The following is a 71,372-nucleotide window of genomic DNA, read 5'->3' as shown; positions in this document are numbered from 1 at the left end:
ATTGCCAGACCTAATATGTCATACAGGTATGGGATCCGTTATCTGAAAACCCATTATCCAGAAAGCTCCATATTATGGAAAGGCCCCCTCCTATAGACTCCTGAAACACTCACCCTGGTGGTCTAGTGGGCTGGCCGGGACGCCCGCCATGTTGGTCCTCTGGCTTTGCTGCCGAATTTCCTATGGCGCGCGGGCACGCATCTCCTATGTGTTACGTCGACGGCGTGACGCGAAATTTAAACTATTTAAAGGGGCCTCCCATTGGAACTCATTGCCCCTTGTTAGGTTCATCTTGTGAGAGTTCCTGGGTTATAATGATTACAGAAGTTATGAAAATGCCATGTTTATGGAAACTGCCTCCATTTTTATTGATTTATTGATTGATTGATGATTGATTACAGGTAGGCAGGTTTGTATATACAGGTATGATTCAGATTGGTGCTGCTAGGGTATGCACAAATTCTCCAGCAAGGACTTGGTGTCAGCTGCATCCCAAGCTAAATCCTGGATTCACTACATCCTTATTGAAAGGAGAACTAAACCCTAAAAATGAATACAGCTAGAATTATATACTGAACTTAATGCACCAGCCTAAAGACTCAGCATCTCTATAGTAGTAATGATCCATGTCTTCAAGGGGGTCACCACCTTGGATTTGTTAGGAGTGTCAGTGACACTCAGTGGGCTCTGAGCAGCTGTTGAGAAGCTAAGCTTAGGGGACGTAAATCATCAAGCAGAAAATGAGGTTGGCCTGGCATATAAACTGATGTTACAAGTATGATTATTAAATTCTGATTAAATTCTGGTCAATTGTGCAGGTTTCTAAGACTCCAATACCAATAATCTGAATTATTTACTAATCAACCTTGTATTGTAATTTTTCTATTCTATATTTTCAGTATATTGTGTGTTGATCCCTAAGCTCAGATAACTTTCAGCAACACAAATGATGCTCTGGGAATCAGCACAAAAGAAGATGGGAAGGTACAGGGTCATGTTTGGAGACACAGATCTTTACTGCTAAAGGACTGTGGTTGCCTTGGGCTGGTAAAACATAATGTACAACATTTCTGCCCTTCAACATGAAGCTGTTTAAGTGTACAGAGAAAAAAATCAGTCAAAGAAACAATATATTTAAATATGACACCATGGGACACAGCATAGCAGCATTTTGTTAGTCTCAGTATTGGTTTAAAAATAATAGATCTGCTGCCCATAGTTCAATATCTATTGGAGCGGGGAAATGCTGTTTTACATTCATTACTAATGCTTTATTAATGAGTGCAATGCAACATTTGTTTAACCAAACCTCCACATATATATCTATATATTACTAATAAGCATTTTCAGTATATGTTTATGTTTTATTAAAATTATTTTGCTGCAGAGCCCAGGAACTGGTTGTGGTTTAATGTGTTTCAAACCTCACAACCCTCTCTCAAAGGGCAAAGGTTCAATCCACTAAGATGCCTAACCAATATCAATCAGAAACCATTTCACACTATTTCTAGCCTAATCATTTCCAGTTACAGTTATGCTTTAATATTATTTATCCAGATGTTTCATGTAAAGCTAGAATTGCATATGGTTCCATTTTTGAAAAAGATTGTTTGACCTCAAATGACTACAAAAGAGACTTTGCTCCTGTGGCTGAGATTGATAGAGTTAAGTATGACTTTGCATAGATGTGACTTCAAAAAGTCTCTTTTTGTGCTTGAATAGTAGAGTGCATATACCGTTAAGCTGGCGGCAACAGTTTGAACGTACGAATCTCCGTTTCGTACGATTTTCGGGCTGTGTGTGGAGTGCCATGGCGTTCAGACGATCCGACAGGTAAGAAAATGTCAATCAGCCACCAATATCTCTACATGTAATGCTGATCTGATCAGTCACCAGCTTTTGTCGGACATAACTTTCGTACGATTGCTGTCAGGGCAGAACATTGTCTTTTACTACTTTATTTCATCTGAATGGTAAGTGGCAGGTCGGTAGATGGCACAATATGATATGAAGGTAAATTTGTACGTCTATGGCCACCTTTACTCATACCTCTGTCTCCTACAGCAGAAACATATTTCCTGTTAGGAACTGGACAGTGTTATAAGTCTATGGAGAAGGACAGCTAATAAAAGCTCAAATGTAACCTGTAACAGCTTGTTAGGCCATGTTATTGGGTTCTACTGCATCATTAAAGGGGCTGATCACCTTTGCATAAACTTTTAGTATGATGTAGAGAGTGATATTCTTAGACAATTTGCAATTAGTTTTTATTTTTGAGTTATTTAGCTTTTTATCCAGCAGCTCGCCCTTTAAAGTGGTTGTTCACCTTTGAATTAACATTTAGTATGACGAAGATAGTGATATTCTGAGACAATTTGTTTTTCATTTTTTATTATTTGCAGTTTTTGAATTAATTTACGTTTTTTTTATTCAGCAGCTCTCCAAGTTTGCAGTTTCAGCAATCTTGTTGCTAGGGTCCATATTACCCTAGCAACCATACATTGATTTGAATGAGATACTGGAATACCTCCCCCCACCCTGCAATACAAGCCGACCACAGCAACTATAGTTATATCTTAATTCTATGCTGGGTCGGTGTCACCATGATACAGCAACACAGTTCCAAGCAACCATGTCATAGTGCTACAGCGCCATTTAGTGCCTAGAAGGTTGTGTGGATGAAGATTCAAATTAGGCCCTGGCATATCAAGTACAGAGGAGCCCAAATGGCCCGAATAAATTTAGGTGATAGAAATCTACCAACATGTAAGCATCCTTTAAATGGGATGTAATGGCAAAACAAATATTTAATCCGCTGCTTCTTCACCTAAAAAGAAGCATATTTTCAAATCTGTCCAGTTAGCAAATCAGTACCTTTTCTGTAAAATAATCAATCTTCCACAGCTCATTCAACTTTCCTCTCTGCTCCTTCTGGAAGCTACAGGCAGAGAACCTTTGACAGTCGTAAGACGGCTGGCCAGAGTTGCTCTGCATTCAGAAGTACAGGGGCTGTTATTTATGTGCTTATTTATGACTGAGGCTAATCTTGATGAGAAACAGTCCTCATGCTGCTTCTTGCCCTTCAGAATGCAGAGTATTGATAGTTTCTCACGACTCTGGCCAGTCAGCTGTGAAAGAATCTCAGAGCTTATATCCCCTTTAATATCCAGTGCCTGATAGAATAAGTGTTGGTTTTTGTGCATGCTCGCTTCTGGATTTACTATTATCCAGAATGCTCATGGGGTTTTCCAGATGAGAGATCTTTTCATAATTTGGGTCACCATACCTTAAGTATGCTAAAAATCATTGAAACATTAAATAAACCCAATAGGTTTGTTTTGTCTTCAATAAGGCTATAACTTAGTTGGGATCAAGTTCAAGGTACTGGTAAATTATTACAGAGAAAAAGAAAATAGAACTGGAATTATTTCCTTAAAATGGATGACCTTCCTGTAATTTGGAGCTTTCTAGACATCATGTTTCTGGATAACAGAAAGTTGGATGCTTAAATAAAATGAACATAATATAGTGTATAAAATACCCTCTACTGTAAAAAATAAGGATATTATAAGTCACAGAGGAGTTCCATGACCATATAAAAGCAAGAGGCCGAAGGCCGAGTGCTTTTATACAGGTCATGGAACTCCGAGGTTGCTTCTAATATCCTCATATTTTCCAACAAGGGGTACTTGATTTATTATAATATACAAGTTTTAGGAGTCATGTGACAAAAATTACATCACTACTCACCGTTTAAAAGGATATATTTGACAGGATTTTCATGGCTCTTGTGTATTATATAGTTATACTAATGTTGGGGAAAAATCCAAACACCAGCGATGACTTGAGGTGAAAGGGTTAACCAAGTTTATTATTTGTATAATAAACATACACAAGCTATGTGGATCCTGTACTCAAGAGAGACAGAAGACAGAACAAAGGATTGACCAGACATTATATACCCTCTGGTATGAAACTTCATGAGAAAAGTATTGGAAGGGAGGTAAAAGGGAGTAGAAGGGAGTGAGAAGGAGACCATTTCAGTGTGCAAGTAACTGGTATGGGAAAAAGAAAGGAGTAGCTCAAGGACAATTCTCCTAGGCACAAGAATAAAAAAAACAATACTGATAAGAACCAACTCGGCAGATGTTACACATAACCTTCAAACAGTTTCTAGAAGGGCCTCATGGGCACTTAGAAACTGTACACTCCACTAAGGGGGACAGGAATCTGTGAGGGCCAAGCATGGCCTGCAAAACTTTTTCTCCACACTATATAAGAGCCATGAGTATCCTGTAAATGATATCCTTGTAAATGGTGGCCTTTGGTGGTGACATATATTTACAATAAGGGGTCCATTATTCACTATATAGAAATGTATAGATAGGTTGGGGGTGCACGCACTGGGGTTCATTTGGTTGAACTTGATGGACTTTGGGCTTTTTCAACCCAATTTAACTATGTAACTATGAACATTCCCAGCATACTGTGATATTCAAAATACACTCCGTTACACTAGGAATTAAAATCCTCTCAGAAATAAATGGATTACATAGCAAAATGCAAATATTACTGTAAATAAAGGGCACATTATTAGTCACCTCGTTTTTCCATGGTGCGTATGAAAGCACTTGGCGTGTAGCCTTGCACTCTTCTCTATGTCCAGTTACAATAGTGGGAAATGATCCTTTAGATAAGCTACATTGCCAGTTTGGATTTATTGTCTTCACTCATACCTGCAGAGCATGACATACAGTCAGGCCCAAATGAAATAAAGTTATTGTGTAAAAAAAGGCTTTAGTTCCTCACATTTTTATGCATTTTTTTTGTTCAACCCACTGAATTAAAGCTGAAAGTCTGCAGTTCAACTGCATCTGAGTTGTTTCATTTAAAGTTCATTGTGGTAATGTAGAGAACCAAAATTTTAAAAAAAAAAGTTGTCTCTGTCCAGATATTTATGGACCTAAATGTATATTTCTATAAAATGAAAAATGCATCACCTCTAACCTTTACATATTAGAAAAACTGCAAAATAAATATATTCCTTGATAAAAAGAACTTAACATTTCCTGTTTTAATCATGTTTTGTGTCTGTTGTATCTGTGAGAAAGGAAAGAATATGTGGTATTACTTGAAGCTATAATCCTAAAATCAGATCACCTGTATCCACATGGTGAATGCTGGCTTAAATTCGCCAGCGTTAAGTGAGTTAAATACTTCGCCTATTTACTAATGGGTGCTGGCGAAAATACGCTAGCGAAGGAGATAGACTCTAGCGCAACTTCACACTCTAACGCCATCACATTTTTTCCAGGGCTAAAGATCGTTACTAAGCAAACTCACTAAGAAGTTGATTTTACTGAACGTTACCTCTTACGCCAGACTTGCCTTCGCCAGCTTAGACCTGGAAAAGTGCAATAGAGTAGATAGGACATAAAAAAAAAATGTCAAATTTTTTCTAAGTCCCAAAAAAAAATTATTTTGGGTACCCGGCTTCCCCCCTACTTTTCATGACATATGGCACATAAACTATACTCTGGGCACATGTGTAGGGCAATAAAACATCTCTATTTGCATTTAGTAAGGTTCCCTGGGGCTTGTGTAGTTTTATGTATTTGCTGTAACATATACGTCCATTCAAACTTTAAGTTCCCGCCGTATGCAAATTTCCCTTCGATAGTGCAACTTCGCTTTGCCTGGCGAATTTTCACTAGCGCAACTTCGCTACCTTTCGATTCACTGAGCGCAACTTTGCCAGGCGAAGTGCGGCGAAGCCGTCGCTGGCGCAACTCCGCAGGTTAGTGAATTTGCCCCTTGGTGTGGTCAAAAATAAATATATAATGTGAAATATATCAGATTACTTTCCGTGTAAAATGTACCAAAGCTATTTCCGCTCTGTCTGTCAAAATATTTTATGTGGAAATTACATTTTTGTTGATCCAATTATAAGATAGCCATGAATATCCTGGAAACAGTATCTTTATGAACAGTGCATAGTGATGTCATTAGTTATAACTGCTGCTCTGTGGTGTGGTTTGTGTCATATGAAAAAATGCTGCTATAAAATATGAGGATATTAGAATTCACCTCAGATTTCCATGACCTGTATAAAAGAACTCTGCCTTTAGCCTTTATATGGTCATGGAGCTCCTTAGTGACTTACAATGTTTCATGTATCAACTGTAGGCAAAGAAAGGAGTACGGTTCTCTGTAAAATGGCTATATAAATATGTCATTCTACAACACATTTATTGGGGCAGTCTCTTCACATTCTTTGATCCCTGATGGCCTACTATTTGCTAAAGGTCTGGTAGCTCTAGCTCAGTATTATACATTATTACTTAATGAAATACTTAATCCTTGTGGGCTACTTATATACATTTAATCAACTTATCGATTAATTATCTATTTATTTATCTACTGATTCTCAATTAGTTATTAATTAAGTACATCTTTTCATTTTTCCAATATGTCTACATTTCAAGTATCGATTGATGTGATTCTGACTGTAATTCTTTTAGCTAATTGATATCACCTGTTGCTTTTAATGTTTATATAAGTATGTTGCCAGCAGGGGGCGAGCTGGCTTCTGATGAAATGACTAGCACGGGCACAAAACGCGTTGAGCCTTGCACTGCACCACCCTGCCCTACTTTCTACCTTTGGAATGATATATGCTTTTAATCATATTTAATAAAAGTGGATTTTAACCTAAACATCCTTGTGAAATTCAACTTCGGTGATCCTTCCAGTGCGCTTCCTCCTGCTTCCTATACAGCTATCCACATGACCAGTGTGGTATGTTTCACCGGACCGCAGGTTATGATCTTCACTTTCTCCTGAGTCTGGCGTCCTGATCCGTGTTCCCTTTTTTAGCTCTAGCTCAGTCCCGCTCTTGAATCTGGACAAGTATGGCAACATTATCATAAGTAACATTCTCTGGTAAATGATTGCTTTAGGAACATTAGCCACTCTTGCCTATGAAGTCATAATATAGTGAATAAAGTACCCCCTCTTGTAAAATATAAGGATATTATAAGTTAGAGGAGTTTCATGACCATATAAAAACACGAGGCCGAAGGCCGAGTTTTTTTATACAGGTCATGGAACTCCGAGGTAACTTCTAATATCCTCATATTTTACAACTGGGGGTACTTTATTTATTATAATACACAAATTTTAGTGAGTCATGTGACAGAAATTACATCACTACTCACCGTTTATAACTGATGACATCACTACTCACCGTTTATAAGGATATAATTTACAGGATATTCATGGCTTTTGTGTATTATATTAGGTTATATCTATGTATCCACCTGCATAAAAATACATTTCTGGGCTACAACAGTCCTGTTTTATATGGCAGCCCTGTAGCAACAAACTCTTTTATATAGAAGATATTAGAGCTACAGAAACACAAAATTGTTTACCATCTACAGCAATTGTAGTAGTTAAAGTGCATTTAAATACAAACAGTACAAATCCCTTTCACTTTTGGTCTTAATAGTCCTTTAAAATCATAACTAGAGTATTAGAAATAAAATATTTTGAATAGGGACTGAAAAACTATTTTATAGATTGGTTCTCACATAACCTCAATACATTATACAAAAGATGAAAACAGAGGAAGGGATTTTTAAGTGTCATGGGAAATTCCAGCAGAACAATACTGATACCACGTTGTATTGTGTTTAGATGAAGACTCTATGAAACTGCAGCTGAAGGTGTCAGAACTCTAATATCACATCTTATATAAGAAAGTACAGTAAGTTCAACAGACTAAGTCAAATATGGGGCCATATTCAGTTCAGTGAGAAAAAGTTATCTCATGGTTTATCATGTGAAAAGTCATCGGCGAGATTCAATTCAAGTTGAAAAAACCTTTCTCCAAATTCAGTTACAGTTTTTTCACCATAGACTTCAATAGAGTTTTCAAATGATAGACTGCGAGATACGTTTTTCTGAATTGAATTGCATCTCAAATTGAATCTCGTCCATGACTTTTCATGTGATAAACTTTTTTCTCAATGAATTGAATCTGGCCCAGTGAGTGTAAACTCCACACATGGCTGAATTTGTAACGTTTAATAGCTGTAACATTGGTGAAGAGGTTATGGAATGGAAAACACCATACAAACTCTACAACATTCTTTTTAGAATATGGCTTTCCCAACAGTCACAGAAGTGGCATAAAGTGATATTGACACAAAAAAAAAAATATTTTCAAAATATGAATGTACATTAAAAGCTACCTATAGGTCATGTTGATAATTTTTTGTTGAGAGGTTTGTTTATCTAAGTTATTCCTAAACCTGACTGTTTTGCCAACCTGACTGTCCCATCTCAGCCTGTCAGTTAAAGTTTCTAATGCTAACGGACTCCTGCTGCACAAATATGGCAGCCCCCTCAGGAACATTGAGGTAATAAAGATAATGTAAAAGCATCAGGCAAATATCTTTATGGCAAAATTATAAATAGCATTCAAAGACAATGTTATGATAGATATAAAAAAATGTTATTTTCTGGTATCAGTAACTCTTTAAGCAAATAAAGGACTTGGTGTCTCATGAGTACTGACAATTGCTTCATAATAAAGAGAGGTCTATTTCTGTGTGGAGCACATGTGCACCACTTCATTCTAAGCTTGTGTCTGCGTCTATGTACCGATATAAGTCAACCACCATCTGCACCAGAATGTGCCATATGTTGTGCTGTTTGGAAAGCAACCTACAAAGTACCTGACAGAAGGATATACAGACTACACATTCAATAACCATTGCCTTCACAGTAAATAATTAGCCTCCATACTTGATAAGCTCTCTTTTTCTACAAAAAAAGACCCACAAATCTGATTCAATTCAGTGAGAAAAAAGGTTTATCATGTGAAAACTATGGATGAGATTCTATTTGAGATGCAATTCAATTCAGAAAAATGCATCCCACTGTTTATCACATGAAAACTCTATTGAAGTCTATGGGGAAAAACGGGAACTGAATTTTGAGAAAAGTTTTCTTCTCCTGAAATTGAATCGTGTCTATAAGTATTCACGTGATAAACCATGAGATAACTTTTTCTCACTGAATTGAATCTGGCCCAAAGTATTTAATAAATCTAAAGTAACTGGACTTTCTGAGTAATCTTTAAAACATTTCACCACTCAACTGTGCTCCTTTTTCAGTTCAACTGGGTATTAGGTGGTACTCCAGGTTTTGATTATTGTATTACCCCCTAGGGGTTTAACATGTAGGGAAATTCCCTACCACTCAGATCAAATCAAGAAGCGGCTTGGATGAGTGGTGAAATATTTCAAGATTACTCAGCAAGTCCACTTGCTTTAGACTTATCACAACTGTAACATTGTATTTTCATGATGTGTTAATCATGACGTTTTTCTTCTTATAGTAGGCACTCCTGTATATGTAGCTGTAGGATCTACCTAAGACAGAGGCACTATGCCCAAATATCAGATTCAAATGTCTCCCAGCTACACTATAGAGGTTCAAGGTCTGTAGCTACTATTTCCATCACCGTTGTACTATATGCTTGGTTTGTAAACCACTGAAGTAGCACTGAACTCTTTTTCGACACAACATTAGAAGTTGAACTGTCCTCTGCAGAAAGTAGAAAATGTATCCATATTAGAGTAAAAACTATAGTGTATCAGAAAACAATACAAAGTTGGTATAATGTGACATCTTATTTGGTTGCATTTTTTACTTTACATTTTGTGTCACAATGTAACGGGCCAGGGGCTGAATTAACGTGGATATATAGGTTGTGAAGATATTGATTACTTCATAGTTACATAGTTACATAGTTAAATTGGGTTGAAAAAAGACAAAGTCCATCAAGTTCAACCCCTCCAAATGAAAACCCAGCATCCATACACACACCCCTCCCTACTTTTAATTAAAATTCTATATACCCATACCTATACTAACTATAGAGTTTAGTATCACAATAGCCTTTGATATTATGTCTGTCCAAGAAATCATCCAAGCCATTCTTAAAGGCATTAACTGAATCAGCCATCACAACATCACCAGGCAGTGCATTCCACAACCTCACTGTCCTGACTGTGAAGAACCCCCTACGTTGCTTCAAATGAAAGTTCTTTTCTTCTAGTCTAAAGGGGTGGCCTCTGGTATGGTGATCCACTTTATGGGTAAAATGGTTCCCTGCTATTTGTCTATAATGTCCTCTAATGTACTTGTAAAGTGTAATCATGTCCCCTCGCAAGCGCCTTTTTTCCAGAGAAAACAACCCCAACCTTGACAGTCTACCCTCATAATTTAAGTCTTCCGTCCCTCTAACCAATTTAGTTGCACGTCTCTGCACTCTCTCCAGCTCATTTATATCCCTCTTAAGGACTGGAGTCCAAAACTGCACTGCATACTCCAGATGAGGCCTTACCAGGGACCTATAAAGAGGCATAATTATGTTTTCATCCCTTGAGTTAATGCCCTTTTTTATGCAAGACAGAACTTTATTTGCTTTAGTAGCCACAGAATGACACTGCCCAGAATTAGACAACGTGTTATCTACAAAGACCCCTAGATCCTTTTCATTTAAGGAAACTCCCAACACACTGCCATTTAGTGTATAACTTGCATTTATATTATTTTTGCCAAAGTGCATAACCTTGCATTTATCAACATTGAACCTCATTTTCCAGTTTGCTGCCCAGTTTTCCAGTTTAGACAAATCCCTCTGCAAAGTGGCTGCATCCTGCATGGAACCTATAGTTCTGCACAATTTAGTATCATCTACAAAAATAGGAACAGTACTTTCAATGCCCACCTCCAGGTCATTAATAAACAAGTTGAAAAGCAAGGGACCTAGTACAGAGCCCTGCGGTACTCCACTAACAACACTGGTCCAATTAGAAAATGTTCCATTTACCACCACTCTTTGTAGTCTATCTTTTAGCCAGTTCTCTATCCAGGTACAAATACTATGTTCCAGGCCAACATTCCTTAATTTAACCAGTAACCTTTTGTGTGGCACTGTATCAAATGCTTTAGCAAAGTCTAAGTAAATCACATCCACTGCCATCCCCGATATCTGATTCCCAAACATACGTACATTATATCAAGTGTTCATAAAGCCCAAATATATTGAGCATCACTCTGCTGGGCACAAAAACAATACACGAAAAAGCTACTGTAAGAATTAACTGCTGGAGCCCAATGATAAAAAGTGGCATCCCATGTGCCTCACAACAGATACAACTGAACCCAGAGATCAAACAAAGAAAATTAGTATAAAAGTGTATCGGCAGACAGCAGTCCTGTCACAATAAGGAACAAAATTACCCAACTAAAAAGAGTCATTTATGATGGCAAGGGCAAGTGCTAAAATAAATACAAAATTAAATGTACATTGATGCCATTCACAATGATACATACTCCTGAAAACAGGTGGCAGCGAACATGCACCCATCCAGTCCCAATGAATTACTTGCAAGTTGCAAGAACCCTGGAATAATCACCATCTTGGATATGGTGGTATATTTGGTGGCTTCACTAGAGAGTTGCATCAAAAGGTGCAACTAAGTTGTGTCAAGCAAATTTATACTATTGCTGTGATTAAACACCATGGCAGTGATGTCATTCAATCAGTACAGAGGGTGTTCTGTCTCCCCCCATACAAAAGAAGCTGGTGAAGAAAAATGTATACACCCAAAACTATGGCCAATGCTTTATTGAGCCATAGCAATTGTTACTGCTCATAAAAATGATTGTGCTTTGCCAAGAATAAAACATTAATGTTTACTAAATATTTAGGTAACATATATAGGGTGTATATCATCTTTCAATGTTTTTTTTTTCTATAATAATTTTTTTTTATTTCTGTTAGGTATAGAACAGGGGTACAGAAAAAAACAAAGGGAAGGGAAGGGGGAAATAGTAGTAATTTGGCAAATACATATTTTAACCTTGACAATGTAGCGAATTCTAGTGAGACATTAGTATATAGTGACATAAATAAAATAATTGCCCTGGTTAAGTAGGGGACATATAGTATAGGGGAGCTTGCTATGTTGAGTGAAATTCTAATTACCAAAGGACATTTCCATGCATACTTAGGAGCTCAGAAACTGCTTGTACTCGGTTAAGTCCCTATAAATAAACCACCTATCCAGATAGCCCTAAAACTGGAATGCTGCTTCTCTGTAAATGTGGATAGTTCCTCTAATTTAGCTATTTCATTAACTTCCTCTATCCAATTCTTAGGGGTCGGGGGGGTAGAGGATTTCCAGAGCCTATCTTAGCTAAGTAAGTGTCTTTCCAGTGTGGATTCAGAAACGCCCTATGTGTTTTCCGTGTCCCAAAACAATAGGGTTCGAGCAGGTGATATTGGTACATCCCTAACTAGGATCTGGAAGCAAGCTTGTATAATTACAAGATTGGGGCATTCCCAGAATATGTGGAGCAGTGTTCCAACACCTGCTTTGCACCTCCAGCATGTATTGATTGTAGCTGTGTATATCCTGCTTAGCCTTTATGGAGTGTAATACCATCTACCTAAAATTTTATAGTTAAGCTCTTGGATCTTGCAGCATTTTGAGCTAAACATTAGATTAGCAGTTTTCTGGGATTTCTAGACCTAGATCTCGTTCCCAGGCCCTTATGAAAGATAATTGTTCACTCTTACTGTCGAGCATGTCATATATAAGAGATAGTTCGTGTTTCAGAGGGGTAGTGCTGCTACACGGTTTCTCAAAGAGGGTAAAGCTGGCCATAGACGCAACAATCCGATCGTACGAATTGTGGATTCGTACGATTTTCGGACCTTGTGTGGAGAGTCCCGACATTTTTCGTCCGGCGGAGATCAGTCGTTTGGTCGATCAGACAGGTTAGAAAATTTCTGTAGGCTGCTGATTATATCTCTGAGTTTATTGCCGATTGTACGATTTTCAGTGGGAGAATGTCACTAGCTTTGTCAGACATAACTATAATACGATTGCTGTCAGGGGCAGAACATTGGCTGATCTGTTCTTTTACTACTTTATTTGATCAGAATGGTTAGACTTTGATCTGAATGGTTAGTGGAGGGTCGGGAGATGGGAAAGTCCGATCGTACGTTGATTCGTACGATCGGATCTTTGCATCTATGGCCAGCTCAAGGGGTCATCCTAGTTTGCTGGATCCTCCCAAGTACCCATAAAAATGTTTGAGCTGACAGTGTTGGTAGTCTTGTAAGTCCGCCGTTGGTCTGGCCTGTCTGAGAAGTTGTACGTTTTTCCATTAAGTGAATAAATGTCCATCGACCAGCCAATCTTTGAAAGCATGAGGTCTAAGTGCAGAGGGAAGCGCTGGATTGTTTGTAATAGGTACTAGCGGTGAGGGAAAGGCACGAAATTTGAGGGTTTCTGCTCACCATGTCCAAAGTTGCCATGGTGCTTTTTAGTAATGGGTGGGAATTATGTATTATCCATCGGTGCATCTTGTCTATCCACAGCAAGTGGATCAAATGTGTAGCTGTAGATTGTTGCTCAATCTCTACCCACGCTTTACTATCTAAGTTATGGGACCAATCTATTATCCTAGAAAGTACCATTGCTCTTAAATATCTGACACAGTCTAGGGGAGCCTCCCTCTGCCCTTCTCCTAGATAGAATGGCATTTTTAATTCACAATGGGCGATCAATACAGATAAATTTAATTAAGGTGGATTGGAAAGATATTAGCCAAGTATTGGGGTACTGTAAGGGTACACTGAAACAAGTAAAGAAGACAAGGCATAATGTTCATCTTATTTATGTTAATTCTTCCTATCCAGGATAGTGGTTGTTTGGTCCAGCTTCGCAAATCTTTGCTTATTTTGGCATGTAATATTTTACAGTTGCAGTGTCGGACTGGGCCGGCTGGAAACTGGGAAAAAACCCGCTGGGCCCGGCCCTCTTGGCCAGATCCGGTCCTAGATTGGCCCCCCAAACAGAAAAAAAAATTTGTGATGTGCAGTACGGTCCCAGTTAGTGCAATTAGCGCATGCGCGCAGTGGGACTGACGTAGGTAACTTGGCTACGAGCACTTCTACAAAAGGAGTGTGTTTATGGGTGGTTTCGAGGTTTCAGATTTGGGTTAGAAGGGACTCCCTTTTAGCTCTATGAGCTTGTTTTCTCCTGGAGCATAGTTAGATTATTGCTACACTTATGAGCTTCCCATACTGTCACTGGTTTGACATCCTCATGCTTTCAATGTTTTTAATTAAATTGTCATTGTTTTTCTGAAAATTAAAGGCTTATATTTACTGGCCCAGCAAACACCTTTTTACAATTTCTTTGCTATTGGGATGACTGATAGATACCTTACTAAGCAAAGAGTATATGACGTAAAATTAAGATTAACGTGGTTATTACAACAATTGTATTTATGGAGTTACTAATAATAAACCCATTTAATGTCAAATGATGTCATCCAATTAAATCAATTTCTTATTCCAAATACCACTATTTCATAACAACAAAGTATTTGTTGCAATCATCACCTACTGTAACCAGATAAGGAGGAAACACTCATTTGTGGACTTTTCCCTAGTTTGATATTTCAGGGATTTACTGGTCAGGCCTGTTTATTTTATATCTCTACTTAAACCTGCACGCTTCATCTATTGCTTTCTTTTAACAGTGTTTAATTACAAGTGAATAAGCGTTATAAGTCAGAAACCCAAAGCCAACAGAAAAATTCAAAAACATCAGACTATTCATTCCAGAATAACAGAATAAACAGAATAACTCTCTCTCCTCTAATTAATCAAAAAACCAACCAAACTCATGGGCAGATTTACTAAAGGGCAAGTGTAATAATAAAACAGTACCTTGTACTTGATCCCAACTAAGATATGATTAATCCATATTGGAAGCAAAACCATCTTTTTTTATTTAATTAATGATTAAATGATTGTTTAGTAGACTTAAGGTATGAAGATCTAAATTGCGGAAAGATCCATTATCCGGAAAACCCCAGGTCCTGAGCATTCTGGATAACAGGTCCCATTTCTGTACTATGCTGTCTCCACATAAGAATTATGTAAACTGTAAAGTTTTTTACACATTTACATACGGAAGCTAGGAATTGATTTCTAAAACCATCCTTTAAAAATTGGGTCATCATTATATAAGGGCCATGAATCAGTGAGATAAATGATTATCATCTTTGTGTGACACAAAACGCATATGAGCCTGGGCATTGTACAGAAACAGTCAGTGCAGAATATCAGAACTTCTATTACAAATTAACAATTATCTTTAGGGCTATGATGTTTCCCATTCAGACAAGGCTAGCAATTGACACAGGAGAATGTGCCAGCACTGCAGGAGTTAACAAGTAGTACTAGAGAGTCTCTGGCAGAGCTCCCACAACTCACACAACAGGAATGTTACCGGGAAAGCCTCACAACAACTGCACAAACAAGACTTGTTGTGTCGAAATCACTAGCACCCCCTCCCACTCAGGAAATGGAAGCGCTCATAGTCGAGTTACCTGCTGAGGAGACTGTTACTCTTTCCATGTGACGGCTGCCCAATACCGGCCCCTGCAGCTGTACTAGGTAAGTGCCTCAGCTTTGTACCTAGTGCTGAGAAGCAGCCTCTGATTATCATTTCAGTTGTTTCTTATTCTCTCCGGATGTTTCTGGTAACTTTATACAAGTTATGGTTTAGAAGGGGTTAAAGCTTCTAGGACTGGACCATTATGATTTTAATGGTGGTTGTTAGTTGATATCTCTGTGCCTGGTCTTTCTGCTGTGTCGTGCTAATTGGTATGGCCCTCCTTACTTTTGGCAAAGAGTCCCTGACTCAGTCTCTTATTCAAAGCAATGCATGGTTGCTGGGTAATTTGTAACCAGATTGCTGAATTTGTAACCGGGAGAGTTGCTGAATAAAAAAGTTAAATAACTACAAAACTACAAATAAAAAATGAAAATGAATTGCAAATTGTCTCACAATATCACACTCTACATCACTGTTGAAGTTAACTCAAAGGTGAGCAACCCCTTTAAGGACTTGGATTATGTAATGTCAATTTAAATACTTGTTTCTAGCTGGTACTTTTAGAAACCAGTGATGTTTCCTAGGACTTAGGGGCATATTTATTATGCTGTGTAAAATGAAATTCACCAGAAAAACGGTGTAAAAAGCTGTGTAAAAGTATATGTAATTTTGTGAATGCCAGATTTGCCACCCTTATCTTACATTGCTTCAGACAGAAGTCACTTAAAATTTTACAACAGTTTTTTACATGGCGGAGCCTGGCCATGTGTGGTGTATTATCTTACGTTTTTTTTTTTTTTTTTAAAGATAAAACTTTTATTGTTTTTCACAACATAAAACAAACATAAACAGAGCATGCCATATCAATACAATGGTATTTAGATATCATTTCCATGACAGATATTTAAGTATTTAACATAGTATTGATGTTATATTTCAGTACTTTGGCTGAATACTTTAAAGGAAAACTATACCCCCCAAACAATGTAGGTCTCTATTAAAAGATACTGAGTAAAACAGCTCATGTGTAAAACCCTGCTTCATGTAAATGAACCATTATCATAATAATATACTTTTTTAGTAGTATGTGCCATTGGGTAATCATAAATAGAAAATTGCCATTTTAAAAAATAAGGGCCGCCCCCTGAGATTGTACGATTCAGTGTGTACACATACAAACCACATGTTAGGTCACATGAGCCAATTAACAGACAGAGTTCTGCCTTTTGCTTCCTCACTTCTTCATGTTACAGTTGGTGTTGTAGTATTTCTGGTCAGGTGATCTCTGAGGCAGCACAGATAGAGTCACGAAATGGTGGTTCAAGGCAAGAGATGTAAAAGGGCAATATTTATGTAAATATATATTCCAGTTTGGTAAGAGTCTTTAATATGTCATTCCATTTGATATAAACTATCTGTTGCTTAAGTATTCATTTTGGGGGTATAGTTTTCCTTTAATGTCTCTAAATCAGAAGCAATTACTCAATGAGCCGCTCATAATTAGGGTTAAATTGTTATAGACATCGGTTTTCTTGAGTACGTATGTTATATTTCCCACAAATCGTAAGTTATGTAAGAGAACCACAACCTCCCAGCCCCGCCTCCCACCACGGACTCCATATTTTATCAAACTTCTTTTGTGAGCCTCTAGATAGCAAGGTAAGCTTAATGAGTGGCAGATTTTGATTTATCAGTGTGATCCAGGTTTGCACTGTAGGGGGATTAGGGCCCATCCACGTCATAGAAATTATTTTCCTGGCATAATATAAAAGGGTTCTATATCTAGTTCTGGCATGAGTGGTAGTTATGATGTCATCTATAATTCCCAATATACACACCTGTGGTGTAAGTATCCTTGGGAAATCGAGCTTGTCATCTAGGAGTTTGAGAACCTCAGTCCAGAATTTGGCTACTGGGGGACCGCTCCAGGCCATATGCAGGAAGTCTGCACCCTCTGTCCCGCATCTATGACATTTTGCCTCTGGATTACCCCCATGGATCTGAGTCTTGTGGGGGTGAGGTAGACCTGTTGTAACCATTTAAATTGAATTAACCTGTCTCTTACAGAGTATAAGTAATAGTAGCTGTTGTCTGTTGCCTCATCCCATTCCTCCTCAGTGATGTTCGGGATGCAAGCTTGCCATTTACAGTATGTTTTTTTGAAAGGTGAGGGGATTGTTTGTATCAGGGTTTTATACAATGTGGACGTTGGTTTATTTAGTGTTGTAGACCATAGTAGTGTTTCAAATTGGGCTTGGGAAATTTGTATATCGAGACTACCAAATTGTGCCTGGAATACATGCCTAAGTTGGAAATATCGAAACTGAGATAAATTGGGTTCAGCTAGTTTCTCTTTGAAAAATTCATATGATCCAAATGTAGTTCCATCTAGCACATCTTGCAATCGTCTAATTCTTTTTTTAGGCCAGTATAGAAAATCAGGGAACTTCTGGACGTGGGTAAGGCGGGAATTCGCCCATAGGGGTGTGTTTGGGGTTAGAACGGGAGAGTGTTGGGGATAAAGCTTGAGTGCCAGATTCCAAGCCTTTCTTAGAGTAGCCATAACCGCTGGTAGGTTCTCATAATCTGCTGGTGCTCTATACGGAAGATGCCTGAGGCCTTCTAGTGATCCCACAGCCAGCGCTAGGAGATTCGTGTTTGGGTTGTACGGGTCCACTGATAGCACTGGATCAAGGTTAGGTGATATAAAGGTATGTAGGTTAGGGTGGATGTTAAACCCTAGGTACTTAAAGCTTTCAACTGACACTAGGGGGATGTTCTGTGGTAGCTCAGGAAGGGGTGTAGAGTCTATTCGCAATAGCGCAAATTTATCCCAATTAGGAAAGTTTTACAAAGTGTGTTATAATTGTGGCTAATGTGTTAAGTGACGGGCCCGCATCCGCTAAGTATACTAACAGGTCATCTGCATATAAAGAGATTCTCTCCTCTACTGGTCCCAGGCGCCAACCCTCAAGTGAGGGAGTGTGTCGTATCATGATTGCAAGGGGCTCAATGGCTAATGCGAACAGCAGAGGTGAGAGGGGGCATCCCTGCCTCGTGCCCCTTGCCAATGAGAAGGGTTTAGATATAGTGCCGTTTGCTTTGACTCGTGCTGTGGGGGCCGAGTATAGCATTTGAATCCAGTGTACAAAATTGGGTCTAAAGCCAAATTTAGAGAGTACTGCCCATAGATACTTCCACTCCACGGAGTCAAAGGCTTTGGCTGAATCGAGTGATAGCACTACCCTGGCGCCTGCATTGTCATGTAACTTCTGCAGATTGAAAAATAGTCTCCTTAGGTTAATATTTGTGTTCTGGCCAGCCATAAAACCAGTTTGGTCTGGGTGGATTAGGTCAGGCATGACCTGAGCCAACCTGTTGGCTAGAATCTTGGCCAATATTTTGGCATTAGTGTTGAGCAAAGATATTGGCCTGTAGGAGATACAAGCTTGTGGGTTTTTGTGAGGTTTTAATATTAGGACAATAATGGCTTCTAGAACCGAGGGTGGTAATGTAAGATTTTGAGTACCCATTGAGAGGGTATATAGCAAGTGAGGTGCTAGGTGCTCAGATAAATTGTTATGGAGATCTGCCGGTATCCCATCAGGGCCGGGGGTTTTACCAGGAGCCAGGGCATTGATGATCCTACTGTTTTTTACACAGCATAATAAATATGCCCCATAGAGTTTAAACCAGAGACTATCCTAGGAAGTTCATTTATGCAACTATGTACAGTGTTATAAAGGCCACGAGTGCCTCTGCTCTAAAGTGGGAGCATCTTGAGCAGTTTTGGACAGCCATGTATATTATGTTACTATCCTAGAATTGGTCAGCCTGGTGTGAACATGTTGTTGTCCCTTAAGCTAATGTCACACGCAATGTTCTCTGTGCCACAAGTATAACTACAATCCATTTATGGACCAAAATTTGTGCTGGCATGGTCTCCTTTGAGATTATGTTACAGAGACAACTCTATATAAATGAGTGACCAACACTAAAGTTTAGAAATGAAAACTTTAACAGGATAAGGGCATCTCTACAACATATTAACTGGCAAAGGTTTTTCACTGGGTTAGGAAAATGGAATATCTTTAAAATGAAGAAAAATCTATAAGTAGAATATAAGTAAGCTGTAAGCAAGGAACATTGTCACAAAGCAAAACCTTTATGGTTTGATAGTGTTGGTGTTGATTTTGGTAAGAAAAAACTTTTTCTAAGCATTCAAATTTGCTGGGACAGCTGTAATTTTTTTATATCAAGTATTAGGAGGCCAATAAAGCAGGCAAAATTTTTATCAGACAAGTTTAAATAGAGATGGAAAATGGAATTGCACCAAGGAGTACAATTAATACAAAATATTAGATTTTTTAATATATAAATAGTAAAACAATTAAACAGGAAGGAGTGGGAATCTAATTTGCAGAGGGGGTCAGTTGATGGATGAGAGCAGGGATAAAGCAGAGATATTGAACTGTTATTTTTCATCTGTCTACACAATTGAGGAACTACCTAATGAAGGTCTCCTTTATAATAGACCCAATTCTAACAACAGTTGCCTACTATCTTCATTGGTAGCTTCCCCTTCTACACTAGCAATGTCCCCCTGGTGTGCCAGCCAGCCCCTCCATGAAGATACTTGTGCCCTGTCCCAGCCCCTCTGGTTAAACAGGTGCAATACCCCACCCATTCTTGACATCTCTGGAGGAGGCAGGTTTAATAACTGTGTTTGTTTGTGGAATTGCCTAATGCATTTGTGCAGATGAGGCCATTTTCAAAATAGGAGATATAGAGTATATGTGGCACCTTGCTTATATACAGCAAATATGGGAAGATATGTATATAGTTGGTTATATAGAGTAGATATAGACAGGATGTAGGATTAATAGCGTATATACGGTATATATAAGAGGATGTAGGCTTAGTTACTTATATAAAATAGATATAGAAAGGATGTAGGGTTAGTTGCTTATATACAGTAGATACAGAGAGGATGTAGACTTAGTTGCTTATGTGGGTATCAGATCAATTATCTGAAAAGCAATTATCCAGAAAGTTATAAATTACGGGAAGGCCATCTCCCATAGACTGCATTTTAAGCAGACCTTTTTCTTTGTAATAATAAAACAGTTTGAATATCAAGGTATAATAGAAAAATTCTTGGTTCGTGGCAATGCAAGTAGAGAACCTCACCAGTTTACCAGTGGCTTCTGGGTACATAAGCCCCAGACCTACAGCTCAAGGTGGAAGTATCTGACACAGGAAAAAAACAGCAGGTACTCACTAATCCCACGAACAGAAAAAGTAAAGGAATTGCAGACTTTATCTTAGGCAAATGGTGGATGTACACTTGTACACCTAATCATAGACTAAACAGGTATGGTTTGGTATACCACATATACAGTCACGTGTGAAAGTTTGTAAATTTAGCAATTTTTTTTCCAATTAATACGTGGCCAAATATAATAGTTTTTGTTGCATTTGTTTAACAAGGTTTTCTTCATCTACTTTTAGGACTTGTTTGAAAATCAGATGATGTTTTAGGTCACATTAATGTAAAAATATAGAACATATTTTCAAGGGTTCACCAACTTTCAAGCAGGACGATATACCCTGCATCTACCAATCAGTAAACTACATCATTTAATAAAAGGCAACACCCACTAACATGTGTGACATATGTACTAAGCTCTTGACTGTTAACATTGTCTTATATCTGGTGGTTTATTGCTATAAATACCTATAAAAACTGTTTAAAAAGAAAGAATAAAAGACAACAACGGGAGAGACGTTTAAACCAACTGCTCTGAAGGAAATACAAGCTTTTATCAGTAATGTGTATTTGAAGTGTCAGTCTGGGTTTCAGAGGAGGAAGCTTGTCCACATTGCTTAACAAAAGAGAAGTAAAATAGATTTTTTCCTGAGGACAAGACAACTCCAGGCTTTGAATTATGGCATTACCATATCTTGTTATTATGAATAACTTTCTATCCATATGTTTTGATATGTATGCACATATATATTTTTTTATTTTAATGTCCCTTCCCTTGTTGTCTTTTATTGGTTAATTGATGTACTTTACCAATTGGTGGATCATGGGGTATATATGTGGTATACCAAACCACGCCTGTTTAACCTATGATTAAGTGCCTAAGTGCATGAATGCACAATGCTTTCCGTATATCTAATTTGCCTAAAATAAAGTCTGCAGTTCCTTTACTTTGCCTGTCTATGGGATCTGTGAGTGCCTGCTGTTTTTCCCCTTCTTCTAATAATAAAACAGTACCTTGTACTTGTTTCAAGCTAAGTTATTGTTAATCCTTATTGGAATCAAAACAATCATATTGGGTTATTCACCTTCCAAACACTTTTTCAGTTGTTTTGAGATTGTTTCCCATAAATGTTTTTCCAAAATCTAAGTTTAAAGTTTCTGGTGTTTGAGTCTGGCAGCTCAGTAATTCAGGTGCAGATTCTGCGCTGTTACAATTTTGCAGCATTTAGTTGATACATTTCTCAGCAGCATCTCTGGAGTATTAATATCAATTGTAACATCTGCTTTTAATGAAACTCAGGAATTCTGCTCAGCAGGAACAAAGATACAAAATGTATCCACTAAATGTATCAATTTAGAACTTTTTAGAGAGCCGGCGACCCCCACCCCCAAATGCTACTTTAGAAAATTGAAAAATTAGACTTACACTTCAATATTAGAAAAATGGTCTCATAGAAAATGATTTGTGGTGAACTATCTGAAACCAGCTGAACTGAAAAAAAAGTGTTGGTAGGTGAACAACCACTTTAATGTTTAAATTATATTTTAGTAGACTTAAGGTATGAAGATTCAAATTAAGAAAAGCTCCCTTATCCAGAAAACCCCAGGTCCTGAGCATTCTGGATCACAGATCTTGTCCCTGTATAGAGCAGAAATATTAGAGGGTGTAGGCTTAGCTGCTTGTATTCAGTAGATATGACAAGAATTTAGACTTAGTTGCTTATATAGAGAAGATGTGAACTTAGTTTAGCTAACCTGTCATTCAGCCCTCATTCTCGTGCATGAGAATATAGTTTTTACTTAACGAAAAAAAAACCAGCAAGGCAGTTTTAACTTTAAACGCACAAAGTCTTTATTAAGAAATTACTTACTGATTCTCCGCTTCCGCTCCTCTTCAGAAACAGCGACAGGGCGATGATCCATCGTGCGGTGCTCGATTTCTCCTCCCTGGCTATCTCCTATAGAAGACTGGGAGGAGAAATCGAGTGCCGCACAATGGATCATAGACCTGTTGCCGTTTCTGAAGAGGAGCGCAAGCAGAGAATCACTAAGTAATTTCTTAATAAAGACTGTAAGCATTTAAAGTTAAAACTGCCTTGGTGTTTTTTTTTCGTTAAATAAAAACACATTTTTTAGTGATCTTTTAAGTAAATGAAGGCTGACAGTTTTTTTTGTGATAGGCCACAAGAATTAGAAGCATTTCCATAGCTAACTTAACTTGTGTATGTGCCAGTTCAACCATTCAGGTCTATTTGCATACATTTCCCAGCTAGTACGTACATCAGAATTCCAGGATATGTTAATATGTACTGTATAGGTGTCTTTATATAAAAGACTGCCTCTCTTGCACAATATGCCATTGTATTACTATAAATATAAGCATGACAAATATAACCGGTGGAGCTTGCCTGTGCTAAGATCAGTCATATTTATAAAAACTAAATAGGACCCTACATATTTTATTAAAACCTCCTTATTAATTTTTTTTTATTCCATAGAATTCCACTATGCACCCATTTGCTTTTTTGGTTATTCTGTCTGGACTGGCTACATACAAAGCCCGTAAGTAGATTACAGCTTCCAATACTTATTATGGTCTGATATAAAAATGTCTTGTACTTTCATTTCACAAAATGTGGGCCGTTATTTTCCACCATTGCAATTACCTTGAGACTGTGGGGGGGGGGGTTATTTACTAAACCTCAATATTTCCATTTCCTGATATTTCCAGGGCAAAAACTTGAATTATTAGAGGAAAAAAAACTCAAATTTTCAAGATTTATTATACCCGAAGCTGCTTAAAATTCGAATCAGAAAATCCACCTGTCCAGGTTATGTTGAAGTCAATGGCAGATGTCCCTTTTACAATTTGAAGATATCGTGATCTGCACTGGGTTTCGTCCGATAATCCAATCCTAAAAAATCTAGTGATTTGGGCATCAATTCTGAAAAATTCGTACCATCCGAGTTTTTGCTCAATATTATTTATGTCTTTTCCCTGACCCAACTTTTTCAAGTTATTTTATTGATAAATAAGATAAAATTGTGGATGGGAGTTTGGATCGAGCTTGGTTTTTTTGCCTGGTGTGTAGAGCGTATTCGCTGTGCTGCCCTCGAGGGCACAATACTTCACCCATAGAAGTGGTTTTCGGGGCTAATTTCTGGCAAAAGGGATTTTTCTCTTATAGTACAAGAGAGCACAATTGCTCTCAGCACTAGTGATGTGGTTCCCCGGACCCCCTCCAGCACAGAAAGGTAATTGCGAGGGGGCGAGGGTGAGGCTTAACTACAAAGGAAGCAGACCCTGTGGCTGCACACGGGGGGTATAAGGAGCTCCATGAGGCCCTAATTAATGCGCAATTTCAACATATAATTGTATAAAAGCACAATCTCTGCACAGTATTGTAATTAGGGCCCTACAATTAATTTGGTGTGGGCCCAGTAACATCTAGTTACTCCTTAGGAGGCTTCTGACCAGGCCCGGATTGACAATGTGACCATACGGGCAATTGCCCGAGGGGCCGATCTGTTTCTTACTAAGTGGGCCGCTCTTGATCTACTGTCCGGGAGTCAACAGCCCGTGCAAGACCCCTTCCCCGCCCTTTTCCCTGACTGTGTGAAACAGACCTCTCTGCAGCCGTGCTGTCTCCTATTGTATTTTTCCTAATAATCCGCTCTCTGCTGGCAAGTCTGGCAGGCTGCAGACAGCAGACATGATCAGTGGATTGCAGAGTGAGCATCAATTAGAAACGGTCTGCTGTTTGCAGCCTGCCAGCAGAGAGCTGATTATTAGGAGAAGTACAACAAGAGACAGCACGGCTGCAGAAAGGTCTGTTTCACTGCTCCACACAGTCACTGAAAGGAATAATTCCTTCCTTGTTAGCTGTTCTGGGCTCTCTGCTAAAAGCCAATTAAGGGAGAAACTTTGTTTCTTTTCTGGCTGTTCAGTGCAGAGAAAAGAGGGACTTTCCAGTACAAATGAGGGACTGCGGGTTGAGCTGTCAAAAGAGGGACTGTCCCTCCGAAAAAGGGACAGTTGGGAGGTATGGATGTGACGTCAAAGGGGACGGGGAGTGATTGCAAATGGGGCGGAGTCACGGTGTGCATTGGATATGATATCAAAGGAGCGGGGCAAGGCGTCAAAGGGGGCGGCGTGCAACTGGCCAGGCGCCGAAGAAAAGGTAGATTTTCTGCAGATTGGGGCAGGCCAAGGGCTTTAGTTAAGGATATTACAAATTTACCGGCAGCTACATTGCCGGTAAATTTGTAATACCGGCCCCGGCCTTGGCGGGTGTTTTAAATACCGGCCAGGTGGCAACCCTAAATCTGGATTGGGTAGCACTCACAATAAACCCACACCAGGCCAGTAAACAAAAAGTAGACTTTACTACAACAAACCTTATGTGTTCTGTGCTATGATACTCATAATCATAGCTTACAATTAAAGGAAAACTATACTCCCCAAACAATGTAGGTCTCTATAAAAATATATTGCATAAAACAGCTCATATGTAAAACCCTGCTTCATGTAAATAAACCATTTTAATAATAATATACTTTTCTAGTAGTATGTGGGGCCCCCTGGGATCATAGGATTCACTCACAAACATACCAACAAACCATACTTGGTCACATGAGGCAATTAACAGACAGAGTTGTGTCTTTTGCTTCCACACTTCTTCCTGTTACAGTTAGAGTTGAAGTATTTCTGGTCAGGTGATCTCTGAGGCAGCACAAAACCCATCACGAAATGATGGCTCAAGGCAAGAGATGTAAAAGGGCAATATTTACTTAAATATATATTCCAGTTTGGTAAGATTCTTTAATATGCCACTTAATATGATATGAACTATCTGTTGCTTAAGTGTTTATTTTGGGGGTATAGTTTTCCTTTAAATGCCTTTTAGAGCAAAATGTGCAACTGACTCATTGATAAATAAATTTCTGAAAATCCCATAGGAAAGTGTAGAAGAGTAGAAAGTGGGTGAGTTGTTTTTTCACTAGCATATTATAAGTAGCAATGTACCCCATACTGTTAAGGTAAACTATTGAATCCTTGTCAATAAATGGCAAATCAACAAAATGGTTAATAAGGACACATTAGATTTGTGTGGTGCCAGTAAAAAATATGTTACTGTACTATAATGTAATAATAATAGTTAGTTAATGACTGTAATATTTTACATTAAGTACAGTTAAGCGAGAAAGGCAGCTCTTTATGCATATAATTTTTTCAGTTTTACCCGAATATATGTGTGAATGAGTACAAAACCATTGTGTGTTTACATGTGGGCTGCTTTGATTTTTTTTGCCCGGGCTGCTTTTTACTCCCAGTCCGGCCCTGCTTCTGACCTATAATCACCACTGTTCGAGTATTTGTCCTAATAGTTATCTAGGTAAATTCAGCTTTGAGTGATAACTAACTAACAGAGACAAATGTCAAGAAAGAATACCATAAATTTACAGAACTCTGCAGTGTTTTTTCTGGTGCAAAATGTAGGTGTAACATTCTCTCCCCCTTGCAGAACTTTGCAGGAATGAAGATGTAAAATGTGACGAGGTTCAGTACGTGTTGAATGGGGAGCCAATTCGATTGCCTTGTTGTGGGAACATAAATGACAGTTCTAACATAACATGGTTTAAAAATGGTTCCCACATACCATTTAATTCAGATCCACAATCAAGAATCCATCAAAATAGAAATGTTCTCTGGTTTTTCCCTGCAAGCTTAGAGGATGCAGGATGGTACACGTGTGTCCTTGGGTAAGTTGCCATATAATGCAGTTATTTTGGTGGTGGGTTATAAAAGAATGAGATGTAGCAATAGTATCCCACATTCTTTTTGTGGCCTTGGATTGGGGTGCCACATGAAAGATTGGAGGAATTGGGTTGAATGGAGGGTGCAGTTGGGAAGGCCCAGAGGTGTAACTGACTGGGAGCATAAGAAGAGGGGAGCTTGAATTTACTGGCAGTATTTTCTCCCTCATTGTACGGTATTCCTTTCTGGCCCCTCCAACATCTTTACATCTTTTTGCAAGTACCTGTAATTTCATTTAGATATTATACATGCCACTATCCCCACCTAGTGCTCAGTCCCACTTATAATATCTACAGTATGCCAGGATTGTTAGCAAGTGTTATACAAGGTTACAGTTCTCCATACACATAGTACAATGCTTAACCAGGGACTAGGCCCCCGAAACCACAGCTTCATGCACGCCACGAGATGTACAGACCCACAATTTCTCTACCTCCAACCTAATAGCTAGTTTAAATGAAAGGATAGATTCAGAGATAGATAAAAAATGATACACTCTTATCCTGTATTGCTGAGCATATTAATTGTACTAATTGCTTTCGCATTTTGTTTATTATAGAGATGTTACATACTGCACCAGGCTGATTGTTTTTGAAAATGAGAAAGGCTTGTGTTATAACAGATCCACACTCTTCTCTAATCGGCAGCCTTCGGGAGCCACCAAAATCATATGCCCATATGTATGGGACTATGTTGACATCTCCAAGGCTCAGATCAAATGGCTTAAGGTATATTTTATTCTTGTCCTTTTCATATAGAGGTTGAATATGAATAAATGGATTATATATTTGAATGATTAATAGAAATGCATCCTTGAGTGCTGCAAAGAATTGAACCAACCCCATTACCTTCCTGAAATACAATATTAAAGGGATACTGTCATGGGAAAAAAAATTTTTTCAAAATGAATCAGTTAATAGTGCTACTCCAGCAGAATTCTGCACTGAAATCCATTTCTCAAAAGAGAAAACAGATTTTTTTATATTCAATTTTGAAATCTGACATGGGGCTAGACATTTTGTCAATTTCCCAGCTGCCCCCAGTCATGTGACTTGTGCTCTGATAAACTTCAATCACTCTTTACTGCTGTACTGCAAGTTGGAGTGATATCACCCCTCCCTTCCCCCCCCCCAGCAGCCTAACAACAGAACAATGGGAAGGTAACCAGATAGCAGCTCCCTAACACAAGATAACAGCTGCCGGGTAGATTTAAGAACAACACTCAATAGTAAAAACCCATGTCTCACTGAGACACATTCAGTTACATTGAGAAGGAAAAACAGCAGCCTGCCAGAAAGCATTTCTCTCCTAACGTGCAGGCACAAGTCACATGACCAGGAGCAGCTGGGAAATTGACAAAATGTCTAGCCCCATGTCAGATTTCAAAATTGAATATAAAAAAATCTGTTTGCTCTTTTGAGGAATGGATTTCAGTGCAGAATTCTGCTGGAGTAGCACTATTAACTGATGTGTTTTGAAAAAAACATGTTTTCCAATGACAGGATCCCTTTAATTAACCTCTTCCCTTCTATGGGGCAAATTTAGCCCCATAGCCCCTTTTAGCCCCTAACGCTAGCGAAAATTCGCCAGTGTGACGTCATTTTGCCACTTCACAGATTTACTAACGGCGCAGGTGTAAATTCGCTAGCGAAGTAGACAGACTCTAGTGCTACTTTGCACCCTAACGCCAGGCGAAGTTGCACTCTGGCGAAGGGACATAACTACGCTAATTCACTAAGTTGCAGATTTTCGTGAACGTTACCTCTATCGCCAGACTTTACTTCGCCACCTCAGACCAGGCGAAGTGCAATAGAGTTGAAAATTTAGCGTTTTTTTTCCTATTTAAAGGGTGTTAGACTGAAAAAGATCGTAAATTTCTTTTTTGGGTACCCTCCTTCCCCCTTACATTTCCTAACATATGGCACCTAAACTATACTGTTGGCACATGTATAGGGCAAAATAACAACTTTATTTAATTGTATTAAGGTTCCCTGGCCTTGTGTAGAGTAATGTATTTGCAACAGCATATAAATCCATTGTACTATAACTGTACGCCGTATGCAAATTAGCCAATGCTAGCGTAACTTCGAACTGCTGATCGTTACTTCGCAAACGATCGGTAACTTGTGCGCAACTTCGGATCCTCGTGAATTTGCGCAACCCTGGCGAATCTACGCCTGGGCGAAGCCAACGCTGGCACAACTTCGGAGGTAAGTAAATTTGCCGCATGTATCTACTGAGGTTTCGTTCATAACAATTAACCTCTTCTTTGCTAGCACCTTGTTCCAATGCCGGGTTCCAACAGCAGTCAGAATTGTCCAATCAGTATGAGTTGCCTTGTTATAAAGGCATCTGACTCAAAGACAACATACAGAAGTGATGTGCTGGCTGCCTGGATAACCGTGGGTTGGTCGAGTTTGGACTAACTTACGCACACATTTTTCAGGTCGGCGGTGGGGTTTGAGTTGAGCTCTTCTTCTGCTCTCCCTGCCTACAACCTCACTCTGCCAGCTTTCAGCTCTGGCAGCCTCCATTTATAGGTGCGTGCCTGTCCTGCCCCCTTTTATAATGTTAGAGATGATTGGGTCTGGCTTCCATAATTGGAGCTGCCGGCCTGGTGTCGGCAGGTTAGGGAGGGGTGTGGGTCAAATTTGTGTTAACCCGCACATCACTAACAGTATTTGCTATGTTGGTGATAACAACATAAACTTGTGAAAATAATGTTAAATATTTCTTGAATGCCATTTGTGGCCTGGCACTGCTGATTGTAGTTCCCTTACAGTTTACATGTTGAAAACAGACTACACATGATGTATCTTGACATGGAACTGCAGAGGTTTCAACACATCGCTGCAAGGGCATAACTACATAGGAAGCAGACCCTGCAGCTGCAGGGGTCCCAGGACCTTTGGGGCCCTAATTAATGAACATTATCAACATATATTGGTCAAACAGGACAACCTCTGTATCTGTTGGGGGCCCTAAAATTAATTTGCTGCGGAGTCCAGTAACGTCATGTTACACCACTACATCCCTACATGCCTTAGTTCTTTTTTTTTTCATTTTAGTGGTTTTTAATGATACATTAGTGCAGTGATCCCCAACCAGTAGCTCGTGAGCAACATGTTGCTCTCAAACCCCTTGGATGTTGCTGCCAGTGTGCTCAAAACAGGTGATTATTTTTGAATTCAAGGCTTGGGAGCAAGTTTTAATTGCATAAAAATGAAGTATAGTGCCGAACAGAGCCTCCTGTAGGCTGCCAATCCACATAGGGGCTACCAAATAGCCAATCACAGCCCTTAGTTGGCACCACAAGGGACTTTTTCAAGCTTGTGTTGCTCCCCAACTCTTCTTACATTTGAATGTGGCTCACGGGTAAAAAAGGTTGGGGACCCCTGCATTAGTGGATACATTTCTTATCTTTGGCCCTGTTGAACATAATGCCTGAGTTTCATTAAAGACAGCCGGTATAACTGATACAATAGTTTATAATATTCCACAGATACTGCTGAGAAATGTATCAATGAAGCAAATTGTAACAGTTCAGAATCGGAGCCGCCAGACTGAAATACCAGAGACAGGGACATTAAACTTTCATTTTGGAAAAATAGTAAAGAATAAAAGATAGAACTGAGCAAGTGAAAAAAGTTTTTATTTCTAGTGAACAATCTGAAAACAATGGAAATGGCAGAAGTGTTTGGAAGGTGATTTAAATGAAAAAGTCAACAGTAGAACTGAATATCTACAATTCCAGCACACTGTATAATACTCAAAAGTGAGCAGAAAATCTTTCTGTTTTGTTTATTTTAACCAGTTTAAAGGACAAGGAAACCCCCCTTACGCTCTCTTTGCAGAATCGTTGGCATCATATCCCCCCTCCTGAACCGCTATGTTTTTTTCTTTGTAAAAGACTTACATTCGACGGAATTTGCATTTGAAAAGAACCCGTGGCGAGGACCTTCTGACTGCCATATTGTTTCCTTATATGTCAGTGCTATCGTCACTAATTTAGCTTTGCACATGCGCGCCTATCTCCCAGTCGATTATGATACTATTTTGCAGCTCTGACAGAATTCTCAGAGCTTGGGCATCACTTCTGCGCATGCATTTAGTCTTGGTCTGAGGCTCTAAACTGGAGTTAGGCGGCAGACGTCAAGTATCTCAAGCTCATGAAAACAGCATATTTCCTAATGAGCTTATTTAGACTGTGTGGACAGAGCACAAGATTTGTAAGAGCCTAGCCATTATTTTTAATGTAACCTTTCATGTGAACATTTTGGGGGTTTCCTTGTCCTTTAATGGCAGACCAGCCAGTAAAACACATTGATAGACAATGTGTTTTCTCCTGTAATTGAAACTAGAACCCAGAAACAAAATCTAAGGCACTTAGCAGTGAGGTCCTTGATTGCCAGCACTGAAGGGTTTTCAGTATGTGATTATTCAGTCATTTTTTATTGTCCCTAGTATTGTACATGTTAAATTTAAATTGTAGTTAAAATGCTGATAGTTTGCTACTGGCCTGGTAACCCATAGCAACCAAACAGTACCCTCCCCCCCCCATTTGGGTTTCCAAAGAATACAAAAAGACAATATAAAATGTTTGTGAAATTGAATAGGTTTCTTAATCCACTAACAGATCTGCTTTTACTGACCAGCTAAGGATGATGAACATGTAGTTGAACAGCAGAGTTCTGTGAAAGCCAAAGCAATAGTCTTTACGAGAATGGTTATATGATGTCACACGCTGTATCTGTGTATATTTTCTCTATGTAATCTTTCCATCTAATATATGAACACAATGACTTTCTCTGTAGGAATGCCAGCCTTTGCAAAATGATAAGTATTATGCTTTGGCTGATGCCCTGACCATACAGAACGCTGTCAAGCAAGATGAAGGATTATATACTTGTGTTGTGCAGTTTGAGTACAGTGGGACAGAGTATTCGTTGACTCGAACTATGGATGTGAACATTACAGGTAAATCTTTATTTATACAGTAGAGCCCTGTGCATTTAAACTTTCAGTTTCATGTGTTTGTGTGATTGGATGAGATGGGATTAATGAGCAGATAGTGAGAGAAGCACCTGCCCATCTCTCAGCCCTTGAGGCTGCTCAAACTGCGTCACCAGGTTATAGGGGAACACGGTTAATACACAGAGCACTCTGGACTTGCTGTCTTGTTTAGACTATTAATCAGTACTGCTTAGTGCAATTACTCAATCTAATGGCCACTGGGGTCCTATTTTGCACATATCATTCAGTAATCCTAACACTAATATACACAGTGGCTGCTTAAATGGGTTATTCACCTTTGAGTTCATTTTTAATATGATATAGAGAGCTATTTTGAGACAACTTTCAATTGGTTTTCATTTTTTATTATTTGCGGTTTTTGAGTTATTTAGCGTTTTATTCAGCAACTCTCGGCTTTGCAATTTCAGCAATGTGGTTACTAGGATCCAAATCTCCCTAGCAACCATGCATTGATTTGCACAAGTGACTGTAATATGAATAGGAGAGGGCCTGAATAGGAAGATGAGTAATTAAAAGAAGCAATAAAAATACATTTGTAGCTTTACAGAGCATTTGTTTTAGAGGGGGTCAGTGACCCCTATTTGAAAACAGGAAAGAGTCAGAAGAGAAAGGCAAATAATTTAAAAAATTTAAAAAAAAAAACTATTGAAAAGGTCATTCCATAACATACTTAAAGATAACTTTAAGGTGAACCACCCCTTTAAGCTGTTTCAGGGGATTTCACTTGGATGGCAGATTGCTTTGAGCGATTAAGCTTCTTATATTTGGACACTTGAAACTTGGTGGGCAAAACAACTTGGGCATGTTGCCCTTAAATAGAGTTGCAGGCCTCTGCATAGATGTGAAACATACAATATGTTCTGTTGTATTTCTTCTTTTTCTGCTACTGTACAAGGTCCCCTCTAATTTTAGGGGTTTATAAACAGAAAGGTGTAAGATGCCCAGCCTTATGTGTTAAATAACCTTGACTCTAGTCATCGCCCTTTAACTTCTTCAGATTGTTTGCTGGTTCTTCATGTAAAATGCAGTAGCCATAAAAGCCAGCTCTGTGTATATATAAGGACACGACATTACTGCTCTATTTAACTGAACACTGTTTTTTTCTCTTGTTTTTTTTCAGTAGCGGCAGCTTCTCATGTACCATTTATGCGAAATCCAAGAAACACTATTGAGAAAGTGGAGTTAGGTGAGTTTTTTTTTAAAATTTGCATAGCAATGTTCTACTCACTAACCATACCTGTATTCAAGAGAAAAAGTGGTTAAAATGAGGAAATGTGGACAGGTGGGCAGATTCAGATGAGGAAAACATATCCCTCATATTAACCCCGTTGAAGTTTATATAGAAAAATATGGAACGGAATTATGAGATGCTTTTCTCATTAACTTGTATCTGTCTCAGTGTCACAGATTGTTTAATGTAGTAGACACAGAATCCGCATGCTTATAAACCACCTTAAAGTGTGGATAACCACGTTTCCAGGCCCCCGTGGTATGGCTGTGGAGATTGCCATTGTCCACAATATTATATGAATATGATCAACTGCAATTTTTTTTTTAGTATTTGGTCGCTCCAAATTTGTAATTATATTGCATGCCTAGTGTGACATAAACTGTGTTCGTTTCTACCCATTATTCAGAAAGTGAACAATTTAGTGATTGTTTGCCTGCAAATTTATCATGTGCCTTGACTTGCGAAATTAATGGTATTAAAATGATGATGTAGGCCAGGCCGGTGCTCCTGTTAGAAGACTAGAAGATTGCACTGGGTATTTCTGGAGGAGAACCAGAGGGTGATCTTCTTGTGCCCAGCAGTATTCACAGTGGAGTGAAAATCTGAACTTTAAAGGACATGTAAACCCCTTCCACAAAAATGTAATCAGTGAACAGACTCTTTAATCTTTAAATACCTGCCACCTGTTGTTAAAAGGTTAACAGTAATGCTGCAGCATCCCCTTAATCACCTAGAAATCCTTCTCCTCCTCTAACCCACTCTGACCCCTCCCTCAGGAATTTTGCTTTTGGAAAATGGTGAAAGCTGCTATTTGTTTTAGGGAAATATGATGGTGCTGACAAATGGAGGGGGTACATGCAGTACAAATGATGTGGCTTGTGTGGGGAAGATAGGCTCAACTTATATACATGGTAGGTATGCTTTACATGTCCTTTAAGGGAAAGAGGTAGGGTTGCCACCTGCCCGGTTTTGACCTGGACAGCCCGGGTCAAACCTGCCTGCTCGATTTTCCAAATTAGGAAAACCAGGCAGGGTTTCTTATGATTGACTTGGCAACGGGCCAATCGTAGGACGCTGAGTTGTAGCCCCGTCCCATGGCATCACAGCCCCGCCCCCCTGCCCGGAATGCACCGGGGAAAATGTGGCAAGGAAAAAGGTGTCTTTTTAATATTTCTACAAATACGCCTGCACCTGCCAACAGAAGAAAGAAGTGGAAGAAGAGGATCATTCCCTTATACTCACACAGAAATACCCAGCACCGGCCAAAGCTATTCGTTAAGCTTTTATAATCACGGGCTTTTGTTATATTTGGCACCCCCAAACATTTTAGCTTTCCTTTAAACTACCCACATTACCTTGCTCTGAAGTCCCACAGGTTAACAAGGGTGGAAAAGTCGGCTATGTTATAGTTACGTTATGGTGTATATGTCTCTTCTCCAGTTCATGTAAAGTTGTTCACTTTTCTACCCAAATAATTGAAAAACTGAAATTTTGTTATGTACGTCTATGGCTACTCTTATGGATACTCTCATGGTCAAGTGTATGGCCACCATTAAAGGAAAACTATACCCCTCAAACAATGTAGGTTTTTATAAAAAGAAATTGCATAAAACAGCTCATATGTAAAACCCTGCTTCATGTAAATAAACCATTTTCATAATAATATACTTTTTAGTAGCAGGTGTCATTGGGTAATCATAAATAGAAAACTTTCATTTAAAAAAATAAGGGCAGCCCCCTGGGGTAGTAGGATTCACGGTGCAAACAAACCATACATGTTAGGTCACATGAGCCAATTAACAGACAGAGTTCTGTCTTTTGCTTCCAACACTTCTTCCTGTTACAGTTGTAGTATTTCTGGTCAGGTGATCTCTGAGACAGCACACAGACCATCACAACATGGTGGTTCAAGGCAAGAGATGTAAAAGGGCAATATTTACTTAAATATATATTCCAGTTTGATAAGATTCTTTAATATGCCACTTAATATGATATAAACTATCTGTTGCTTAAGTATTCATTTTGGGGGTAAAGTTTGTTTTAGAAATCTGTCTGTGCAGATATAGTTAAAGGTCCACAGTATTAATTGCATTTAATAACAATAAAATCAGTGATAACATACTGTAGCTACCACTCCCTAAAATATTTTTAGTCTCACTGTAAAGTATGCAAGTACTGTGGCAAGTTTGTGTGAGATGTCATTTTGTACTGGTGCAGGATCTGCCATAAGCCTCAGATGCGAAGTGATCTATGGTGACAAAAATTTTATGTGGACGTACAATGATTCTGCAGTTGATGAGGTCTATGATTCTGTTAAAACTGGATATTTCAAGTAAGTGTTTTAATAACAAAAAATTACCTCAATCTGCAAGCTGAATAATACAAACTAATTCTGATTCAGCAGTGGTGGATACCAATGAGGATTTGGTCAGTGTCCACGTTGTGTCCATCTACAGAGGCTACAGCCTGAAATAGCTGGGGGTTCAAAATCACTGTTCTAGGTGGGGAAATTACTTTATATCCGAAAAAATATTGAAACATTTTGTGCTTACGTAGAGAGTTCTCAGGACTTCATGGCCAGCTTAAAGTGTTGGTTCACCTTTATGTTTACTCTTATTATGTTATCGAATGGATAATTTTAAGAAACGTAGTCTTCATTATTTATATATATATATATATATATATATATATATATATATATATATATATAAATGTTCACAAAGTACCTGCACTCCTTCCTTCTCAGCGTGAGTGGGTGCCTGGTCAATCAGGGTATACACGTTCAAAATGGACCAGCACTCCAAATTTTCAATCAAAAGTGTTTATTTCAACATCACTCAAGTGTCCAACGTTTCGGCCTACATTAGGGCCTTTATCAAGGATATATATATATATATATATATATATATATATATATATATATATATATATAGTTTTTAAATGATTTACCTTCTAACTCCTTCCAGCTTTCAGATGAGGGGGGGTACCCCCCCATATAAAGAAAAATATTTAAAAAAAATGCCTCGTAAGGCTACAAGTTGATTGTTATTGTTACTTTTTATTACTCTCACCTATTCCATATCCACAAATCCATTACACTGTTAGGCTATAGCTGTTGGCAGACATTTGATGAGTTTTTTTTCCTTTATACTCTAGTTCTTCCATGACAGAGGACAGAGAACCAATGGTGTATAGATATCTGAACTTTTCAGAGATTAAAGAAGAGCATTATAATAAGAAGTTCTATTGTGAAATTCTAGATACAATGACGAAAGCTTATGTTATGCTACAGCGTCCAGGTACGTAGGTTTTCTCTTTTTCCAGCATATTTTAATTTTAGTTAAATTTTTAAGTATGGTTATTGTGCATCACCTCGATTGGAAAGGTTTAGTCAGGTAGTCAGGTGAAAAAATAAATTCCGTTGCAGTTGTATGTACAGTAGGTGTATATATTAATTCATATATCACTGCTTGTGTACACAGTGCTGTGCAGCAGAGCAATACATTAAAAACAAGGTCAATACAATAATAAATACAAATATATACAGAATACAGTTACATTCAGGTTTAAGTGCTAAGTGTTAAAGAGATAAGAGGAAAAAGGTCCCTGCCCTGAAGAGGTTACAATCTAAGTAGGTGGGTAATTTACAGACACAAATAGGAGGATTATAAGTGTTGTAGGTTAGAGTGGTTGTCACTGTGCTATAAGTGCCAGGACAGGAGTCAGATGTTAATGCGAGTGCTCCAAGAGGGAATTGATTTCTAAGGAGACTGAGGGAAGATTCCTTTTACTCAGAAGTTAGGGATGGCATTCCAAATGAAAGCAGCAGCAATAGAAAAAGGTTTAAGGGGGAAATAGCAGTACAGGTAGAAGGCCTGTTATCCAGAATGCTCGGGATCTGGGAATAATTTCTGTAATTTGGATCTCCATGCTTTAAGGGAATTGTTCAGTGTAAAAATAAAAACTGGGTAAATAGACAGGCTGTGCAAAATAAAAATTGTTTCTAAAATAGTTAGCTAACTGGAGTGGAGTGACTGGATGTGTAACATAATAGCCAGAACACTACTTCCTGCTTTGCATCTTTCTTGGTTTCCACTGTTTGGTTACCAGGCAGTAACCAATCAGTGACTTGGGGGGGGGGGCACGTGGGTTATATCTGTTGCTTTTGAATCTGAGCTGAATGCTGAGGATCAATCGCAAACTCACTGAACATTTATGGCCCATGTGGGCCCCCTAGTAGTCGCTGACTAACTCAGAGTTAAAGAGCTGAAAAGCAAGAAGTAGTGTTCTGGCTATTATGTTAAGACATCCAGTCACTCCGGCCTTTATATATTACATTTTTTTTTTATTTTGCACAGCCTATTTACCCAATTTTTATTTTTAAACTGAACTGTTCCTTTAACATAAACATTAATTTGTTTGTCAAAAATACAGAGTCTTGGAAAGTGTTCAGCCACACAGAATGAAATGTATCACAGAAGGCTTCAAATGTGGCTTTGCAGGGCACTGCTGTTTATAGGATACTCGTTTTACAATTTAGATACCGGTAATATTTGCAGATGAGATGCACACGTTTATTTGTAAAAATCCTATAGGTTGAAGAAGCTAATACACCCATATATGTTCTATGCGTTCATTCTGCTAGCTTCTAAACTGCAGTTTGGAGATAAGGATGATTAAGCTTATCTTTTGTTTTGTACCTACCTATCATCAGTGAGTGTCTACATCAGTAAGTCATAAGAAGGCATTTATCAGTTCTTTGCTAAAAGTGGAACTCCACAAAAACATAACTTAAAGGGGACCTGTCACCCAAAAAAAATATTCAAAATCCTATTTTATCACATTAGTCAAGCAAAATGAACTTTAATTACACTATATAAATTATTTGAATCTTGTTTCCTTCAGTCTGGGAATTCATAATTATAACAAGCAGGCAGGAGCCATTTTGTGCACACTGTTATTAAGACAAGCCTTGTATCATCTCAGAATCTTGTTTGTGCACCAGAATGGGGGACCCGATGTCCATCCCTATGCACTGGCTACACAATTAAATGGTGAAGAGAACAGGGGAATGTGGGGAGAGCAGTGACATCTAAGAAGTGCTAAATGGAAAGTGAAAGTAATTGTCTGCCCCGCCTCTATGCCCAGGGCATAGAGGAGTGGCAGACAATATTTGATTGACAGCTGAGATTTTTAAATGAGCTTACTACAGCTATGAATGCTTTAATAAAAAATAGAAATTGGATTTTATGTTTAATTTGAAAAGGACTTTTATTATACGGATTTTTGTGTCTGGGTGACAGGTCCACTTTAAGCTTTTTGAAAAGTAAACATAATTTCAAGTAACTTTGCAATATACATCAATTAAACAATATGCAGACTTTTCATGTTTTTTAATGGTTTCTGACAGTTCCCTAAGTTCCTGCTCTCCTGCTGATCTGTCTGACTACTTTGCTGAGCTGTCTGACCACTGTTACTTTGTATCAGCAGCCATCTGTCCTCAGTCTGCATCCTCCAAACCCCACAATTCCCTGCACACGTGATTTCAATAAGGAAAGTAACCTCACAGTGCAATACAATGTAGTTCCTGCTTGCTGCCTAAGCTGTGGAGAAGTTGTTACAATTTGTAACATCAGTGTTTTAGTCCCTCCTTCCCTGCCAGGATTTCAAATGATGCAGAAAGAGAAAAGCTGTTAACCAGCTGGATTTCAGCATAGAAAATGGCATTTATTCATACTGAAGAAAAAGGTAACTGTGATGGGTATATTAGAGGTTTCTGTGCTATGTGGGCCTCTTTATCAAATTTTGGTTTGGAAGCCGGAGTTCCCCTTTAAAAAGAATTCATGATAGCAATTTCTGATTATAATAATGAGCCTTGTTTATAACAATCACTTGAGTATAGCATCCATCTAAACTTTTAGTAGAATTGTGCTGAGCAAGACAACAATAATCATATACTCGTTTTCTCTTTTTCTTCTTTCTCTTTGCAGATCCTAATTTGCAGCCCTTTTTGATTGCATTTTTTGTATCATTGATTTTCGTCATTATCAATATTGTAATAGCCATCAAGATTTTTAAAACGGATATTGTACTTTGGTATCGGAGTTCCTGCTTTGCTGGAAAAAATAAAAAAGGTATTGTCGATTAATGTGTGTGGTTTCTTTAATATTATACAGGTACCTGCATATCCAGAATGCTGGGGACCTGGGGTTTTCCGGATGACAGAAATTTCTGTAATATGGATCTTCATACCTTAAGTCTACTAGAAAATCATGTAAACATTAAATAAACCCAATATGCTGGTTTTGCTTCCAATAAGGATTAATTAAAGATTAGTTCACTGCAAATATTGCACCCATAGACTCTAATGGGTGAACAATTTGTAGCGCAATTTGTCGAGCGTCAGAAAAATGCACTATTAAGAATTAATTATATGTATCTTACCTTGGATCAAGTACAAGTTGCTATTTATTATTACAGAGAAAAAGGAAATAATTTTTAAAAATTTGGATTATTTGGATAAAATGGAGTCTATGGGAGACGGCCGTTGTGTAATTCTGGATAATGGGTTTACAGATAATAGATACTATGCCTGTATGTGCCTGTGCAAACGGGGGAGTCATAAAACATTCCAGTGAATTCCAGTGGCGTAACTACTTGCTTTCGGGCCCTGGTACAGGATGGGCACCCGGGCCCCCCCTATGCGCACGCCGATGTGCTGCTAGCATGCGCCCCATGTGTTCTAGGCATTATACACAAAGCTGACACTACATTTGTCCTTTTATGTGTTGGGGTAATATAAATGTAACTGGCACTATCGTGTTCCGAAGGCATTATACATAGAACTGCCATTGTATTTATCCTACCATGTGCCACAAATGAAATATATAACTGCAGTTAGTTCACTGAAATGACTGAGGGACTGACTATTCAACAAATCTGCGGAGTGTCTCACTCTATTTGAGGGGGATGCCTTCTGCATGTGCTGGAGTAATCTATTTCCCATCCAAAACTATAACAGGATACAAAATGACTATTTATGTTGAGATGATTTGGACCTCAATCAAGGGAACTGCTGAAAAGTCACTAATGCAGGGTGCTCCTGACCCCCCTCCTTTTCCAGGGTCTCTTTGTAGCCAAGGTGAATGACAGGCTCGGATAATGGATATACACATACCTTGCTGCTGGAATGTGAACACAAGGCAGGAAAAGAGATGACATGGGTGTCCGCAGAAAATTTTCCGGGGGGGGGGGGCAAGGATGCAAAGCTTTTATATAATATATAAAGTAGTACAAATTGCATACATATAGCATCTTCATTCTGTTACTGACACTACCATCAATTGGATCATTCCAATTTGGCGATTTTTATTAAATATAAAGGACGACAAAGTGGCAATTTCATGTATAAATACCCCCAGAGCTCACATAAAGATGGCAAAGTGAAAAGTTCATGTATAAATACCTATAGAACTCATAGCAGAATGGCACAGTTATTTTACATGATTTACTGCCTTCACAGCTCTCTGGCTTTGACTGGAAAGTGGACCAGTAGCCACACATCATCCAGAGACAACTTAGAAAAACACAAAAGCAGAGCCACTGACCATGTGGGTGAGAAGGTGGTGAGCAGACTGCAGTGTTTAAGGGTTAATAAGCAGCTCCTTCCTTGGTTTTCCTTTTCCTGCGCTGAAATCAGGGAACTGAAGGAGGCGGGCAGTATCAGTGCTGGCCAATCAGCTCCACAGCTGCTGCTAATGCTCTCTCCACCAAGGGAGCTATAAAAAATCCGAGGGAGTGGGGGAAAAGATTTGGAAATTAATGCAGTGTCCGTGTCCCAGGCTGCTGCTGCAGGCAAGTCCGGGGGGGAAGTGCTTAGTCCAGTCCTCCCTCCCGACGCCGAGCCCCAGTGGGGTGCGGACCCGGGTGCGATTGCACCCCCCGCACCCCTGGTAGTAACTATTCCGAAGTAGAAAAAATAGCTCGAAATTTGAATTTTTTTTCATTCAAAAATTCACCGCAGCCTTTGATAAATCTGCCCTGTATTGTGAGGTAATTGTGACAATCCCAGATGTTCCTGGCAGTGTTCACAATACTTTGTATTTATCCTGTATCCAATTTCTTCATTTAACTCTGTTCATTTGTCACAGATGGAAAGCTCTATGACGCTTACATTATGTATCCAAAAAGTCTGAGTGAAACCACCTCCAAACCCATAGACGTCTTTGTACTAAAGGTGCTGCCTGAGGTCCTAGAGAAGCAGTTTTCATATCGACTTTTTATATTTGGACGAGATGTATTACCAGGGGAAGGTGAATATTTTCTTATTATTATTTATTTTGTGTGTCCCCAGGCCCGGTGCCTTTGGATTATACTAGATTCTGACCTGTCCTTCACTGCTCATATCCAGTCACTTATTAAATTGTTTCACTTTCACCTAAGGAACATATCCAAAATATGAATATGAATTTATCACCAAAGATGCTGCCAAAATTCTTTTTCACTCTCATCATGTCACGTCTAGGCTACTGTAACTTTCTATTAATTGACCTATCCTGCCAGAGACTGTCACCTCTCCAGTCATCATCTCTAGATCTCACCCAACCACTTACTATATTCCTCTACTGACCTGCTCCTCAACTCTTTTCTCACATGCTCACATTCAAGACTTTGCAAGGGCTGCATCCCTTCCCTGTAATTCTCTCCCAAGGTCTGTCCGACTTTCTCCCAATGTTTCTACTTTCAAAAGATCTTTAAAAACACACTTATTTAGAGAAGCCTACCCAAATTTAGTTACCAAATGCAAGGCCATAGGCTACATCTCTCACCTGCTTATTTTTGATGTTGCCCATTCCCACACTACGGGGCACATTCACTAAGGGTTGAATTTCAAGGTTAAAAAAACGTTGACATCCGTTTTCGATTGAAATAAAAATCATTTGATCGATTAAATCGATAGATTCTAACGTTTTTTTAAAAAAAAAACAAAAAAAACTTTGACTTCTAAAAACTTAGCCAAATACTGGCTATAGGTTCTAGGAGGTCCCCATAGGCTAACATAGCAATTCGTCAGGTTTAAGGAGGCAAAGTCAAAGTTTTTTAAAGAGACAGTACTTTGATTTTCAAATGATCAAATATTCTAAGTTTTTTCAATTCAACACAAAAATTACTTCGAAATTTTTTAATTCGAAAATTCACTTTGACCCTTAGTAAATGGGCGTGTCGCATTCCCTTCCCCTTTAGATTGTAAGCTCTTTTGCACAGGACCTTCCTTACATTTTGTACCGGTACTGGTTGTTATGTATGTAACTCTGTTTGTTCTATGTATGTCATTTCTTTATATAAGCACATTCATTTTACAGCGCTGCACAATATGTTGGTGCTCTAAAAATACATGTTAATAATAATACTATAAGGTAAATGGTAATCAATTAAACATTTGGCATGGGATTGGAGCACTGCTTCAGAAATAACTCATTATTTGGGTTTATGGGGTAGACAGTAGGTAACTCATCCCTCTGTACTTCCTGTTGTAACAAAATGACAGTATAATTAATAGAGTTTTGCATAGGGAAGATATACACAGAGGGAGAAAGCAGACTTAGATATGGCTTGGGCTGAAGAATCGCAGAGAACAATAGTGGTCTCCACTGAACAAGGGAGTAAAAATTGTGGGACAAGGATCTGGGTGTGTTAAATTTATTCCACCTGGCCACACTTGAACCTATATTTTATATTTCAAGGTGGGGATCATGCATATCACATGGTTGTTGTAGGAAAGGAAAAAGATTTGCCACCAGGGGATGCCATTGTACTGCAGCAGAGAGTGAATATAACCATATTATTATTAGTTTATTATTATTACAGCAACAAAGCAATATTCATTCAGCCAGTATAAAGCCCTGGACCAAATCTGAATTTCTGTTTATAATGCCCTTCTTTGTGCTTGTCATGAAGGAATTTAAATATATTAATACAAATTGTTATTTTATTTTCCCAGCCGTGTCTGATGTTGTTGATGAAGCCATCTCCCAGAGTCGAAGGCTGGTCATTGTTCTGGGAAGCACTCAGTCCAAAAACTATTTAAAGGATGACTTTGAGCAGCAAATCGCAATGTACGATGCTCTCATTCGGAATAAAATTAAAGTGATATTAGTTGAATTAGAGAAAGGCATGGAATACTCCAATATGCCAGAATCCATCCAGTACATCAAACAAATGCAAGGTGCCATCCGATGGAAAGGAGATTTCATGCAGTCAAACACAAAGTTCTGGAAACATATGAGATACTATATGCCCCGAGCTGCAGCACTCAGACACCAAAACTCTGAATAAGTGCTGATGCTACTGTGGAACTGCATTAGTTTTCCCACATATGGGAGCATTTTATAAGGCTCTGATAATCAGAGTTATTAAAAGGAGTTGTTCACCTTCCAAACAGTTCAGTTGTTTTCAGATTGTTCCCCAGAAGTTTTCAATTACTTTCCTTTATTTATTTATTTACTGTTTTTCCAAAATCTAAGTTTAAAGTTGAATGTTCCGGTCTCTGGTGTTTGAGTCTGGCAGCTCAGTAATTCAGGTGCAGATTCTAAATGAATACAGCTAAAATTATATACTGAACTGAATGTACCAGCCTAAAGACTCAGCATCTCTATGGTAGTAATGATCCATCTCAGCATCTCTATACTAGTAATGATCTGAGTGTCAGTGACACTCAGTGGGCTCTGAGCAGCTGTTGAGAAGCTAAGCTTAGGGGATGTAAATCATCAAGCAGAAAATGAGGTTTGCCTGGCATATAAACTGAAGCTACAGGTATAATTTTTAAATTCTGATGTTAATTGTGCAGGTTTCTAAGCCACCAATAATCTGAATTATTCACTAATCAGCCTTGTATTGTTATTTTTCTATTGTATATTTTAAGTATATTGTGTGTTGATCCCTAAGCTCAGATAACTTTCAGCAACACAAATGATGCTCTGGGAATCAGCACAAAAGAAGATGGGGAGCTACAGGGTCATGTTTGGAGACACAGATCTTTACTGCTAAAGGACTGTGGTTGCCTTGGGCTGGTAAAACATAATGTACAACATTTCTGCCCTTCAACATGAAGCTGTTTAAGTGTACAGAAAAGAAAATCAGTCAAAGAAACAATATATTTAAATATGACACCATGGGACACAGCATAGCAGCATTTTGTTAGTCTCAGTATTGGTTTAAAAATAATAGATCTGCTGCCCATAGTTCAATATCTATTGGAGCAGGGAAATGCTGTTTTACATTCATTACTAATGCTTTATTAATGAGTGCAATGCAACATTTGTTTAACCAAACATCTATATATATATATATTATAACTGATAAGCATTTTCAGTATATGTTTATGTTTTATTAAAATTATTTTGCTGCAGAGCCCAGGAACTGGTTGTGGTTTAATGTGTTTCAAACCTCACAACCCTCTCTCAAAAGGCAAAGGTTCAATCCACTAATTTGACTAAACCATATCAATCAGAAACCATTTCACACTATTTCTAGCCTAATCATTTCCAGTTACAGTTATGCTTTAATATTATCTATTAAATCTTCAGCATTTAAGCTGAGCAAGGAGGTGGAATATTACCGATAGGGTGGCCAGGAGAAGATTCAAATTAGGCCCTGGCATTTCAAGTACAGAGGAGCCCAAACAACCCCAATCAATTTAGGTGATAGAAATCTACCGACATGTAAGCATCCTTTAAATGGGATGTAATGGCAAAACAAATATTCAATCCGCTGCTTCTTCACCTAAAAAGCAGCGGATTGAGTATTTTCAGTAAAATAATCAATCTTCCACAGCTCATTCAAAGTTCCGGAAGCCGGCCGGCCAGAGTTGCTCTGCATTCAGAAGTACAGGGTCTGTTATTTATGTGCTTATTTATGACTGAGGCTAATCTTGATGAGAAACAGTCCTCATGCTGCTTCTTGCCCTTCAGAATGCAGAGTATTGATAGTTTCTCACTACTCTGGCCAGTCAGCTGTGAAAGAATCTCAGAGCAGCTTCCAGAGGGAGACGTGAGCAACGATAAATGAGCTGCTGAAAATCAAATATTTTACAGAAAGTCTACTGATTTGTTAACTGAAGTATATTAAAAACTGCTTCTTTTTAGGTGAAAAAACAGTAGATTATCTGTTGCCTCTACATAGCCAGTGCCTGATGGAGTAAGTATTGGCTGCATTTTTGCACATGCTCGCTTCTGGATTTACTATTATCCAGAATGTTCAAGGGGTTTTCCAGATAAGAGATCTTTTCATAATTTGGGTCATCATATGTTAAAAAAATCATTGAAACGTTAAATAAACCCAATAGGTTTGTTTTGTCTCCAATAAAACTATAAACTTAGTTGGAATCAAGTACAAGGTACTGGTAAATTATTACAGAGAAAAATAAAATCATCTTTAGAACTGGAATTAGTATGTTATATTATTATGGAGATTTCTAGACATCATGTTTCCGGATAACGGAGAGCTAAATGCAAAATGAACATAATACATAGTTATACTACACAAGAGCCATGAGTATCCTGTAAATGATATCCTTGTAAATGGTGGCCTTTGGTGGTGACATATATTTACAATAAGGGGTCCATTATTCACTATATGGGAGTGTATAAGATAGGTTGAGGGGGGTGCACGCACTGGGGTTCATTTGGAGGGGTTGAACTTGATGGGCTTTTTCAACCCAATTAAGTATGTAACTATGAACATTCCCAGCATACTGTTATATTCAAAATACACTCAGTTAAACTAGGAATTAAAATCCTCTCAGAAATAAATGGATTACATAGCAAAATGCAAATATTACTGTAAATAAAGGGCACATTATTAGTCACCTCGTTTTTCCACGGTGCGTATGAAAGCACTTGGCGTGTAGCCTTGCACTCTTCTCTATGTCCAGTTACAATAGTGGGAAATGATCCTTTAGAAAAGCTACATTGCCAGTTTGGATTTATTGTCTTCACTCATACCTGCAGAGCATGACATAAAAGCATGGAAGATTGAGCATTTTCTGGCTACAATCCATTGAAAGGAATGATTGGCTCATTGGAGCCTAAGGTACAAATTATAGAGACAACTTACAGTGTTCGGTTAAATGAATACAGTCACATAATATAGATGTGATTTTGACTTTATTTAAGGACAAAAAAAACGGGGGGGGGAGAAGGTAGGGCATTTCCATGATACACAGTAGACATAAGTTAGATAGCACTGCAAGAGTCTGGAAAATGCTTACTTGCCACAAATCTGCTTTGCAGCTGAACAATTAGTATTTATATGCAGTTTGTCACCTGTATTATCTTTGCACATTATTATTATTAATCAGAAAAGTCAGGGGATTATATGTCACAGAATGCGTACTACATAAAAAAAAAATTATAATAAAAAAAGAACAAAACAAGGAAAAAAATCCCCACATAATATTCATTTTCAAATAAACCATAAATATGTGATGCACATTAGTTTAACCAAAAAAAATGTAAACATTTTCTCCACATAACATGTGCATAATAAGAGAAGAACGCAACACTGCATACAGTTCCGCTTATGCAAATGTACAGAAATGGATTATTCCTAAATCAAAGTCGATCTAGGAGCACTGATATTGTCCATGTTTTACGACATAGTGGTTTTAATACTGGTTTTCATTGAACCATGGATGAGAAGAAGTTTCTTTGCCAATTGTAAGAAGCGATTAAAATGTTGTTATGCAGCGACCCACAGTAGCTACAAGACTTGCCCTTTGTTAAATGGAACATTTATTGGACTCCTTTGTCATGTGACCTCCTCATTCTCAGTGCAAGAGAGCAGTTATTTCTAGAAGCGGGCGCCTTACTTGAGCAGAATGAATAGCTCCCAAGAGATGTGTGCATGAAATACAGATCCATCAAACAGGAGCCCATTCTTGGCTTTTTTGAAACCCCTAGCAAAGCGTTTGCTCCTATTACCATTGTGAAACATTACAGAATGTATACATCAGCATTGCTTTCCAGTGCTATTAGAAAGAAACAGTAATACATTGAAAGATTATTCAACAAAAAAAACAAAAATAACTTTTCTGCCATTAGTAATAAGGCTTTCATATTATCCGACTCAAAGCTGTTGTTTAAAACATCTAAGGAGTCTTGTACACAGCACCAAAGATACCCAAACTCCCCCAGTTGTTGTGAGTTACATATCCCAGAATGCTGTGGGCTGTGCTTCCCAACATCTGAAGGGGCCCGTGACTGCCTTTGGCATCCCTGGTGGAGGCTTCCTTTCAAATATATGCTGAGAAAGAGTATGAATCAGTTTTAATTGCTGGTTTTGTGTTTGTGAGAAAAAAACAAAAAAAAATGCTGCAATACTACAACAGAAACGGAGTAAGAGTAGTCTATTTTTATATTAAAGAGAAAAAAAAAACTGTTCACAATAGAACAGCTTAAGGCAGCTGTCAACAAGGTACCCCACACCAGAAAGGAAAGGATCGTCTAAAAAAACATTTGTATGATGACACTGCGCATTGCTACATCACCCACGACTATACACTCCAGGAACCTCAAGTAATGAACAAGTAGCCATTGAACAAGTTATTAGTGTTTGGACATTTGTTTCGTACAAATGTCACGACTTTCCGAAAATAAAACTGGCTATATATATTTATTTGTGTTTTTTTTTTTATTAAAAAAAGTCCGAACGGGAATCTTACATCTAAACACAAGTACAGTATGCCATTGTATGTAACATTAACTACATTCTTAGAATTGTTTTTAGTGCATTGCATTCTTATAAAAGGAATATGTTGCCCCTCCCTTCACGAACAAGTCTGACCCATCCTGGTCTTCCTATAACTGATGCAAATGGCCTCCACGCAGGTCTCCCCCTAGTCTGCTCCATCTGCAAAGCCCAAACCTCCACTGCTGCAGGCCCACACAAAAGCACGACTCCAAAACTGATAAGAATGAGAATTTGCTGTTCCTCCAGTGTGAGTCAGGCACAAATTAAGGTTTCTGCCACCATCATCATCAGCTGCTGTGCCACATTTAGTGTCAACCTGTGCCAGCTATATCAAACCTTCCCCCCTGCTTGGCATAGCTGATATTAAGTTTACACATTCATATTATAAGAAGTTAACAAAAAATGAGACTCCTTTAAGCCCTTGAGTGTCAAGGAAGCCTACATGCTTTACTGCAGATCTCGTGTCACCAAAAGGAATTTGTGCATCGCCAAGAATGAGGTAGGAAAAATGATAACAAAAAGTTGGTTGGAAATTGCCTCGGTATTCTACAAACCCTGTTTTGTTCCCTTTCTACAGTACAAACTTTGTTGAACACGTCATGCACATTATCGCTGTAGGTTTCTAAGTAAACAAAATGAAGACTATGGATGAGGCAGGACTAATACTGTGACACATTCCAGAGGGAGAGGAAACAACAGTAATAGTGTGTAGTTACGCTCAGTAATGCACAACATTGGCGCAAAAATAATATTCGTGTACTAAAATTATAAAAAAACAAATTACATTAACCACTGCCTTTCACATTTTATAAATACATTTTATTATATGAACTTTCAGTTATCAGATTCTTAAAAGAAAAAAAAAACTTAAATAAAGTGAAATTTTATAAGCCTGACTGTGCGTTGTCAAAACTGGCATGTTCTCCTTGCCTGCCCTCTAGATTATTTCATATTGTGATGGTGCTCATAACGTGAATCTTGTTTTTGATTGGTTTGCACCTCTCATTGGCAGGTAAAACTACCAGAGGCACTGAAAAAAAAAAATCTATACTTTTCTTCCCTCAAATTTTAGATGAACTTAGCACCCAACAAAGACATCTGCAGCACCCACTTTCTTGAACAAACGCATCACAAACTCTACCTCTTGTGAACTACATTAGTAACATCTCCTGCTAATGAACGCAAACTCCGTTGGAACATAGCTCGCAAAAAGAAGATCAGTGCGCAGGTTCTACTCCAGCTGTATATTATTTCAAGTTATGGAGATAATGGAGACTGTAGGGGAGGTGCCAGCAGTTGCCATCCCACTCTCTACCAGCTCAGAAGAGAGCTTCTGCCCAAAGTCATGAAATACACTTGACTGCTTCCGCCAGACCGCACCGAGGCAAAGAAAACCTGCACAGACAATAAGAAAATTGGTCAAATAAAAGCCAGTACTGGAATATACAGTATGTAATATATACAAACATAAAAATAAAAAATATCCAAATTATCTTTTGTGCCTTGGCATATGAAAGGATTGGTCACAGGTCTAAATAAAAGAAAATGCCAGCCACCCTAGTCATTTAATTAACACAGAAATAAACTCAAATTGTTTCTTGTGCAGTATTTCCCAACGCTTTGCAAAACCCGGAGTGGATTACCTATAAGTTTGGTCCTGGGTGATGCCCAGCCTCCAGCTCACCAAAGCTCCACCCCTTTCTCGAAAACAGGCAACTGCCTCAAAAGGTGCTACCATGTTTCTTTTCTCCGCCTTCCCTACAGGCCAGTTCTATGTAGAGCTTTCTATTTAGTTAAGTCATACCTACTGTGAAGTATGGTGGTGGTAGCATCATGCTTTAGGGCTACTTTCCATAAGCAGGGACTGGGCATATTTTTATAATAGAAGGAAGAAAAAATGTTGCAAAAAACAAGAAAATACTGAAAGAGAACCTGGTTTAGCTAAGAAACTGAAGCTTGGGAGAAAGTTGGTCTCTTAAAAACAAAAAACATGAATATCCTATTATTGCCATAATATCTGTCCTACTCAGAATATGCAGCAAAAGTAGATGTTCCATATATTAATGTATGGGGATAGAATGCTTATGCACAAAGAATGCCACTTACATAACACAAGTACACTGAAATAAACATATCAAAGAAAATAAAATTACAGTGTAGAATACTTTGCAAAATGACAGAATTGGTCACACTGCCAAGTGATAAGTTTACCTTGTCATTTCTTTCACACAAGAATTTGAGCCTTTGTGCCCTTTTGTGCATAAATACTCCATCAAGGTGGCCAGTTTCTACGGATCGTATCTCAATAGCTTTTTCACCCCATCCCATGATCTGGTTGGATCGAATATAAGCTGCGGAAAGAAACAAACACACACACGCAGTTAAAAATGGTGTAACACTAGTCCTGCTGTGGTATTGTAAGGAAAAGGATCTCCCTACATTCAGCTGCCAGCAGTGCTGCCTAATGTGCCTGGCTTTTTAACTCGTGATAAGGTTCATGAAATGGTCTGGATTCTTTTCTTTGGCCGTTTGAAGTTTATATCTTTTTCCCTATTTGCCCTGCTCATTGGGCAGTTTGAGAGAACGTTTTCATTAAAGTCAGTAAGTCCCAGTCACTAGATATAAAGAACCAATGCCTTTCATCTCGAGAAGTCCATTTGTAAAGCAAACCATGTGATGAAAATGGCCATACTAAAATATGTTGTGAGGTATGATATCCCAGTTTATCACGCTGAATGTTGTGTTATACATACCAACTGATGTAGGCATTTCTCCCCATTGTAGAACTACATCTTTGGTGATCCTGCCATATGTATTAACATAAACTCCTTCATCTTCATAGCAAACCAGCAGTTCCATACCATCAGTATTTGGGAGAATGATGATTGCGTGTGGCTGAATGCTGCTCTGAATCTGACAATGGGGATATATGAAACATTAAACACTGCAGGTTCTATCTTGGGGGAAAAAAAATAATAAAGGCATGGTATACTGCATAGAATACAGATAATTAACGCCAAAAGAATGGGTTATCGTTATGACTAATATAATTAAAGGTCAAGCTGCGGAAGGCTGACCTGGGAAAAGGGAAATAAACATTTACAGGAAATCAAATTAGCCTCTTTTTTTTTTTTAAAGGAGAACTACATTTTTAAACAAAAGTTAGATATGCTACACAAGTAACAAATTTCACACTCTTCCAGGAAAATTCAAATTCTTACGTGGGTTGGCAAGTAAATATCATAGACTGAGCCAGAGTCCACATCTACAGCATGAAAGCCAGCACAGGATCCATAGATCACTTTCAGCCTCTGTCCTTCCTCTACGGTCAGGTCTACAAGGAGAGGTCTGTGCACTAACTCTCCAAATGACTGGAAGAGACAAGCACAATAAACCATGAACTTACAGCACTGAAATGTGACAATGTTTATTTCAAAAGAGAATCAAAACATTGAAATTCCTATAAACAGTGTATCTATATCTTTGCAGATACATTCATCTTGGCGAGTAATGTCACAACTTGAAAACGTCGGTATTTTAAGAAATATGTAACCCAAACTGACAAACTGTTCTTTGGTTAAGAGAACAATAGTCAAGGACAATGGTTTAATTGGCTTAAAGGGATACTGTCATGGGAAAAACATTTTTTAAAAATGAATCAGTTAATAGTGCTGCTCCAGCAGAATTCTGCACTGAAATCCATTTCTCAAAAGAGCAAACAGATTTTTTTAAATTCAATTTTGAAATCTGACATGGGGCTAGACATATTGTCAATTTCCCAGCTGCCCCAAGTCATGTGACTTGTGCTCTGATAAACTTCAATCACTCTTTACTGCTGTACTGCAAGTTGGAGTGATATCACCCCCCTCCCTTTTCCCCCCTAGCAGCCAAACAACAGAACAATGGGAAGGTAACCAGATAGCAGCTCCCTAACACAAGATAACAGTAAAAACCCATGTCCCACTGAGACACATTCAGTTACATTGAGAAGGAAAAACAGCAGCCTGCCAGAAAGCATTTCTCTCCTAAAGTGCAGGCACAAGTCACATGACCAGGGCCAGCTGGGAAATTGACAATATGTCTAGCCCCATGTCAGATTTCAAAATTGAATATAAAAAAAATCTGTTTGCTCTTTTGAGAAATGGATTTCAGTGCAGAATTTTGCTGGAGCAGCACTATTAACTGATGCGTTTTGAAAAAAACATGTTTTCCGATGACAGTATCCCTTTAAAGGAGAAGGAAAGCTACAGAGGCAGTTTATTGCCAATAGATTAGCCACAATAGTGCAAGCATATAAAACACTATATTTATTCTGCAGAATGCTTTACTTTAGGATAGCAGCATTCTAGCAGAAAGCTAGAATGCTATATTTATTCTGTAGAATGTTTTACCATACCTAAGCAAAAAGCTCTAGAAGCTCTCTGTTTGTTTAGGATAGCAGCTGCAGTATTGGTGGGACATCACTTCCTGCCTGAGTCTCTCCCTGCTCACTTATAGCTCTGGGCTCAGATTACAGTAGAGAAGGGGGGGGGGGAGAGAAGCAAACTGAGCATGCTCAAGCCCTAGCCCTGGAGGATTATGCTGAAAACAGGAAGTCTGATACAGAAGCCCATGTGTACACAATAGAAGAAAAGAAATGCTGTGTTTCCTTTGACAGAGGACTCAGAGCAGTATTACTTTGAGGGTTTACTGGTGTATTTATATAGACCTTTCTGATAAAGCTTAATTAATTTTAGCCTTTCCTTCTCCTTTAAACATGCACGGTGGCAAACTAGGAAAAATCCAAATAAATTAAAATTGGAATATCTCCCACGAATTAATGTTGATATCTTACCTTACTTTTTACTAAGATTGAACATAACTACGGAGCCGGATTCACTTTATCTTACCTTAAAGGCCATAAACTTGTGGTATGGTTTCGGTGCCCAAGCATAGACTTCCACTGAACTTTTTAAAGCGATTACCAAAAACTTGATCCTTTCATATTTTACTAAAGCAAAAATAGATATGTTATTTCTTTTAATCTGCTACACAAATTAATGACATAAATAGTTTCCTTAATTATGCATACAATAGCATTAATGGCTTGTGTGTATAGAGCTACAATATTATATATCCAACAGTATTAGAACTACCAACATATGGTGCTGTACAAAACTGTCCAGTGCACATCAACCCCAGAAAGTAAGTGATATTACACTATGAATGGAGGCAGATTATTCCTGCACAGGCATGCCACCCAAAATAAAATGCAATTCTAAGCAACTTTCCAATATGCATTCATTAAAAATCTCAAAAGTTATTTGCAACTGTCATTGCTACTGAAAGCAGTATCTGTATTCTCTGCACTGCTGGTTTTGACTCCTAAAACATTGTAGCAGAAGCCAGGATGTTAACAGGCCTGGAGGCACTTGGTTTTTGAATTGTTTTCAATGTCAGAACCAGAACAAATACCACTTTCACTGCAATCACATCCAGAAACAGAGAATACAAGTACAGATACCTATAAATGTGATCCAAGCAGAAAAGAACACGATCACCTGTTCAGTCTTCCTTTCCCATATGGATCTACTTTAGGGAACTAGTTGCACATGAAAGTAAGAAATCTGTGTGATCAGTTTGATTCGATACATACCAACTTCATAGTGCACACAGCCTTCCAAATCCCCAACGGTTGTCCATCCTTGTTTCTTCTCTACTTCAGGGTCATTGTGCAAAATTTTATTCCTCAACCAGGACAAGTAATATACTCGGAGCTTGTTCTTTTTCCCTTATGACACAAGACATGTGCAATTACGTTAATAGTTTAACTATTACAATGGATAAACAGCCTTTAACAAAAGAGACTAAAAAAGGTTGTTCCATACATCACTTCCATGTGCTATGTTTTTTCAGTTTTGGTTAGGTATAGTCACTCTGGGTATTACCTGATATAGTAACCAAGACATTCAAGCCTTCAAGCACATCCATCTGCTGAAATCGCCTTCTGTTAATGAGAGGGTACACTTTCCCTTGGCCACTTCTATCCAATAACATTAAACCACTTTCAGTTCCCACCAGCAAATTTACGCCTGTACAAGAAAGTAACACACAAGTTTAGTTATGCCTGCAAGGAACACTTTTGAGCTAAAGGTTGATAATCTATGAAAAAACATGGAATGGATTTTTGAGTACATGTAAGCTGTTACTGAAGGCACAGTCATGGATACCCAATGATTTGCCCAAGCAAATTAAACTGCCCATAGATCGAAAGATACCATCATACAAAATGTGCATGCATACTGATGTATAGTAACTCATATGGTGCACAAGATACTGCTACAGCTCTTAACAAGAACCAATAGTCCAAATGCTCTTCCTAACCTGCACTCACTTTCAGTTCAGATGAATAATAAATGTTCTGCCCAGATGAATAATAAATGTTCTGCCTATGGCTAACAATGTTAAGTACAGACCTGAAGAACAAGGCAAGTATCTCCCTACTCCTCCCCACCCAATATAAACAGCATTCAACAGCAGCATCTACTGATGTTCTTTCCTTCATCTTAACAGTCAAAATGTCTTGTGTAAAGCTTTGTGAGTATGCTTACCTTATAGCCTATATCCTTTATTACTAAATGTACTGATTCTAAGACTACTCAAGTGGTAGCATGGCTTTAAAGGAACAGTAACATCAAAAAATAAAAGTGTTTTAAAGTAATGAAAACATAATGCAGTGTTGCCCTGCACTGGTAAAACTGCTGTGTTTGCTTAAGAAACACTACTATTGTTTATATAAATGAGCTGCTGTGTAGCAATGGTGGCAGCCATTCAAAGGAGAAAGGGCTCAGGTTACACAGCAGATAGCAAATAAGCTCCGTCTATCTAATGGTGTTATCTGTTATCCATTAATTAACCTGTGCCATATAGCCATTTTTCAATATCCGCCACTGCTCGACAGCAGCTTGTTTATATGAACTATAGTAGTGTTTCTGAAGCAAACAGATCAGTTTTACCAGTGCAGGGCAACAGTACATGATATTTTCATTACTTTAAAACACTTACATTTTTTGGTGTTACTGTTCCTTTAAGCCATTAGCCCTAAGACTATATTTTTCGCATATGCATTATTTACATTAATGAAAGCAAACACAAGGCTAAAGCAATGAATAAGCCCAATCTATGAAGTGAATTCTGATACAGGTATGGGATCAGTTATCCGGAAACCCTTTATCCAGAAAGTTCCGAATTACGGAATGCCCATCTCCTATAGACTACATTTTATCCAAATAATCCAAATCTTTTAAAATTATTTCCTTTTTCTCTGTAATAATAAAACAGTACCTTGTACTTGATCCAAACTAAGATATAATTAATCCTTATTGGAATCAATACCAGCTTAGTGGGTGTATTTAATGTTTACATGAATTTCTAGTAGACTTAAGGTATGAAGATCAAAATTACAGAAAGATCCATTGTCTGGAAAACCCCAGGTCCTCAGCATTCTGGATAACAGGTCCTATTCCTGTATTAGATATAGGGCATACAATGACAATGTCATTTATAACCTACCCCACAATGCAGCACACAAAATCTCCGAATTAAATCTCTTCTTGTATTTGCGAATCTCCGGTGTATCACTTTGTGGTCGAGTATTTGTGGGATTAACATTTACAACTGATCCTTTCCTTGTAGGATCTTGCCTCATGGCATCCGGCCTTAGCGCTTCACTGGAAAATCCCACTAAAATAAAATTAGTATTTTTAAGGTTAGCTTCCAGTGTGCGCATGTATGTACCTGAAAGATATAAGTAATCATATGTTTAATGACATGGAATGATCTACAGATTCTGTACATTGCACATAGCAAGCGGGGGGTGGGAGAGGGCAGACCACGATTCTGGGAAAGGTTTTGATTGCATAGATTATGAACCTCTGACTCCCTTCCAGCAACCAAAGAAGCAATATCTGTAGGTACATCTGTTTTCAGCTGGTTATAGTTGCTTTACACAAAAAATGTACAGAATGCTGGATTTTTTTTTTTACATATATTTATTGGTCATACTGTAGGTAAATTTGTACTGGTAAAAGGGCAACAACAGCATGCATTCAATTGGCAACTTTGCTTAGACATGGCTTACAGCATAGTGACTTTGCCTAGAATGCACCAAAAATTTGCATTGTTTTAAAGAAAAATACAAGGTGCCCACTGTTCATCTCTCATCAAGAGGTTTCCAACATGTGTAAAGAATTAGAAATAAATAGCCGAAAAGAAGGAAAAAAAAAAGCTTCAAAGCAGGACACACTGGTTGATCTGTCACTGGAGGCCCTGCAACAGGGTAATGGATAATTACAGTATTGTGAAGAAATAGGTGTTGCATTTCTCTTTCACTGCGGGGCTCGTTTGCCATTAAGTCCTGTAGCTGTCTAAATAAGCCCAGTGGGTTTCCAGCGATTAATCTATGTTGGAGCTGAACGAAGTAACTGAAGACTTGACTGCTGCCCTACGTTTGGTAAATTCAACAACAATGCAGAGGTTATTAGAAGCAGGGAAGCTGTTAGCCTGGAGCACAAGAAATACATACTACATATAACACAGCAGCATATTTCAGATAACTACTATACAAACCAATCAAGTTCTGAAATGCACTACTCACTTCAGATTTGAATTGGGGAAGTGGCAAGAAACAAACAAATACAACACATTGGTTTCTTTGTATATTAGAATAAACCTATCCTATATGTTTTTTTAAAGGGGAAGTAGTAGTAGTAGTTCCCTTTAGTTTTATAGGAAGGAAAACAGTGCCAGGGACAGTGCCTCGGAAAATCATAAAATATAGTCAGCCGCAGGCAAACAAGCAAAATATATAATGGAGATTGAATTAAAACTTGCATAAATATGTTGCTTTAGTACAGTGGCTCGCAAGCAACATGTTACTCATCCACATATTTAATGCTGCTCTCAGGGGCCTGAGCTAGTGATCATTATTAAATTGCTGGCTTGGAGACAGGTTTTTGAGGCATAAAGACCATGTGCTTTACCACAGTCTCCTGCAGGCTGCCAGTCCACATGGGCTGCCAAATCGCCAACATGCTTGCGTTGCTCCCAAACTCTTTTTAAATTTGAATGTCGCTCCAGTAAAAATAAAAGGTGAACTAAGGTGAACTTTAACATTGGTGCATTCTCTTTGATGTATGAGTGGCCCCTGTTGGACTGTCATGATATTGCAAGACTGGAAAATAACACAAAATGGCAGTACATTGTATCTACCTTGGACCAGAGTCTGTTATAGGACTGCAGCCTCTCACGTTTCATATGTGCTCTTGTTAGAATGAATCACATGGCTAAGACCACACAACTTGCCAAGCAGCCCTGGAATGAATGCTTACCTACTGACGTGACTGTTGTCCCACTAGATGGAGAAATCTGTAGTAACCTTGGATCTATGAATGGTGTGAATGAGGAGGAAGATTTGTGTTTCTGAAGAGTATTACTAGCGGACTGAGTCTGCAAGTTAAGTACAAACAAAAATGTCAGTTCACTGCAGCATGAATAGTGTGTGAACCATTCCAAAACACACCCATCAAATCTAATGCATGTAACGTGTGGATGAAGTACACATACATGGAGTCGCACCGATTGCCCTCGATATGTCACTGCAGCCTATGTTTCTTACACAGAGACCAACATAAACTGCTTATAAAATGATGATTATCAGTGCTCACCATATGTTCTTATATTCTGAGCAGAGATCTAAACAAAATGTTATCATGACACTACTGTGATAAAACCCATTTTATTAATTTTCATGAAAAGTGTATATTAATGCATGATGCAAAAAGCACTGCTCCTGAGCAACATACAAGCAAATAAAAAGCACTCAGCTGGGCACTTGTGATGAAGAAGCTGGGATGTGCATTTAAACTTTAACATTGGAGGAACCAGATATCCCGTTTACATACTTTCTACACCTCATGGGTGGCTGACATTAATATAGCAAGCAGAAGGTACATACAATGCAGGTTTATGTGGTGTAATTATATAAAAACGGGGATCAGGGGATAGCATCAACCTCTGTAAATTATTCCAGGAGGCAAACAATACAGTAACTTCAAATTTCATAATATTTGATTGTAGAGCATGGTGCAGGGATGCTACCATTTGTACAATAGTGCTGAAGGTTGCCTATCCCCAAAGAAGTAGCATAGAAAAAAATTGCCTTTACTGCCTTGCACTAACTACCCTGCAACTTGCATCTTTGGGTTTTATGGCTTATGTGTGCCTGATAAAGGGTGGAAACAGCCTGTAAAATCATGTTTGAAACCTGCCATTTTCACTAGGGCTTATATAAAATCCTATACAATGTGCTACACCCTCACACCTTACAGTCTACTTAATGCAATATAAACTATGTGTAAAAAAGGATCTATTGTTTCCATTAAATTATCAGATCTTTTTACCCTGTTTAATTGCGGTGGTCAAAAATACTATCCTAAAATTATTTGCTATAACTGTTATAAACCGTGTACTGGAATTGCTCTCCTCCATTTGTTAGCTGGATAGTCTACCATAGATGAAGCCAATATAATTATAGTATGTATAGCTTTTAAAGGGGATGTAATGGCAAAAAAAATAAAATACAATTTTTACTTTCTTTAATTAAAAAGAAATCTATCAATATACTTCAATTAAAGAATGTGTACCATTTTTATAAGAAAACTGACTGTATGCATTGAAATTCCCCCTTGGTTTTACTTGCTCTGACTGCTGCGGATAGGAAATTGCAGACGGTCCCTAACTGCTCTGCAGGGAAATTATCATTTTCAAATGGCAGGGGGCAGCCCCCCCCTTACTTCCCAGAACTTGAGCAGCTTTGTTTGTTTCCCTGTAGAGTAGCCAGCGACTGTGTAGAGATACCCACAGACCCAATGTAGTCTTCATATTCTGATTATTAATCAGCCTTGCTGTATAGGCTTCTATGGCAGAAATTAGTTCATGTCAATGTCACACATGGCATTTTTACATCACGTTTTTAAAAACGCACAGCCGAGCATAAATATGCACAAAATGAAGCCCTATTGAAAATAATGGAATACACACTATAGCAATTCCCACAGGGCGCGTTTGCGAGCCAACATCCGCCACAAGATGCCAGTATTTATTTTTTTTTAGCAAAAACTCCAATACACCAAGGAAACGCCTAAGGGGGGCCAAATGGGACATAACTGTTCAGTGAGTTTGCAATTGATGCTCAGCATGCAGCTGAGATTCAAAAGCAACAGTTATGGCCTATGTGCCCTTCCCTCGAGTCACTGATTGGTAACTGTCTGGTAACTAATCAGTGGAAACCAAGAAAGCTGCAAAGCATGAAGTAGTGTTCTGGCTATTATGTTAGACATACAGTCACTCCAGCCTTTATTACATTTTTGGCTAACTAACTATATTGAAAACATTTTTTTTATTTTGCACAGGCTATTTAACTAGTTTTAATCTTTACAATGAACAATTCCTTTAATCTGTGTGTTAAGTATGTATGACATAATTATATAGATTTATTCAAAGCATCCAAGGCTTTAACTGAAAACATGGTCATAGCGATACAAGATAAAACCCCTTACGATTTGGTTACAAATTTATCAAAGCGAAAGGTGTCTTGGAGAGTTGTAGGTAAACATAGAGGAAGTCATTGGCTATACCACAGAGCAACATGTGAATTTTGGTATGGGTAAACGAACATGCAGATGACAGTCAACATATGAAGATACTGGTGAAATTTAGTATTTGTGGTTTCAGATGTTCATAAAGAAAGGTGTTATATGGGACAGTGTTCAAGAGTAGACACAATTAAAGCCAGTGGCCATTTTCTGTCTAAGAATCTACTATGGGGTTGTGTTACTGATTTAACAGACATACCTCATTAGCAGTTAGCTTGTCCTGGGGTGTCTGGGGGGACATGGTGGGTGTCGGTTGACTTGAGGTTGGGGAAGAAGTGGTGGATGAGGAATGGCTTTGCTGTAAGAGATCTGGCAAGAGGTGAATACGACTGGCAAAGCCATTGCTCTCAAGTTGGTTGGCACGCTTTTTGTCAACTGTACTCTGTAGAAAAAACAGGCACACTTGTCTTGTTCAAGTGCTGCTTTAGAACAAACTAACTCCTTGTAACACTCCAAACTTATATTTACAGTTTTGCTACAACTATAGGGAAATAACCCTAGAATTTTAAAACTTCATGTCTCAATGCTGCAGGAAAAGGTGAAGGGTTTGGGGTCAGCTCATAAAAGGTGCTTTTCCTGTATTTTATCTCCTCAACCCCATCTTAATAAGGAACATTACATTTAAAACAATTTGTATTCATTTATAAACAATTCTTGAGACAAATAAAGAACTTAGGAAAATGAAAATCACCCTTAACATAACCACTGGACCACAAAGCATGAAGTCATAAATGTATTCCAGGTAACAGAAATGCTATTGCTAGGGGCTGTTACTATAAATTCCAAGCACCAAAAGTTAGTGTCTTTAGGAAAGCACTCACTAGTTAATTTAATCAGTCCTGCGCCTTTACTGAACTCCTAGACATGAACAGGTGTTTGTGCTTTTGTTTTCTATGTTACGAAATTTAGGGTTGCACAGTCCTCTGGCTCAGGAAAACCATAGAGCAGTAAGAAAGTTAGTGAAGAGGGAGTTTATGCAGGCATGCAGGGGTTAGTAAATGAGTAGGCTTAATTAGCTACTGCACATGCAAAAAAAACCAAAAATACAGAATTGCCGTAAGGTATGAATTCTAGCTGCCACTACATAACACAAACATGATGTAGAAATGAAAAGCATGAATAGATGAGTTGGTTAGACAGATTTCTAAATGCAAACCAGTACCTGACGGACAATTAAAGTGCCTTCTTTAGATGGTGTCATGGCTGGTTCACTCTCAACATCATCATGGACGATCATAGTTTTCACAGACTCTGTTTCTCCATTGCTTAAATTCAAAGATGACCTATATATCAGAAAAAGATTGCATGGAGACAGTTACTAAAGCCTTTTCAATAAGGCAATCACAGAGAATATAATAACAATAAAAGGCACTTCATCAACTACTCCAGTGTATTTATAGCATAAAAGGCTCTGTTGCTGCTTTTACTACCCACTTTGCTACTTAAATTTTCCACTGGCAAAATGATTATGGCTTAACATATATATGTCTTTGTAATGTTATGCCTTCAATATATAATATGACTGATCAAGTTTTAAAATCCTCTCCTATGTGTTTATTCTTGATGTAGAAGTACCAGAAAAGCCTGATATCAATTGATACATTGAAAGAGGATTTCCCAACTTGAGGCCTGAGCACCAGATACAGGTCCTGCAGGGGATTTTAACAGTTCACACATATTTAAATGACATCATCTTAATATATTCTGGTGCCTTGTTCGTGTGTAAACTTGGTGTTGGATAATTGACCCACCACATGGAAGATTTGTACATCGCTGCACAGAAAAATGCAACACATCTGCTAGACATAACAGAAACAAAAAGTCTACCTTTAGCCTCTCAGTACTTTATGAAATTTCTTCCTGCCTGGCTGACTTGCAACAAAAATATATGCTTAACGCATCCTATGCCTCAAATGTAACATGCCAGTTGGTATCCAATGAGCAAGAAAAGCAGCCAAAGAAGGCCAATTGCCAAAACTTGACACCCAAGTCAATAACAAACTAAAATTGTAAGTTTTTACACCAATAATAACTGGAATTCTTTAAAACAGCTAGCTAAACGGTAGTGTTGCTTAATGATTTGTAAAAGTAGTGTTGCTATATAAATCCCTTTATTAACATGCCAGGTACTCCATGATCTTCGATGACTGTACCCGGTATTCTACAAAGATGAATATATGATGGGGAGTTGGCAACACCATCTTATATACATTTTTATTCATGCAGCCTTGATCTAACTTTATCACAGTATTCATCTTCTGTTGAGTTTAACGTTAATTATGCTAGCAAATGGATTGGAAGAAGTATGCCACAGGGCTTCTCGGTAAATAACCCAATGCTATATCAGAGTTTCCAGGTAAGGCCTTGAAGCTCAACAAAGTGTGAACTTTCTTGAACAAGATTTCAGTGTAAAATACAAACTGTAAATTCTCAGAAATATCACAGTGTACGTTATACTAAAAGAGAGAATTTTAACTCTTGAAGTTTGTGATAAATTTGTTGAATACCGCTTTACATACATTGCTCTGGCATCCTCTGGGCCCGAAGTAGATTCATTTGCACCTTCCTGTTCCATGTCATCATCCTCCTCATCTGTAGTACCAGACTCTTCACTGGATGAGGAATAGTCAGTAACTTTGTGCAGTGGTCGAACATCTTCTACGGCTCGAAGCTCCTTAGCGAGGGCAGTAAGATCCTATTGAGAAACCATACTGAACAACTGAACACAAGGATACACAAAAAATACAACAGATATGAGGAATACTATTAAAAACCTGACCAAAATTATACTAAAACTAGGTGATGTGTAATACTCACCACTTCTCCCTGAAGAGTACAATTTCACAGAAAATGTGACCCCAAGGTCCAACCAGGGACAAACGAGAGAAAGAAATAACTCGTTAGAAGCAATGCACAAACAAATTACTCTAATACCGCAGTATGAAAAATAGATTTGAAAATCAATACACACAAGTGCACCAGTAGTAACAGCATGTTTCTTTACTTTAGAGATCTCTCACAAAAGCAGTTCACTTACAGGAGCTTTGGCCTGTCTAACTGCATCTTTCTTCTCATCAGACTTTTTGGCTGTGTTTTCATGTCGTTGAGATGGTGAGCCCTCAGATTTTGAAGATGCTAATAAGATAGAGATATATAGTTTTAATGAGAGACGGGGTATGTGATATTAATTATATTTAGTATCAGATTTTTATTTGGGAAATGCTATATGACATAAAAGAATGGGTTACTGATACTGTGAATTTTTGGATTATGTGGGATAGTGTGTCTTACATGTTGCTACAGTTTTCCTCTACAGCTTTTCTTTAATGATTGAGTGTACTTGCTGTGAGACTCTGTTCATTCACTCAGTACTCAGGTACTGCTACATTTTACATTTAAAGTTCGTGTAGATCATGTCTCGCAACATTTTGTACTTATTAATAAATTGTGGGGTTTATTTTACTAGAAAATAAAAGGGTTTCCTTTACAGATATAAATTCTAGAAGGCCTGGTGTCCTCCTCTTTTTAAGCGAGAGTACCTGTTGGACTGAGGAATAAACTTTCTAGAAATACTATCCTTTGTCAAATGTAGTATATCATGCAGCAAATTAGGAATCCATTTTTCAGCAATAACACTCTAGAGCCATGTGGCTATGAATATTTTATTGCAATCTATATGAAAACCTAACAGTGAGCCATTAGCAACATGTTTAGATAAATAAACATGTCAGCTGAAATTAGAATTCAGTTCCTCACCTTTGCTAGTGATCTAAAAAGGCTCTTTTCAAACAAATTTCAAGTTTCATTAAACCATCACGATGCGGCGCGTCAATTTTTTTTCCGTCTCACACCAAATTTTTTTCACCCATTGAAGTCTATGGGCGTCATTTTTGAGATGAAACGAGGCAAAAATTTTATATCAAATTAAATATTAAATGATATGCTACTAGCTGTTATTTTAATCAACTCACAGTCATGTTGTCTCATCTTAAACCAGATGTTCAGCCTGTGCAATCTAACAACCAATTTCAGTCTGTGATATGCCCCATTTGTTTGGTTCTAACCAACACCTGCCCAGAAATATTATAGATAACTGCACACAGCAGAAAAAATGCCAATGCACTCCTTTTCTAAATCTTCCCCTTGTAATTATGAAATATGTCTTAGAATGCACTAAACGGAATAAAAATGGGTGTAACTGAACGGCAACTGCCCGTTATTTCATTAGCAAAGTTACCATTTTAGCTTGTAATATGAAGCAAAGTTACCATTTTAGCTCGTAATATAAAGGCTGTAAATATATACGTCCATGGAAAAAAAAAAGTTTCTTACATCTCATCCGGAAGCGTTCGCCAGATCCACTCTGAGATCCTGGATGGGATCCTGCTTGGGATCCAGAGTTACTTGATCCTGAGGAGCTACCACTACCAGGTCTAGGCACAAGCTTCTCTACTCTTTCCCAAAGCAGTCTAGGCTCAATATTGCTTTTAAAGGGACAACAAAGAAAATGCTTTAGTTAAAAAGAAATGTTTCCTACCAAAGCTAGACGATGATTAATAAACACCCTGATATGAACAAAATCACACACACACACAAGAAAAGCAACTTTGACTTAGGGATATGCAACAGTTTTATGCACAGCAGAAAGAAAAAGCACAGCTCATGTTCATTGAGGTTCATATGTCGCTCAAGTGTTATTTATGCACATTTGTGGTTCAGAATGTCCCTTATACTGAATAAACATAGACCTTGTTGGTCTAGGGTTGATACTAAAAGGTAATATAACATTTAAGAAAATGCATTGAATTGCAAACAGATGTGTAAGCAGCAATGGATCAGACCAAGCAGAACTACTGTATATGCCATTGTATTTACAATATCTGGGATATGTATAAAGCAGATGCAATATTGTGACATACTTTAAACAGATTTTATTTCTATACCAATACCTACATGACCCCTAAAAGTATTCAGCAAAACTAAAAGACTGATTTAATCAGAAAATGGTATACTTAAAAGACATGTAAAGCCTACATTTTCCAACCAAGTTGAGGCAATCTCCCCCACCCAACTGCCATTATTTGTACTGCATACATCCCCTCCATTTGCCAGTGTCATTACATTTCCTTAAAACAAATAGCAGCTTTCACCCAGGGGCCACTTTCCCTCTGACACATAAATACATTTATATCTGCAAACAGCACATATGTTATGTAAAGTTCATGCAACTGAAGAATTCAGGTTTACACAGGCTGAATTGACTATGATGAAGTCCTTCTTTGATTGAGCACTGTATTGGTTACTCTGAGCTCAGGAGAGGAGGTTAGGAGTTGAAAATAGGATCAGACAGCTAAAGCAGAGTTTCTATGGGAACAAACAATACCATCTCTTGGCTACTAGACTGGAGGGTGTGTTTATTAATCTGAATTTAGAACAACTGAGCATGCTCAGTAGCCAACAGCCAAAGGAAATTCCTGAGGGAGGGGGCTGAGTGGGTTAGAGGAGCAGAAGGAATTCTATGTGATTAAGGGGATGCTGCAGCCTTACTATTAACCTTTGAACAACCAGAGTGGCAGGTATTTAAAGATTTCAAAAAGTGTGGGGGTTTACATGTCCTTTAAATGTTTCCTTTTTTAACACACAGAGGTAACTGCAGCAATTCCTTCTACCATTTTGGATGCTTGTACATCTCCACTCTAAACTACGGAGAAACTGCTATCAGATTATGAAATGTTCTCACAAACCTTGTGGAATTTCTCTGACCAGTTTGGGTATTTTGCTGCCCACTGCCCTGCAGTGGTGAATCTCTCCGCGACAATACTGGGGATCTTGATGTTGTCCTCACAGGCACCTTTTGTTGGGACAGAGAAGACAAAAGGTCTCAGAATGGAAACCATTTATTACAACTCAAATCTGGCTAAGGAATTATATACTGAGGAACTGCTTTGATTGATTTCCAGATGTTTAGTGTGAAGAATATTATAACTCTATGCCATTTGCAGGGCTGCTGTGCTTGTGCTGTATTTGTTACTTAATTACCATATAAGCCAAACTTCACAATTAGTGCAATGTCATTTCCACTGGCCGTATTCATCACAGTGGCCCTTATCATGAAACAGACCGAAGTTAGATGGCATGTCAAAGTAAAGCTGGAGATTTAAGAAATCTGACAAACATCAGCAAGGAAGAACAGCAATGTTATCACATCAGCGATGAGGTAAGACACTATGGCAAAACTGCAATATGTTTAAGTTTGACCAAGGACATCCAATAGACCGTAAAAGAACAATTTGCTCAGTGGTTATAAGCACATTATGATATGAAATGGTAACGTATAACACAGTGGTAACATATGCTTTACTTCAGACAATGGTCTATAAGCCATCAAAAGATAATCAGATTGTACTGAATATTAATATATGTAGTGGAACCTTAGCCCCAGTTTCAAAAGGACACGCCCACATTCACACCGAATATGAATCTGTTTTGAGGATGGTTTTCAAATTTTGAATATGAACAAAACTGAATGTTTTGTAAACTATTTTGTACTAAAATCTACCAATAGTAACTTATCAAAAATAAGTAAGGAACTTTGCAACTGCTATTAGCTTTCATGTTCTGCCTATCACCATCCTCAATCAAAATGCTCTATTTTTGACCCTAGAAAGTAGACAACAGATTGATTGTTTGCTCTGTTGTCTAGTAGCTCTAACCACAAACCTTTCCTATTACTACTCTCCCACACCAAAATCGTGTTGGCACTGCTTGTATTATAATCATGAAACAAAAAGTGGGCATAGTGTAGTCACTGCAGTTTGAACATCCACTATATTTGTCTGTACATAAAGTTACTATATAATAAAAGCACAACGTTTCACCTGCACTAGGCAAATGTCAGTACAAACATTTTAGAGTATAGAGCTCCTTCAAGTGAAAAGCATTATGCAGTGTAGGCATCTCCATTCTGTGTTGTTAAACTGATGAAGATTCATGGCCTAAATGGTGGGGCAGGGTGTAGACTGTGGATTCCTTGTTAAATACTGTCTTGTACTCTTCAAAAGCTTGCAAACTTTATAACCTTATCCTTACAGGAAAAAAAACGCAGAGCAGCAAATAGCAAATAACATAAAAAAACCACCCATAAAGGTTCACCATACTCGTGAAGGACCATGCTGAAAAACACATACTATTTGTGAAGGGAAAGTAGTAAGTTTTCAGTAAAAAGGTGATCTGTCCTAGCTGAGAAAATGCTTCGTTCAGAGATCATTGCACGATTAAAATCAAGATTGGTGGTTTCAATGCTATCTACAAAAGGGATCTGATGAACTCACTGAACTAAGTATGCCCTAGAAATTCAACACGCTTGTTTGAATGAGGCAGTAAAACAGTTTTATTACAAGACGTTGTCTTTTTGCCTTGTTAAAATTTAACCCTTTATAGAAAACTACTGTACTTCTTTCTAATCCTTACCCTTGGAGGTACCTCATCACTGTCTGATCGAGCCCAAACTCTTTGGGTTGGCTCAGAGGTTTCAGACTTAGGGTCAGAACTCTGACTTTGCACTTCACTGCGTGAAGTTTGGTGTGAATCCTGAGATCGCAGAAGTTGAGGTGCAAATTTGGGAGAAGGGTCACTGAAGGAATGGGATCGCGAGACAGGGGATACATTGTTCTTGAGGGATGCCAGATGAGACCACTGTACCTTACAAGAAAACAAGACATTAAACATTTAAACTGAAGCTCAGTTACGGACGATAAAAAAAAAAACTGAAAAGATGGCAAAGAATGGACAACTTTTGGAATGAAACATGGTTTGGCAACGGACTGAACTGCTGTTAATGTGTTATATAGCATATGGTTGCATGCAGGAACTAAAAGGATTTAAATGAGCCCCAGTCCCCTCAAAGATTTTGACTAGCTGCAAATAATCCTTTATAATGCCTGAAACTATCTTTAATTGTTTATAAAAATGTATATACATTATGTGGCAAACTAAAACTACAATATCTATTGCTCCTATGAAAGTTTGTAAGTAATGCATTGGTATTAAAAATGGCCTAATAAGCCATAATTGACCTTTAATTTAGGAGTATATTTTCCGTAAATATTCTAAATCTGTACTTCTATAAAATACTCACTCCTATTTGTCAGCCTTATGAAAATTAAAAATAAGTTGGTAACAATTTGCTTATACATTCTTTGGATTTCAAATATTCACCAATAGTGCCACTGATTGCAATGAATAGTAACAAGATATAAGTGAAACTAAACAGTAAAATACTGGGAGAACCTGACCTTTTAGCAAAACAAGTACTGCATATGCTTTGAAATATGTTTCAATGCTACTATCTAAGATACCTGTGGTTCCACTGGTCTGTGCATGGCAGGCTGAGCAGGCTCAGAATTTCCATTTAAAAATGATTCAGATCTTGAAGGCACTGATGGCTCCAACACTCTTCCTGGTTGATTAGCCTGGGCTTCAGGGGAGCCTTGGTTTGCTTTCCTAAGGCGCTCTTCTGCCTGTACCACGCACAAACCAAAAATGCAAAATTCACCCAAACACATCAAATAACATGTATAGTGTTAACTACTAAATATGATACTATAAATCTGTACAAAAATATGTAGCATTTAAATAAGCAATATACCCACCCCCCTTATTTAACATGAGCTCCATGAATAGAGCTTGTGCTGAACATACTTTTTGCCTACCGATTTAATCACTGAATCCTATTGTTTTTCTTAAGTTAAACAGGACAAACAGGGACCTGTAAGATACTCCATGTTTGGTCCTTGTGGGCAGAAAATGAACATTGTGAGGCAGACAAGTTATATTATTCTACATTTATAAACAGGCAGGAAACAGACTTCCATGGCAGTAGCCCTCAATTGTGTGTTTTATAAAGTCCTGTAACAATTTTATGCATGTGGAGGGGCCAGTATACATTTCTGTAGTAACAAAAAGTCAAGAAAAAAAAATAGTTGCAGTTGCTTTTTGAAAAGGACTTTGATACTTCTTTGCCTCTTAATTTGTCACATTGACTTCAATGAGATATACCTATTAGCAGTTTGTAATGGATTATAGCTAAAAACTTCCAAATATCAAAGGGTGCCATTAATTCATGTTTTAGGACTACAACAAAGCTTTAGAAATATGCTATGTACACCAACTATATACACTAATTCTACAACATTTTTTAAGTGCATCAATTTATACACAACTCTAAATATACATTTTATAAATGCACTCGGTTATGCTATATAAGATCTCTCATTTACGATTTAACTTAGTAGAGTGCATGCAATGCTGGAAACACTAGTCAGTTTCAGTGTCCATTCTGTCTACAGTACTACCTATACAGCAGGAATTAATTATGTTAATCCATCATTTAGTGGTGTCAAATGTTTCAGGATATGGAAAACTTGACTAAGATGAATATTGGAAGATGTGCCACCATGCTTTGTGCCATAGCAGATATATATTTTACAAACATTATCCCTTAAAGTGGACCTGTCACCCAGACACAAAAATCTGTATAATAAAAGTCCTTTTCAAGTTAAATATGAAATCCAATTTATTTTTTTATTAAAGCATTCATAGCTGTTGTAAGCTCATTTAAAAATCTCAGCTGTCAATCAAATATTGTCTGCCACTCCTCTATGCCAGTGGCATAGAGGCGGGGCAGACAATTACTTTCACTTTCCATTCAGCACTTCCTAGATGTCACTACTCTCCCCACATTCCCCCGTTCTCTTTACCATTTAATTGTGTAGCCAGTGCATGGGGATGGACACCAGGTCCCCCATTCTGGTGCACAAACAAGATTCTGAGATGATACAAAGCTTGTCTTAACAACAGTGTCCACAAAATGGCTGCTGCCTGCTTGCTATAATTTTGAAATCCCAGACTGAAGGAAGCAAGATTCAAATAATTTATATAGTGTTATTAAAGTTCATTTTGCTTACCTAATGTGATAAAATAGGATTTTGAATAATTTTTTTGGGTGACGGGTCCCCTTTAAGCTGGCCATAGACGCAAAGATCTGATCGTGCGAATCGAGGATTTGTATGATTTTCGAACCGTGTGTGGAGAGTCCCGACATTTTTCGTCCGGCGGAGATCGTTCGTTTGGTCGATCGGACAGGTTAGAAAATTTCTGTCGGCTGCCGATAATATCTCTGCGTGTATTGCCGATCGTACGATTTTCAGTGGGAGACTGTCACTAGCTTTGGTTGGACATAGATATCGTACGATTGCTGTCAGGGGCAGAACATTGCTGATCTGTTCTAAAACTAATCGGACTGGTAAGACTTTGATCTGAATGGTTAGTGGCGGGTTGGGAGATGGGAAAGTCCGATCGTACGATGATTCGTACGATCGGATCTTTGCATCTATGGCCAGCTTTAGTAGAATTCTGCCAAGATCTATAATGTCATCCATTAACATACAATCTTAACATTAGAACATATAACAGAAACAGCAGCAGTGCAAGGCCTGAACGATAAGAAAGAATAAACACTGCAATAAACCTTTACCTCTCGTATTCGTTCTGCTTGCTCATGATGAGGCTTGGGTTCTTGGGTATGATAACTTTGCTTGCTTCTTTCTTGCTGGGGCAGTGGAGGCTGCTGGGGCTGAGGCTGCTGTTGCAGTGGTGGCTGCTGCTGCGGTCTATGATCATGCTGTAGTGACATAAGATAGGCCTGTTCTTGCTGCAGCTGACGCTGAAGTCTTTCTGCTTGGCGGTGTTCTTCCATCTCACGCCATCTATACTCCTAAGAATTACAGGAAAGTTCATAAAACGTTTTTAAAAGAATAAACCATATAGAAAGCAGTTTAAAAGCTAACCTGAGTACCCTCAGTATCATAATGTATAATCTCAAACCCACCCCACCTCCGTTGCCTTTCTTTGACATACTAAGAGGTTTAGCTCAGCAATAACTGGGGAGCCACTAGTTGAAGACCACTGTTGCAGAGGTTTTAATTGCTAAACTATTCTACGGGCAAGATAAACAGTGCATAACTTGTTTTTTTAGTGAAGCTTTAGTAGATTATGATTTGTAATGTCTGTTTAGAAATTCTGCACTCTACAGTTTTTTTTATACAGTAACAGGTTCTTCTCCTGCATGGGATCACATATACTTATTAAATGCCTCTATTCACACAGGGTTCTTCTTTCACATTTTATCAAGTCAGTACAACAGCTATTCACCAAAGCTGAAATCTTCCATCAATGAATAACACATTTATAATGTTCATAAAGTGCTGTGCAAGTTCCACTAGAGAGCATGCTAATCCCATGTTATAAAAGGGAGTACAAGATTATTAATTCTTAGCCAGAACATCTGGCCTCAGCATTCTAGTTGATGACAGCCAGAGTTTGTCAATGGATGTTGGAAGAGTTTTGATTCAACAACAGTTGGGGGCTTCAGGATAGACATCTTTGACTTGTACTAGATACCATGATACAAACTTATCAGTACGACAAATGGTTAGCAAACTGTTTTAAGGTCCCTTCTCAGCTAAATTGATAAATTTTGCAGTTTATTGCAGTTAGTACCCTTTTTTATATAATGTCATAAAAATATAGAGCACTAAATGCCTTGGTGAAGGGAATCAGCTTTACTTGGTCTGTTTTATTTAGTAACCAGCTAGTAAAAAAGATGACCACGTTTAAATGTACTTGAATGTGGTCTCAGACAGCCCAAAAAAACAGCTGGCCAATAATCATTCAGTGTAGAATGATCAAAATGTATTTTTTTGCTTTGCAACAGATGTCATCTGCCTATCCAGGCAACAACAGAGGGGGAGGCGAGTGTCTTTGTAACCTTAAACCTATGGGAATTACCGTAATGCAAAAAATACTTCACTTAGCATACCACACAAGGATAATCCATGTGCTGCATATGTTGCTTTTGAAGTAGGAAAAAACAGCTATACGGTTTGATTCCTAAAAGCTATGTATTAATCAGGTTGTGCATAATCCAATGATGCATATAAATATAACGTAATCACATTATACAATGTTGTAATGGGAACGGTGCTTAAATACAGTTTGGACCCGGTATTCGCAATAAAGC

At 38.2% G+C, this 71,372-nt stretch overlaps 2 protein-coding genes across 12 annotated transcripts in view; one reads left to right on the top strand and one right to left on the bottom strand.

Moving 5' to 3' along the window:
* The first annotated feature begins 15,197 nt into the window (after positions 1-15,197).
* Positions 15,198-44,214, top strand: LOC108708404 (interleukin-1 receptor type 1). The gene is made up of 11 exons (XM_018247072.2): positions 15,198-15,559; positions 23,268-23,331; positions 26,295-26,532; positions 27,147-27,315; positions 31,402-31,564; positions 32,742-32,807; positions 35,070-35,184; positions 36,009-36,151; positions 38,843-38,986; positions 41,003-41,164; positions 42,853-44,214. Exons 2-11 carry the CDS (start codon positions 23,277-23,279, stop codon positions 43,185-43,187), a joined length of 1,590 nt encoding a protein of 529 aa, XP_018102561.1. The 5' UTR covers positions 15,198-15,559; positions 23,268-23,276; the 3' UTR covers positions 43,188-44,214.
* Positions 44,215-45,998: 1,784 nt separating this feature from the next.
* Positions 45,999-71,372, bottom strand: part of LOC108708403 (mitogen-activated protein kinase kinase kinase kinase 4) — a 100,039-nt gene continuing 74,665 nt past the window's right edge. For 2 of the 11 annotated variants that reach the window (XM_018247066.2, XM_018247069.2), the window contains 19 exons: positions 69,828-70,067; positions 67,651-67,812; positions 66,764-66,994; positions 65,038-65,144; positions 63,626-63,777; positions 62,331-62,428; positions 62,111-62,119; positions 61,813-61,988; positions 60,456-60,576; positions 59,493-59,675; positions 56,969-57,086; positions 55,152-55,376; positions 53,528-53,671; positions 53,236-53,370; positions 52,490-52,590; positions 50,822-50,971; positions 50,354-50,513; positions 49,812-49,951; positions 45,999-48,995 (listed from right to left, as the gene is read on the bottom strand). In XM_018247066.2, the coding sequence (XP_018102555.1) occupies positions 48,912-48,995; positions 49,812-49,951; positions 50,354-50,513; positions 50,822-50,971; positions 52,490-52,590; positions 53,236-53,370; positions 53,528-53,671; positions 55,152-55,376; positions 56,969-57,086; positions 59,493-59,675; positions 60,456-60,576; positions 61,813-61,988; positions 62,111-62,119; positions 62,331-62,428; positions 63,626-63,777; positions 65,038-65,144; positions 66,764-66,994; positions 67,651-67,812; positions 69,828-70,067 (2,736 nt within the window). In that variant the 3' untranslated portion in view covers positions 45,999-48,911. The remainder of the gene's footprint in view (positions 48,996-49,811; positions 49,952-50,353; positions 50,514-50,821; positions 50,972-52,489; positions 52,591-53,235; positions 53,371-53,527; positions 53,672-55,151; positions 55,377-56,968; positions 57,087-59,492; positions 59,676-60,455; positions 60,577-61,812; positions 61,989-62,110; positions 62,120-62,330; positions 62,429-63,625; positions 63,778-65,037; positions 65,145-66,763; positions 66,995-67,650; positions 67,813-69,827; positions 70,068-71,372) is intronic. The other 9 variants (XM_018247068.2, XM_041582366.1, XM_018247071.2 and 6 more) reach the window with 7 other exon arrangements.

This window comes from Xenopus laevis, chromosome 2L (genome assembly GCF_017654675.1).
Source record: "Xenopus laevis strain J_2021 chromosome 2L, Xenopus_laevis_v10.1, whole genome shotgun sequence".
Taxonomy (NCBI): domain Eukaryota; kingdom Metazoa; phylum Chordata; class Amphibia; order Anura; family Pipidae; genus Xenopus; species Xenopus laevis.
This window is presented reverse-complemented; position numbering and strand designations above follow the sequence as displayed.

Bases quoted from the DNA above. Each gene is read 5' to 3' on its own strand.
- LOC108708404 (XM_018247072.2), top strand. From the start codon at position 23,277: ATGCACCCATTTGCTTTTTTGGTTATTCTGTCTGGACTGGCTACATAC. The intron at 31,565-32,741 runs GTAAATCTTTAT...GTTTTTTTTCAG, and splicing joins TATGGATGTGAACATTACAG to TAGCGGCAGCTTCTCATGTA. The intron at 41,165-42,852 runs GTGAATATTTTC...TTATTTTCCCAG, and splicing joins AGATGTATTACCAGGGGAAG to CCGTGTCTGATGTTGTTGAT.